At 43.1% G+C, this 72089-nt stretch overlaps 2 protein-coding genes across 2 annotated transcripts; both read right to left on the reverse strand.

Annotated features, from left to right (window-relative positions):
- Positions 1 to 1576: 1576 nt before the first annotated feature.
- On the reverse strand, positions 1577 to 26029 carry LOC130272645 (mas-related G-protein coupled receptor member H-like). Its single transcript, XM_056518477.1, has 3 exons — positions 25997 to 26029; positions 2049 to 2716; positions 1577 to 1817 (listed from the first exon to the last, which is right to left on the reverse strand). The coding sequence occupies exons 2-3, from the start codon at positions 2673 to 2675 to the stop codon at positions 1680 to 1682; spliced, it is 765 nt and encodes a 254-aa protein (XP_056374452.1). The 5' UTR covers positions 2676 to 2716; positions 25997 to 26029; the 3' UTR covers positions 1577 to 1679.
- Positions 26030 to 34343: 8314 nt separating this feature from the next.
- On the reverse strand, positions 34344 to 35351 carry LOC130274554 (proto-oncogene Mas-like). Its single transcript, XM_056522993.1, has one exon. It carries the CDS (start codon positions 35349 to 35351, stop codon positions 34344 to 34346), a length of 1008 nt encoding a protein of 335 aa, XP_056378968.1.
- Between the last annotated feature and the right edge of the window lie 36738 nt (positions 35352 to 72089).

Consider the following 72089-nt stretch of genomic DNA (forward strand, 5'->3'; position numbering starts at 1 on the left):
CAAATATTCGTTTATTTATTTTTTGGTGAATATGCGAATATGCAAATATTCGTGAATATCGGCACTTCCAGTTAGAGGACACTGATCCTTCCCTTCTTTTAGGGGAAAGATGCAATCGCGCTTGCACACTATGCGAATTTCATAACAAATTTTCGCATGAAAAAAAACTACAACGAACATAGCGAATATGTGAATTTCGCGAACATAGGACGAATATTCGGCCATATATTGGCAAAATATTGCAAATTCGAATATGGCTGCTCATCACTAATTATGGGTAATAAATCCGTTTGGTCTTGAAGAGTCCTAGCGCCTTGCTTGATCCTGACGTTCTGTTGGAGGTGTGTGTTGGATTAATTTCCATTTCTTGGCAATCAATTATTGAGCTACAGTGAGAATACGTAGTAGCATTTTAAAGGTCTATAACCTACTTAATATGTGATTATGTTGAAATGGTAAAACACTAGGTTTGCAGGGATGTGGAGTACAGTCAAATCCTTTATAAGGGCCTGAACCATTCTTCCTGCAACGCCATCAAGTATTTGGTATGATTTTATGTTATTTTGTGGAGAAAGGTAGGGGTATTGTACCAAACATCAATGGCTTGAATCGGTTCTTTTTATACGTTGAGCAAATGGAAGTTTTAGCAGCTTTGGTCCAGATAAAAGACTCCACATCTCATGTGATTGTTGTTGACCCACAAAAACTTCCCATTTCTCCATGTATGTGTCACCTGTTTGGTCTGTATTTGGTATAGATGTACACACCCCTTGATAAATGCCCCCCCCCCCCCAATCTTTTCTACCTGTAATATGTGATGTTACCTCACAGGGAAAAGAGCTCATTCCCCCTCCCCCCCCCCCCCGCCCCCCGCCACCTTTATTACCCTAGTGTTAGCCTGTTTTCAGTCACATCATTGTACAGGGGGAGATTTATCAAAATCAAAAGGAAAGATCGACCAGTTGCCCATAGCAACTAATCAGATTGCTTCTTCCATTTTTAAAAGGACCTCTCAAAAACTAAATAAGCTATCTGATTAGTTGCTACAGACAACTGGGCAACTTTTTCTCTACACAGGTTTTGATAAATCTCCCCCTGTGTGTCTATAACCGTCATGAGACAGGAGAGGCACATACCTAATGGCTGACACTAGGGGATGGGAAGGAAGAGGGAGAGGAGAGGGGGAAGAGAGATGGAGTTCTGCTTTTCTGCTTTCTGGGACATGATGATCAGAGCTTGCAGGAAGAAACCCACAGCTAAAATGGGTGATCTGTTCACTTTGGTTAATATCACTATATTAGTAAGTTGCTTTATTATACATTTTGACACCATACACAGGTGGTTTCTGCCAAACAACCCTTTTAAAGTTTTTAAACCTGCAGTGTATAGTAATAATGTGCCAATTATTTTCTTAACCAAAAATATTTTTTATTGTTTAGCATTAAATTAGAAACCGACAAACACGAAACATATTAACTACAAAGTAGTAGAAACACATAGCATGCCTTGTTAAATGTGTTGTCCACATTAGCATCAGGATTTTCTTAAATCTGTTTTGAAAATGAAGTAATGAGAATGATTGGCCAAATAATGAAGTGAAAATGATCCATTGAACATGTCCGTTGTATTGGGCTGGTTATTTTTTTTATAATAGTGCAGCTCCACTATAGCAGAATCATTTATAAAGTTCTTGGAAGGTGAGTTTGGCTGGATGTTTTACCTGTTTGGTTACTTCTTGAATAATTGTTTTCATCATTTTCTGTTCTGAAGGCTCTTTCAAGGGCATCTTGAATGGGCCGACTAGACTTCTGCTTCCACTTTTTCCCAATAATAAAATAGATATATGGGTTAAGTGTACAATTAAGCACTGTACTATAGGTACTGGCAAAGTGAAGAGCAACTGTATGAGTATCTGATGGTAGCAGTTTAAAGTACATTAAAAACCATGTGAAATTGAATGGTGTGACAGATAAGATAAATATAACAACTGTAATGATAATGATGATAAAGAGTTTTGCTGGATACTGCCTGTTAAAGGTCCTCCTTACTTTAATGAGCAACGTGAGACTTGAAATGACCATGACAGGTAAGCAGATAACAATGGATAAGCCAATAATCATGATCTGAATCGCTGTACACTCTGTAGTCTGTATGACAAAACCTTCTTGTGTGCACACCAAGTTTTCTATGAGACTCTCTGAGCATCCCATGAGCCAAACTACAGCACAGATGAAAGTAGACAACTTTTGAGGCCGATAGTATTGGTACCAAAAGGGAAATAGGACAGAGAGGCATCTTTCAAGACTTATGGCTGTGAGGATGAACATTCCGGAATATTGAGCACCGTCATAAAAGATTTCCAGAAATATGGAAAACGAGTCTTTTCCTTGAAAGTCTGGATTTGGATTCATTAGTGTATGAATGTACATTATTAGCACCGCTGCACTAAATATCAGAAAGATGAAGTCAGCCACTGACAGGTTAATAATATAAATTATATACATGTTTCTCTTGATTTTAAAGCAAAGGTACCAAAATGTGACAATATTTCCTACCAAGCCAATAAGGCAGAAAACTAAACAAATGGCAGCTGCAATCGTGAAATGAAGATAAGTTTGGTCATCAATTATCTCTGCTGTTGCTTGGTTGGTGGCATTTTCAGTTGTATTATTCATGTTTTAGGCAGTTGTTGTTGTCTTGTATCTTTCTTTTTAATCTATCAAGAAAGAAAACCACTTTATTAATATTAATCATATATAAGCAAAATGCATGCATATTTTTATTTTTATTATTTTTGCTTTTTGAATTACAATCTGAGCATTGTACAGTGGGGCAAAAAAGTATTTAGTCAGCCATCAATTGTGCTAGTTGTCCCACTTAAAAAGATGAGAGAGGCCTGTAATTTTCATCACAGGTATACCTCAACTATGAGAGACATAATGAGAAAAAAAATCCATAAAATCACACACTGTTGCTGGTATTTTGGCCCATTCCTCCATGCAGATCTCCTCTAGAGCAGTGATGTTTTTGGGCTGTTGCTGGGCAGCACAGACTTTCAACTCCCTCCAAAGGTTTTCTATGGGGCTGACATCTGGAGACTGGCTAGGCCACTCCAGGACCTCTAAATGCTTCTTACGAAGCCACTCCTTCGTTGCCCGGGCGGTGTGTTTGGGATCATTGTCATGCTGAAAGACCCAGTCACGTTTCATCTTCAATGCCCTTGCTGATAGAAGGAGGTTTTCACTAAAAATTTCACAATACATGGGGAGGCACAACTGGAGGCACACTAGTTGCAAAACTCTGGGAGTTTGTTACTTAACTCAGTGTTTTGCAACCAGTGAGCCTCCAGCTGTTGCAAAACTACAACTCTCAGCTGAAGGGCATGTTGGTACTTATAGTTATGCAACAGCTGGAGGCACACTACTGCAACTCCCAGCATGCCCTTTGGCTGTCCGTGCATGCTGGGGGTTCTAGTTATGCAACAGCTGGAGGCAAAAAAATGGGCCTCCAGGGGCATGCTGGGAGTTGCAATTGTGCCTTCTGCTGTTGCATAACAACAACTCCCAGCATGCCCTTGTGTGCCTGCTGGGAGTAGTTGCTTAGCAACAGCAGGAGGCCAGCCTTACCTCCTGCTGCTGCGCAGTGAAGATCCATTTGCTGTCACCACCTTTGCTGCTGGGGCCCACGATCACGCCGCTAATGCCGGAGATTGGGGCCCTAACCTCAGGTGAGGGCTCCTGGCACCCGCTCTTGCCTCTGGAACAGGGGCAGAGTGGATGCCGTTAGGGACACCCCCACAGCAGTCGTCCTGATGCGTCAGCCGGTAACGGACGACGAATTAGGATGATCGTGAGGTGGTACCAGTACTTCCTCACTTCTGCTGCTGAAGGATGATAGGTGCCATCTCGTACGGCATGTATCATCCTTTTTTTCAGGGTCACCGTGACCCGATTGACCCGGAATTGCCGCAAATCGCTGATCTGAATTGATCAGGACCCCCCAGGCGTTGTCACAGGATTCCTTCTTAACTCCGTCCTTAACCCCTTGGGGACGGAGCCCATTGTAACCCTAAGGACGGGAGCATTTTTTTTGCGATTTGGAACCACTGTCACTTTATGCATTAAAGGGGTTATCCAGGAAAAAACTTTTTTTTATATATATCAACTGGCTCCAGAAAGTAAAACAGATTCGTAAATTACTTCTATTAAAAAATCTTAATCCTTTCAGTACTTCTGAAGCTAAGGTTGTTCTTTTCTGTCTAAGTCCTCTCTGATGACACTTGTCTCGGGAAACGCCCAGTTTAGAAGCAAATCCCCATAGCAAACCTCTTTTAAACTGGGCGTTTCCCGAGACAGGTGTCAGAGAGCACTTAGACAGAAAAGAACAACCTTAACTTCAGAAGCTCATAAGTACTGAAATGATTAAGATTTCTTAATAGAAGTAATTTACAAATCTGTTTAACTTTCTGGAGCCAGTTGATATATATAAAAAAGTTTTTTCCTGGAATACCCCTTTAATAACTCTGGGATGCTTTTACTTTTCATTCTGATTCCGTGATTTTTATTTTTTTTTTTGTGACATATTCTACTTCATGGTAGTGGTAATTTTGTGTCGATACTTGCATAATTTCTTGGTGAAAAATGTAGCATTTTTTCTAACTTTGAAGCTCTCTGCCTGTAAGGAAAACGATCATTCCAAATAAATGATATATTGATTCACAAATACAATATGTCTAATTTATATTTTCATCATAAAGTTAACATGTTTTTCTTTTGGAAAACATCAGAGGGCTTCAAAGTTCAGCATCAATTTTCCAATTTTTCACAAAATTTTCAAAATCGGAATTTTTCAGGGACTAGTTCAGTTTTGAAGTGGATTTGAAGGGCCTTCATATTGGAAATACCCCATAAATGATCCCATTATAAAAACTGCCCCCCCCCAAGTATTAAAAATGACATTCAGAAAGTTTGTTAACCCTTTAGGTGTTTCACAGGAATAGCAGCAAAGTGAAGGAGAACATTCAAAATCTTCATTTTTTACACTCGCATGTTCTTGTAGACAGAGTTTTGAATTTTTACAAGTGGTAATAGGAGAAAAAGCCCCCCAAAATTTGTAACCCAATTTCTCTCGAGTAAGGAAATACCTCATATGTGAATGTCAAATGTTCGGCGTGCACAGTAGAGGGCTCAGAAGGGAAGGAGCAACAAAGGGATTTTGGACAGTGAATTTTTCTGAAATGGTTTTTGAGGGGCATGTCACATTTAGGAAGCCCCTATGGTGCCAGAATAGCAAAAAAATAAAAAAAATTAAAATGGCATACTATTTTGGAAACTACATCCCTCAAGGAATGTAACAAGAGGTACAGTGAGCCTTAAAACCCCACAGGTGTTTGTTTTGTTTGTAACTTTTCGTTAAAGTTGGATGTGTAAATTATTTTTTTTTTAAACTAAAATGCTGCTTTTTTCCATAAATTTTACATTTTTACAAGGGGTAATAGGAGAAAATGCCCCCCAAAATTTGTAACCCCATGTGTGGATGTCAAGTGCACTGTGGGCGCACTACAATGCTCAGAAGAGCAGGAGTCACATTTGGCTTTAGGAAAGCAAATTTTGCTGAAATGGTTTTTGGGGGGCATGTCGCATTTAGGAAGCCCTATGGTGCCAGAACAGCACAAAAAAAAAACACATGGCCTACTATTTTGGAAACTACACCCCTCAAGGAACGTAACAAGGGGTACAGGGAGCCTTAACATCCCACAGGTGATTGACGAACTTTCGTTAAAGTGGGACGTGAAAATGAAAAATTTTATTTTTAACACTAAAATGCTGGTGTTACCCCAAACTTTTCATTTTCACAAGGAGTAATAGGAGAAAATGCCCCACAAAATTTGTAACCCCATTTCTCTCAAGTAATGAAATACCTCATATGTGGATGTAAAGTGCTCTGTGGGTGCACTAGAGGGTTCAGAAGGGAAGGAGCGACATTGGGCTTTTGGAGAGCGAATTTTGCTGAAATGGTTTTTGGGGGGCATGTCACATTTAGGAAGCCCCCATGATGCCATGGCGTACTATTTTGGAAACTACACCTCTCACAGAATAATAAGGGGTGCAGTGAGCATTTACACCCCCACTGGCATTTGACAGATCTTTGGAACAGTGGGCTGTGCAAATATAAAAATTAAACACACATTGCCTTCAATTCCAGCATAATTCTTTCTCAAAAAGCCCAATGGCGCTCCTTATTTTCTGAGCATTGTAGTTCGCCCGCAGAGCAATTTACTTCCACATATGGGGTATTTATATACTCAGAAGAAATGGGGTTACAAATTTTGGGGGGCTTTTTTTTTCCTATTACCCCTTGTGAAAATGAAAAATTTGGGGTAACGCCAGCATTTCAAGGGAAAAAAAACAAATTTTTTATTTTCATGTCCAAATTTAAAAAATTTGTCAAAGACCTGTGGGGTGCTAAGCCTCACTATACCCCTTGTTACATTCCGTGAGGGGTGTAGTTTTCAAAATGGGGTCACATGTGGGGTCATCCACCTCTGTGCAAATCACCATTTTAGGCCTCAAATGTACATGGCGCTCTCTTACTCCTGAGCCATGTAGTTCGTCCGTAGAGCAACTTACATACACATATGGGGTATTTCCGTACTCAGAAGAAATTGCATTAGAATTTTTGGGTAATTGGGAAAGTATGGGGCAACACCAGCATGTTAGTGTAAAATTTTTTAATTTTTTTACACTAACATGCTGTTGTAGCCCCCAACTTTACCTTTTCATAAGGGGTAAAAGGAGAAAAATCCCCCCAAAATTTGTAACCCAATTTCTCCTGAGTACGGAAATACCCCATATGTGGCCCTAAACTGTTGCCTTGAAATACAACAGGGCTCTGAAGTGAAAGAGCGCCATGCGCATTTGAGGCCTAAATAAGGAATTTGCAATAGGGGCGGACCCGGTTACCTACAGTAAAACCCTACAGCAGTGTTTCCCAAACAGGGTGCCTCCAGCTGTTGCAAGACTCCCAGCCTGCCAGGACAGTCTTTGGCTGTCCGGCAATACTGGGAGTTGTGGTTTTGCAACAGCTGGAGACTCCATTTAGGAAACACTGCCGTATGAGAAGTTTTTCAGTTTTATTGGGGGGTGGGGGGGGGACGTGTAAGGGGGTGTATATGTAGTGTTTTACTTTTTATTATTTGTTAGTGTAGTGTAGTGTTTTTAGGGTACATTCACACAGGCGGGGGTTCACAGTAAGTTTTCCGCTGGGAGTTTGAGCTGCGGCTGGAAATTTGCCGCAGCTCAAACTTGTAGAAGGAAACCCACTGTAAACCCGCCCATGTGAATGTACCCTGTACATTCACATGGGGGGGGGGGACGCCCCAAACCTTCAGCTGTGGCAAAACTACAACTCCCAGAATGCACTGACAGACCGTACATGCTGGGAGTTGTAGTTCTACAACAGCTGTAGGCACACTGGTGGGGAACCACTGAGTTAGAAAACAGACTCTAGCTCAGTGATTCCAATCCGTGTGCCTCCAGCTGTTGCAAAACTACAATTCCCAGCATGACCAAGCAGTCAGGGATGCTGGGCGTGTAGTTCTGCAATATCTGGCCCTTCAGATGCTGCAGAACTACAACTCCCAGCATGCCTGGACAGTCTGGGCATGCTAGGAGTTGTAGTTATGCAATAACTGGGGAAGAACAGTTTGGGGACCGCTAAGTAGTGGTTTGCAAACTGTAGCCCTCCAGATGTTGCAAAACTACAACTCCAAGCATACCCAGACTGTCCAGGCATGCTGCGAGTTGTAGTTCTGCAACATATGAAGGGCCAGATTTTGCAGAACTACATGCCCAGCATCCCTGACTGTCTGGCCATGCTGGGAATTGTACCACCATATAGTGTTCTCCAAACTGTGCCACTTCAGATGTTGAAAAACTACAACTTCCAGCATGCCCAGTCAGCATGCCCAGACAGTCAGTGCATGCTGAAAGTTGTAGTTTTGCAACATCTGGAGGACCACAGTTTAGAGACAACTACACAGTGGTCTCCAAACTATGACACTCCAGATGTTGCAAAACTACAACTCCCAGCATGTCCAGACAGCCTTTGGCTGTGTGGGCATGCTGGGAGTTGTAGTTTTGTAGCTTTTAGAAGGCCACAGAGAAGATCACTTACCGCGATCTTCACTGCATCCTTCTCCACACCACACTTTCCGGCCACTCCTCCTGTGTCGATGCCGCCGCTGTTCCAGGATCCCGCCTCTGCCGCCTCCGCCAGTCCGGGTAAGCCGGGCCATGCTCCCCCCTCGCCGCCCGTGTTCCCCCCGCTCTGCCCCGACTTCGATCGGTGGGCAGAGCGGGAGAAATGAACTCTAACACCCCCCCCCCCCCCCCGCCCCCAACTGCCATTGGTCATCAGCCTGATCGACCAATGGCAGGGGATAGGAGGGGGTGGCAACACAGCCACCTCGCTCCTATCCTTTAGGATGGTCGGAGCTGTCGCCGATTGGCTCGGATCGCAGCAAATTGCTGGTCAGAATTGACCAGTGATTTGCCGCGATTGCCGACATGGGGGGGTTTCAGAACCCCCCTAGGCATTGCCACGGGAGGCCTACTGATAGATATCAGCAGCCATCCCGGTCCGATCACTGCCGGCGAGCTGCGGTGATCGAAAATACGGAGGGCGTATGGATACGCCCTTTGTCCTTAAGTGACGGGAAGCGAGGGGGTATGCATATGCCCTCCATCCCCAAGGAGTTAAGGATCGGGGATGCAGGGCATTTGCATATGCCCTGCGTCCCCAAGAGGTTAAAGGGTACCTCTCATCAAAAAAACTTTTGATATATTATAGATTAATGTATGCAGAATAACTTTACAATTGCATGTTATTAAAAAATATGCTTCTTTCTATTTAAAGAAATGAACCACTAGGGGTCTCCCTATCAGTCCTGGCAGCAAGCATTTCAGACTCATGCTGGAGTCCTAAACACTACGAGCTGCCAGTCTGCTTTGTTCACAAAGGAGAACACTCAGAGCTACCAGCCTGCTTTGCTCACAGCCTGTTTGGCTGTGAACAAAGCAGGCTGGCAGCTCTGAGTGTTTAGGACTCCAGCATGAGTCAGAAATGCTTGCTGACAGGACTGATCGGGAAAAATACAATAGAAAGAAGCATATTTTTCATTAACATGCTATTGGAAAGTTATTCAACATTCAGTAATCTAAAATATATCAAAAGTTTATTTGATGAGAGGTACCCTTTAAAGGAAAATGGTCACCCGTTCACCCGCACTATAACCTGATACTGCTAAACCTACCTGCAGTCCGGAGCCCCGATCCTCCAAAGGTCCCCCTCTTCCAGAGCTGACTTGCCATTTGAGGCAAGCCCGCCGGCTGGATTTAAATATTCATAAGAGCTGATCAAGTGAGCGCTCGTGCCTAATGAGCGCTCACATGACTGGCGTTATGAATATTTAAATCTATCCGTGGGCCCGCCTTAAAGCGCAAGTCAGTGCTGAAAGAGGGGGACCTTTGGAGGATCGGGGGTTCGGACTGCAGGTAGGTATAGCAGTCCGAGACCCCGCACCAGTCTCCTGTTCACCCGCACTATAACCCGGTGTATCGGGTTATAGTGCGGGTGTATGTATAGCAGTGCGAGACCTAGCATCGGTCTCCTGTTCACCCGCACTATAACCCGGTGTATTGGATTATAGTACGGGTGAACAGGTGACCGTTTTCATGTAATCCAGAATCCAGACATGCATTACAGGCTATAGGAAGCATCTAGAAGCTGTTATTTCTGCTAAAGGAGGCTCAACTAAATATTCATGTGATTGCACATTTTCTGTTCATCCAATCAACCTCATTTCCCTACTGAAATATTACTGTGTCTCTCAGATATTTGATAGCGTAAAAATTGAATTGCTGATCCAAACACCCAAGTATTTATAAATGAAAATCATGGAAATTGTCAGGGGTGTCTAAACTTTTCCATTTGACTGTATGTAGGATTGGTCAGGGTGTTTAGACCCTGAGTTCTTGTTAGATAGACCCCAGAGAGGTCCACTCTTAGCACATTCTTTCCACACTCTTTCTCATTTGAGATGGTCACATAATGTAAGGGACTGTCATTCCCTGCTCCTTCTAGTGATGAATCGGGGTCTGAACACTCTTCCATCAGCTCTATCAAACGATCGGTAGAGGTCTCTACACTCACTCTACTACACCTGACTGAACAAAACTTTTGATATGTCTCTGAAATATCAGATTTTTTAAAACATCAGTTCCCCAGAATCGGACAAAACGTTGCTGCTATTTTGCTACCATGCTGTCAATATGATAAAGAAGTGCAATAAAAGTTCTGTTTTACCTGCTTTTGATATTTCATTATTTGCTTTTGATATTTTCTGATTATTAAGCCAATGCCCTTAGACAATCTATTACATGTTTTATGAGGACCTTCTAGAAATATGGTCCACTTCATGTTCCCCTTTCATTGATAGCATAAATAGCAGGAAACCCCCATCAGACATTAAGGTTACTGAATAAAGAAGTAAAACTCCTGAAATACATGTGGCTGACTCTTTAGAACTGTGGTTTTCACCTTTGAGACCCCCATACTGATCTCATCTGTAGCACTGAAACATTGCACCCCAGCATTACCCCACTGGAAGAATGTACGCTCCTAACAAAAAGCCTGCTGATTACACATTTCTCTCCCTCGGCCCTCCAGTACAGGCCGCCTGCCAGCTGGCAGTGGACACACACAGAGGTTGGAGCCACAGTAAGTAAAAATATGGGAGGGAGGATCTACACAGGAGACAATGTGAGCGTTATACAGAACGGATATTACTGCGCATAGTGATCTTACCACAGGAATGGACTAAGATCTATTATGGTTTAAGGAGTCTGCCTGCAGCATTTCCTTTACAGGATAGTACATTGAACACTTACAGTTCGTCCTCTATGAGGGATATTTAATCAATGGAACAGTAAATAATATTATATTGTATTTCCAAATACTGAAAGAACCAGTGCTCTATTTTTACCAGCGATCTTTTTTCCCCACTGTGGACTCAGTTGGAGATTTGTGTTTGATCGCACTGTGATTGATATACTTTAAGGACTGAATTATTCCACAAGTGCACTTTATCAACATATGTGGCTCATCTCTTATTATGACTAATAAAATGACCCATATTGTCCTTGAAACTTGCTGCTTTCTTTATTTCTTTTATTTTTGATAGTTATGAGTTCAATAAAACTTTTTGCAACTAACACAGTACCAAACCATATGTTGTATTCATACATACAGTTTTATTAGTTTATTTTAGTTTTAGGTATATAGAGATCTGCTATAACAATAAAACCACCTGCCTAATATTGTCTAGGTTCCCATCTGACCCATTAAGGCATGGGCTCCATAAAACCTCAAAAGGTGTCCTGTGGTAACTGGTACCAAAATGTTAGCAGATCTTTTAAGTCCTTGAATTTGAGAGGTGCGGCCTCTATGGATTAGACTTCTTTCTTCAGCACATTCCACAAATGTTTGAATTTGAAGGCAAAGTCAACATCTATGAATTTTTATCATGTTCCTTAACCCCGTCCCGCAAATGGATATCTATTTACGTCCTCTGTGGGCTCCAGGTGTATGACGCGCTCTTAGTAGCTAAGCACGCTTCATAACACAGCTAATGCCAGACATCGCCGATTGGGCCGATGTCTGACATTAACCTTTCAAATTCCACGATCAAAGTTGATTGCGGCGTCTAAATGCGGTAAATCCCATTCCTAGCTAGCTCAGTGGGCTGATTGGACCACCGTGACATAACTGTAGCATCCTGATCAGCTGAGAGGAAGGCGGGAGATCTCTTACCTTCCTTCTTGCCATTCGATCAGCACTCCAAAAGCTGCAGCCAGCCATGGCACGTTGTAGCAATGGAGCACAAATAACACTTATCAAGGCTATTCTATGTAACTGCATTGATCAGTGTATGCAATCTAAAGATTGAATGTAATAGTCCCCTATGGAGCCCAAAAAATGTTGCATTAACCCCTTCCCTAATAAAAGTTTGACTCACCCCCCTTTCCAATTTTTCAAATAAAAGTATGTTTAAAAAAACAAAAAAACATAAACATATATGGTACCGCCGTGTGCGGAAAATGTCTGAACTATTAAAACTTAATGTTAATTAACCCCTTAAGGACCAGAGCATTTTTTGCACATCTGACCACTGTAAGCATTAATAACTGTGGGATGCTTTTACCTTTCAATCTGATTCCAAGATAGTTTTTTCGTGACATATTCTACTTTATGTTAGTGGTAAATTTTCATGATACTTGCTTTATTCAATGGTGAAAAATTCCTGCATCATTTCTTGGTGAAAAATTCCAAAATTTGATGAAAAATTTGTAAATTTAGCATTTTATTTAACTTTGAAACTCTCTGCTTATAAGGAAAATGGACATCCCAAATAAATTATATATTGATCCACATATACAATATGTCTTTGCATCAGTTGACATGTTTTTACTTTTGGAAGACATCAAAGGGCTTCAAAATTCAGCAGCAATTTTCCAATTTTTCACAAAATTTTAAAAATCTGAATTTTTCAGGGACCAGTACAGTTTTGAAGTGGATTTGAAGGGCCTTCATATTAGAAATACACCATAAATGACTCCAATATAGAAACTGCACCCCTCAAAGTATTCAAAATGACATTCAGAAAGTGTGTTAATCCTAGGTGTTTCACAGGAATAGCATCAAAGTGAAGAAGAAAATTCAATATCTTAATTTTTATACTCGCATGTTCTTATAGACCCAGTTTTCAAATTTTTACAAGGGGTAAAAGGAGAGAAATCTCCCTAAAATTTGTAACCCAATTTCTCTTGAGTAAGGAAATACCTCATATGTATACTTAAAGTGCTCTCTGGGTGCACTAGAGGGCTCAGAAGGGAAGGAGTGACAATGGAATTTTGGAGAGTGAGTTTTTCTGAAATGGTTTTTGGGGCCATGTCACATTTAGGAAGCCCCTATGGTGCCAGAACAGCAAAAAAAAAAAAAAAAATGGCATACTATTTTGGAAACTACACCCCTCAAGGAATGTAACAAGAGCTACAGTGAGCCTTAACACCCCACATGTGTTTGACAACTTTTCGTTAAAGTTGGATGTGTAAATTATTATTATTTTTCACTAAAATGCTGTTTTTTCCCGTAAATTTTACATTTTTACAAGGGGTTATAGGAGAAAATGCCACCCAAAATTTGTAACCCCATCTCTTCTGAGTATGGAAATACCCCATGTGTGGACATCAAGTGCACTGCGGGCGCACTACAATGCTCAGAAGAGAAGGAGTCACATTTGGCTTGTGGAAAGCAAGTTTTGCTGAAATGGTTTTTGGGGGGCATGTCACATTGTGGTGCCAGAACAGCAAATAAAACCCCACATGGCATACTATTTTGGAAACAACACCCCTCAAGGAACTTAACAAGGGGTACAGTGAGCCTTAACACCTCACAGGTGTTTGACGACTTTTCGTTAAAATCGGATGTGTAAATAAAAAAAATGTTTCACTAAAATGCTGGTGTTACCCCAAATTTTTCATTTTCACAAGGGCTAATAGGAGAAAAATCCTCCCAAAATTTGTAACCCCATTTCTCCTGAGTATAAAAATACCCCATATGTGGATGTAAAGTGCTCTGCTGGTGCACTACAATGCTCAGAAGAGAAGAAGCGCCATAGGGCTTTTGCAGAGATAGTTTGTTTGGAATAGAAGTCGGGGGCCATGTGCATTTACAAAGCTCCCATGTTGCCAGAACAGTGGTCTCCCACCACATGTGACCCTATTTCAGAAACTACACCTCTCACAGAATGTAATAAGGGATGCAGAGAACATTTACACCCCACTGGCATTTGACAGATCTTTGGAACAGTGGGCTGTGCAAATGAAAAATAAAATTTTTCATTTTCACAGACCACTGTTTAAAAAATCTGTCAGACACCTGTGGGGTGTAACCCCTTATTACAATATGTGAGGGGTGTAGTCTCCAAAATGGGGTCACATGTGGGGGGTCCATTGTTCTGGCACCATGGGGTTCTGGCACCATTGTAAATGCACATGGCCTTCAATTCCTCTCGCCAAAAGCCAAATGGCGCTCCTTCTCTTCTGAACATTGTAGTTCGCCTGCAGAGCACTTTTTGTCCACACATGGGGTATTTATATACTCAGAAGAAATGGCGTTACAAATTTGGGGAGGCTTTTTTCCTAGGACCAGATGTTGCCGAACTACAATTCCCAGCATGCCTGGACATTCTCAGCATGCTTTGAATTGTAGTTTTGCAACATCTGGAGGGCTACAGTTTGGACACCCCTGTATAGTAGTCTCCAAACTGTAGCACTCCAGATGTGGCAAAACTACAGCTCCCAGCATGCCGAGACTGTCCAGGCATGCTGGGAGTTGTAGTTCTGCAACATATGAAGGGCCACATGTTACAGAACTACAACTCCCAGCATGCCTGGACTGTCTGGGCATGCTGAGAGTTGTTGTTATGCAACATCTAGAAGGGCACAGATTGGAGACCACTGCACAGTGGTCTCCAAACTGTGGCCCTTCAGATGTTGCTAAACTACAACTCCCAGCATGCCCAGACAGCCAAAGCCTGTCTGGGCATGCTTGGACGTAAAGTGCTCTGCAGGTGAACTACAATGTTCAGAAGAGGAGTGCCATTTGGCTTTTGGAGAGAGGAATTGAAGGCCATGTGCATTAACAAAACCCCATGGTGGCATCCCACTACGGTCACCACCTGGCGCGTCGGGAACCGAAATTTCCACAAGCGTATAGGTAAGCCCTTGGTCCTTAAGTTCCAGGGCGTCAGGGCGTATCCATACGCCTGTGGTCCTTAAGGGGTTAATCCACATGGTCAATGGTGTAAGCATAAAAAAATGTCATGTGTTTTTTTGGTCACTTCATATATTTAAAAAAATAATAAAATGTGATCAAAAGGTCCCATCAGAACAAAAAGGGTCTCGATAAAAACTATAGATCTTGTTGCAAAAAATTAGCCCTTATACATCCCTGTATTCAGAAAAGTAAAAGTGTTATAGAGGTCAGAAGAGTACAATTTTAAGCATACTAATTTTCATACAAAAAATTATAATTTTTTAAAAGTAGTAACATAAAACAAAACCTATATAAATTGGGTATAATTTTAATCTACAGAATAAAGGCATTGTTACCAAAAAGTGCACTGGGTAAAAACGGTAGCCCCAAAAGTAGCAAAATTTAGTTTTTGTGTTATTAATTTTGCCCTACAAATTATTTTTTGTTTGTTTCACTGTACAACTGTTGGCAAAAGGAGTGATGTCATACTACAATCAATGACGTAAAAAAAATCCATCTGTAGATGGAAAAAAAAGAGTTATGTCTATTAGAAGGCTAGGAGGAAAATAAGAAACCTCAAAAAAAAAATTGTCTCGCTCCTAAAAGGGTTAAACTATTAATAGTGTAGCAGGGTGCATTTTCCTGCTAAAAGAAGGCACTTAAATTAGAAATATGATTTCCATGAAAGGGTGTATTTGGTCTTATTTTGTATCTCAATGTACAGAATATCCACATAAAGGCCAGGATCCAAGGATTTCCAGCAGAATATTACTCAGAGCATTTCACTGCATATGTAGGTTTCTCATAGTAAATCTTGGTGCCACTGTAATCTCCTAGATAAGCAATGCAAATGCACTCAGTCTACATGTCTAAAAGCAAACACGATATCAAATGAAGACATCTTTTTATATGATACAGTTCTAATGCTTATGTGCCGTTTGTTAGTGATTCCAGTAGTGGGTAGGGGCAATAAGACCAGTCTACCCCTTTACAGTGAAGTTTTTAGAGTTCCTGACCTTGGTAAAGGTTCATTCACTTTCTCTCAATTCCTAAGTTATTCCTCCATGAACACTTGATGTTTTTGTGAAGCTCTAACTCACCCTATATAATTTGGTCCATGTCAAAGTCACTTAGACCCTTACTCTTTTTACTGCATCCAAAACATCAGATTCAAGAACTTGCCATATAATATGCCATATAATATATCCTTTAAGAGGTGTCATTGCAACAAAATATCCAATGTGATTTATTTCACCTGTTTGTGGTTTTAATGCTATACTTGATGGGTATATATACACTGTATATATCACATTTTTATTACTCAGAGCATGAATAGATATGATTTTAGTATATCTTCTCTTTTCAATGTTCTGTTTTATTGATTTGTTTCAAACATTTATTGGATTACAATAAAACAATGTAGCCAACAGGCTCTAGTACAAATTACATAAGCCAGGTAAGACATTGGTCCATAACAAAGAGAGATGCAAGGATAGAAAAATAAAGTCTAAGAAACAAGGACTAGAGCTCCAAACAGTGTCATTTGGGAAATAATCGAGGGAATAATAATTTTGTGATTTCAACATATCTGATATGAAATGAAATATTTGAGGCAATTCTAAATGTGCTTACAAAATGAGCACCCACGCAATATCTGTGTAAAGAACTTGTGTGAAAACATGACTTGGTTGGGGTACTAATAAATTAGAGTTAACATCCACTAGCATAGTCTATGGGGAACTGTAGTTTAAGTAGTATGAATAAGCTACATTACAAATTCTATAACACGGAGGAGTAATCTGCTATATCTATCTATCTATCTATCTATCAATAAATCAATCATCTAACTATATCTTGCTTGTAAAGTGAATTGCACCTCTTTAGAAACAAACAAAGAAAAAACATGTATTTATTACAGTGAAACAATTGTAAACATTATTTGTTTGCCTCAGGGGTGGTGAACTAGATTTAGCAAATAATACGTGTTTAAAAGTTGCCATAACACTGAAAATGCAGGAGTCAGAATCACCACTGAAATAATTAATGTTTTTCTGCAGTTATATAAAATATAATACAAATGTTAAGCTGATTGTATAATTGTTGCACAATATTTTGTGAGGTATAAAGTGAAGGAGGCCACATTAATTACCAATAAGGAATAATATATCAGGTAAATAATCACAGGTTAAAACAAAAGTATCTGTAAGAGATGGAGAAAGGCTAACCTGTGATGTCTTCTTCATACATTGGTTTTACAATCAAGTGATTCTGAGTAGAGAACTGCTTCCCCAGCCTTCCTGATAGCTATGGGTGGAGCTACTTCGCATAACAATAAAAGCTACAGTACATGAGAAGTTCCTGCAAAGCATAGGATGTGTACTAGGGATGAGCGAATCGAATCTGACGAATCCAAATTCGTTACGAATTTCAGGAATTTGATTAGTAACAAATGGCGAATATCGCCACAATTCAATCGCACAAATCGCTTCATTTATCGCTTCATAAACTCCATTTAGTGCGGTTCAGGCTCCAGGGCATCAAAAATGGCAGATCCGCATGTGAGGGCAAGGAATCCTGGGAAGTCGGGAACAAGGGTTGGCGGGATGACCCTGAATCACATGCAGCATGCAGCCTATAAGAAGCCAGTCACCCCTGTGATGTCACAGCCCTATATAATCGTCAGCCATCTTGCGGGCAGTCACATCAGTGTTCTATTGCAGAGCGAGAGGCACAGAGAGCAGTGTGTTGCACAGAAAAGCATCTTTCAGCAGTGATTCACCTCCCAGTCACATCAGCGTTCTATTGCAGAGAGAGGACAGAAAGCAGTGTGTTGCACAGAAAAGCTTTTTTAGTCCAGCGATTCACCTCAAGCCCAAATCCAGCCTAGAAGCACTGATAGGGAAGGGAGTGAGATTGAGAGAGAGTGCAATTTTGGGTGTAGTTTAGACATGTGCAATTCGTTTCGGCACAAATGCTAATTTATACGAATTTTACTGTTTTCGCGCGTTCAGATTGATCCGAACGCACGAAAACATATTTGGAACATTTTCAAATAACCACGATAATACGAACATCAGATTAACGAATACATTTATAAAATAACGAATGCATTCCTTAACCGTAAAACGAAAGTAAATAATTAATTTGATTTTTCAATTGGTCCTTGGGAGGTCACATGATCGGAGTTCATTGTCACATGATATCTTTTAGCCAATTAGCTCATTCCAGTCGAGTCCTACTGTATCACAGACAGTGAGGCTGTTTAATTAGTTGTGAGGTAGTCCTGTGAGAGTTTGCCTGGTGTTACTGGAGTGTGGAGTCACTGGATTTGCAGAAATGGACAGTTTAGGAAAACTTGGCTTCTGGCACAGAAACAACTGCAAAACAAGTTAAGGTAACACCTGCTATTTTTTACAAGAGAGGATCAGCAAGGCCTGCATTAGAAATAAGCATTAAACGAATGCGTCCGAAAACAGAATAAAATGAATTACTGTAACCTGAAGGTTTAACAGAACCAAAAAAAAATGTATCCGAAAATAACCCGAAAAGAAACGAAAATTTTGGTCGTGCACAAGTGTAGTGTAGTGCACAGCGACTGTGTGCTTCAGCACTGATGTGTACAACAACTGAAAAGCTAATAGTAGCCACCCAGTTAGGGTGAGCAGAGCACTTAAAGCATATTGTCCTCTATTAACTGTAACCTGTGCGTACATCTAAGTGGTGTACCATTTTGTTTCTGTTAAAGTCTTAAGGACCTAGATACTGTGAAAGGCCGGGAAAAAGTACACTGCTAGTATTGTAGACAACTACTGTTATAAGAGTACTGGAGCGCATTGTCCTCCCCTTATATACGCACTAAGTATGTCAGGCAGAGAAGTGCCAGGACTTGCACAGAGAAGTGGCAGAGGCCTAAATTTTTCAGGCAAAGGTCGCAGAAGACTAGGGACAAGTGGCAGCAGGAGTGGCAGCGAGAGGCCTGAGCTCCCGGTATCAGCTAACGGTCGTGTCTCAACCAACATCCCATCTGCCGTCATCGATTAGTTAACACGGTTCTCCACGTCATCACAAGTGACATCTGACACCCCCAGTCAACAGTCGGTGGGTTCCTCAGACACAACCCTCAGTTGGCATGGCCCGGTAGCAGTCCCTGTCCTCCCATTGCCTCTGTCTTATGCTGTTCCCTCCTCCACAGAAGTATCTTATGCTGTGAGTTGAGCTCCACTATTTAGTGAGGACGATCTACTAGAGGACAGTCAGCAGCTACTGCCCAGCCAAGAAGTGGAGGAGACATCCACCGCTTCCTCCGCTAGGCGGGCAAGTATTGATGAGGAGAGTAGCGTGGGAGGTGGTGTTGCGAGCATTCAGGCTCCTGAAGCAGACACTGTTGAGGAACCTGAGGAGGACATCAGTGACATGCAGACACAACTCAATGATGATGACGCCGATCACATTTGGGAGCCGGGTGCAGAAGGGGCTTCATCATCATCAAGAGGATAGGGTTCCAGGTTGCCCATGAGGCAGCAGATGGGCCAGCAAGGTGGTAGCATGGTTGGCAGTCAGAATGGTGGCAGAAGTGGAAATTCTGGAGCCAAACATGCCTGGGGTAGACCACCTGCTTTGTGGCAGCCTACCTTCCCAAGAGGTAGTGAAACAGCCTGGAGTCGGCAGCAGTAGCAGTCAATCAGTGTGGACTGTTGGCGGGAAAATCGGCTACTCGGCGGTATGACAGTTTTTCATCAAGCATCTGGAGGAGGTTAACATGGCTACATGCAAAATGTGTCGGCAGAAGGTGAAGCGTGCCCATGGTCCCAATCTTGGCACCATGGCCTTGTATTAACATATGCAGCATCACCATAAAGCGGGAGAACCGTGGCTCCAATGTGGTGGTCCAGCCTTCTGCATCACCCAGTGGCACGCTGCTCCCTGTTCCAGCCAGCCAAGGCTTCATCACCTCAGCCGAAGGGAGCTGTGTGTCATATCTTCTGTTGCTTCAGATGCTCCTGCTCCTCCTACTTTAAGTCAGTCATTCCGCCAGCAATCCATCGGTGAAGCCATGTCCAAGAGACAACAGTATGCGCCCACTCATCTAACGGCGCAGTAGCTGAATGTGCTCCTTTCCAAGTTGCTGGAGCTGCAGTCCCTTCCTTTTCAAGTGATGGACTCTGCACCTTTCAGAGAACTGATGGCTTGTGCGGAGCCGAGGTGGAGAGTCCCAAGCCATCATTTCTTTGAGAAGAAAGCAGTACCAGCCCTGCACAATTTTGTGGAACAGAAGGTGGGCGAGTCATGGAGCCTGTAGGTGTGTACCAAAGTGCACGGCAGCGCCGATGTGTGGAGCTGTAACTACAGTCAGGGACAATACATGTCCTTTACGGCCCACTGGGTGAATGTGGTTCCTGCACAGCCACAACAGCAACTTGGAAAGGTCACGCTGCTTCCTCCTCCACGCTCTCAGGCCATTGGTCCTGTGACAGTGTGCGACTCCGCCTCCTCATCTTCCCCGTGTCCTCAGCCTCCACTACATGGACTAGTTTCAGTGCCCCTCCAGCATACCATGTGTGCAGGGCATGGCGGTGGCACGCTGTTCTTCACATGGTTTGCAGGGGAGGAACTGCTAAAAGTCATTCATCAAGAAATTGAATCATGGCCTACTCCATGAAAACTGTGCTGCGACAAGGACGCCTAAGGGATGCATGGTACACGTGTTCAATCTGGTTGTCAAGCGGTTCCTGAAGTGTTCCCCCCATTTGCAAGATATCCTAACAATGGGAAGGAAACTTTGCATGCACTTCAGCCACTCGTACACAGCAAAGCACACCCTCCTTGAACTGCAGCTTCAGAACGGTATCCCCCGACATAGTCTTATTTGCGACATTTCCACACATTGGAATTCCACCCTCCATATGTTGGACCAACTATACGAACAGGGAAAAGCCATTACCGATTTCTTGATGATCCAAGCGGATAGGGGGACTCTCCTGTGTAACTTCAATGTCAACCAGTGGCAGCTCATAAGTGACACCTGTCGTTTGCTAAGGCCCTTTAAGGAAGCCACCTTATTAGCCAGAATTACGGGATGAACAACATCATTCCACTGTTTCATTTACTACAACACGTGTTGGAAATGATGGCTGTTCAGGGCACTGGAGATGTAGCGCCTACATCTCACGGCCAAATGAGCCCTGTGGGGGCTGAACTGGAGGAGGAGGGGGGGAGGGGCACAGTGGAGCACAGTTTAGGTTTTGCAAGATGGGCAGTTTTTCTAGTCATCTGACAGGAGAGAAGGAGCAGTCAGAGGAGCTAGAGGGTTATAAGGAAGGCGAGAAAAGGACCCAGACACACTGTGGCAGTATGCAGTGGAGATGGAGTCAGGGAGTCCCTCTGAGTCACTTGCACAAATGGCACAATGCATGCTCACTTGCTTGTGTAGTGACCGCCGAATTGTCACCATTTGGCAGCGGGATGACTTCTGGCTCTCCACCTTATTGGACCCTCGCTACCGGCACAAAATGGGGGCTTTTTTTACACCCACTGAAAGGGAGGACAAACTGACCTACTACAGAGACATCCTACATAGTCAGTTGACCGATGCCTATCTGTGCCATCGTCCATCCTTTGGCAGGGCCTCAGCGCTCACCTTCCCCTGCCATGGCTGCTGGGGAGGGATGGGGTGGCAGGAGCAGTACCAGCTCCATCAGCAGCAGCCTGAGTCTACAGTCGCTGATGAGTAGCTTTCTTCACCCGCATAGTGAAGCAACTCATCAGCAGCAGTTACACCTGGAGCAGGACCTTAACCAGCAGGTGATGGCATACCTTGACATGACCATGCCAACACACCTTGAAGATCCACTGGACTTCTGGGAAGCCAAACTTGATTTGTGGCCACAACTAGCAGAGTTTGCCCTGGAAAAGCTGTCCTGCCCGGCCAGTAGTGTGCCATCAAAGCGGGTGTTTAGTGCGGCGAGGGCAATAGTAACCCGAAGGAGAACTCGTCTGTCCATGAAAAATGGAGAGAGACTGACCTTTGTAAAGATGAATCAGGCATGGATCAGCCAGGATTTCCACCCACCAATGCCTGATGCATCAGAGTAGATTGACCATGGTGCCACACCAACACTTCACAAATATGGATAGTGAAAAACATATTTAAGATGCTGCTCTCTAGTTACAGACATTTCTCCGCATCAGACCACAAGTAAGTATTGAGGATATGCATTAGCTAAAACTTTACCTTTCTTAGGATAAAATATATGTACCCCAAATATTTTTTTAAAACAAACAAAAGGAAAGGTGTGCAAAAAACACCATGTGCCACCTACACCACCAAGTATTAATGTGATACAAAGACCTCTAAAAGGTGAAAGGGAACAACGTATGGTCCATTGTAAATGGAGGGGGTAAAAACTTCCCCTGTAAGGCCCTACTCACATTATTAATTCCCTTCTTGGCAAGTGTTACCCGCCCTAAAAAGGGCAGCCCCAAACAGGAACCTCTCCCTATTTACACCTACGAACACTGCCATTTCAAAGGGTTTTTAGGTGGAAATAGGGAGAGTTTCCTATGTGGGGCCACCCTTTTTAGGGCGAGTAACACTTGCCAAGAAGGGAATTAATAATGTGAGAGTAGGGCCTTACAGGGGAAATTTTTACCCCTACCGATTACAATGAACCATACGTTGTTCCCTTCCACCTTTTAGGTCTTTGCATCACATCAATACTTGGTGGTGTAGGTGGCACATGGTGTTTTTTGCACACCTTTCCTTTTGTTTGTTTTCCGAAAAATTTTGGGTACATATATTTTATCCTAAGAATATTATTAAAAGTTACGTTTTACGTAATGTATATCCTCAATACTTACTTGTGCACACTAACACTTTTACAAAAGAGACATTTTTCTTCTGCCTACCTGCCTTAGCTACTATTCTGATCCTGCCACCTGCCTGATGCCACATATCTGATGCTAAGTTCTCCTTTTTTTTTTTTTTTACCTACCTTTGTCACTGGGTACTGGTATTGCCACCCACTGCCCCACTATGTCACCGGGTCACTTTCCGGACTCCTGATGCTGCTGATGCCACCTCCAGGCTGTCTCATACTGCCACCATATGTTCTCCTCATGCTGGTGCCACCTCCAGGCTGTCTCATTCTGCAACTATATGGTCTCCTCATGCTTCCGCCACCTCCAGGCTGTATCATTCAGCCACTATATGGTTTCCTCATGCTGCCGCCAACTCTAGTCTGTGTCATTCAGCCACTTTATAGTCTGCTCTTGCTGCCGCCAACTCCAGGCTGTGTCATTCAGCCACTATATGGTCTCCTCCTGCTTCCGCCACCTCCAGGCTGTGTCATTTAGTCACTATATCAATAGGGATAGTCCGTGAATGAGATCCTCTTAAGAAGGCGCTGGTACCCAAGAATGGATGAAAAGTTTCTTTTATTTGCAACGCGTTTCGATCCCGAACCGGGATCTTCGTCAGGCATGCCTGACGAAGATCCCGGTTCGGGATCGAAACGCGTTGCAAATAAAAGAAACTTTTCATCCATTCTTGGGTACCAGCGCCTTCTTAAGAGGATCTCATTCACGGACTATCCCTATTGCTATTTACCGGATTGACGAGCGTCTTACCGGGCTTGGTCCTCGTGGCAGCGGTTTCCCGTTTACCTCTACACTTTGATGCTACTACAGGTGTTGTGCTCTGAGCGCAACACCTAGGGGTAAGAACCCATCTTTATGTTCACTTTTTTCATTGTTTAAACGGTCCTCACTAGGGGCGCACCTCTTGTGTTTTTTTTGTTTGTATTATTTAGTCACTATATGGTCTCCTCATGCTTCCGCCACCTCCAGGCTTTGTCATTCAACCACTATATTGTCTCCTCTTGCTGCCGCCAACTGCAGGCTGTGTCATTCTGCCAGATTATGGTCTTCTCATGCTGCCGCCACCTCCAGGCTGTGTCACTGTGCTGCCATTTGGTCTCCTCATGCTGCTGGCACAATAAATGAAACTTTTTAGGTTCATCTATTTGAAATATTCAATTTAAATGTTAAAAAATATCTTTAATCTTTTCAATTGTGAGGCCCTATGGTCTTGTCAGGCTGTTGCCACCTCCAGGCTGGGTCATTCAACTCCTATATGGTCTCCTCATGCTGCCGCCATCTCCATGCTGTGTCATTCTGCTGCCATATGGACTCCTCATACTGATGCCACCTCCAGGTTCTGTCATTGTGCCGCTCTGTGACAGTTATTTTTTTTAGCGACACCTCTAATCTGCATGTCATACTGAATAATAGTATTATTTCACTAACACAGCACACTCCCTATACATGTTACGGCAAGGCAAAGTGTTCTACACCCCTATTGAGGCTCTCTGTAGCCCAGAAATAGCAGTTTTTAATAGCGATTCTCCACAAATAAATTTGGAGCAAACCAATTTTTTTCGGAAAATTCGTCGAATCGTCCGAATCGAATTTTTCAAAAATTCGCTCATCTCTAATGTGTACATAAAGCAAATCTAGCATTAGGAAAACAACAAAACATTGAAGTTTTCCTTTTCTGATGATAGATTGTTGAAATGTATTTGTGTAACTTATCGGCGGGTGATACTTTAAACACTGCATTGCCTTTTAAAACAGTGAAAATATTTCTTGCCCTCTCCTTTTTTCAGTCAGAAAAGGAGGAATTTCTCATACATTTTTACTTAAAATTATTCTTTTAAATGTAACAGTCGGTGGAAACTAGTGATGTCGCTAACATAAAATTTTTGGTTCCCGAACGGCGAACGCGAATTTCCCCAATGTTCGCGAACCGGGCGAACCGCCATTGACTTCAATGGGCAGACGAATTATAAAATCCCACAGGGACTCTTTCTGGCCACAATAGTGATTTAAAAGTTGTTTCAAGGGGACTAATACCTGGACTGTGGCATGCTGGAGGGGGATCCATGGCAAAACTCCCATGGAAAATTACATAGTTGATGCAGAGTCTGGTTTTAATCCATAAAGGGCATAAATCACCTATTATTCCTAAATTCTTTGGAATAATGTGCTTTATCCCCCTTTAGGCCGCACATAGAGCCCCCCTTTAGGCATCACATAGTTAGATCCCCCCTTTAGGCAGCACATAGATTCCCCCATATTAGGCAGCACATAGTTAGAGCCCCCCTTTAGGCAGCACATAGGTAGAGCCTCCCTTTAGGCAGCACATAGAGCCCCTTTAGGCAGCACATAGTTAGATCCCCCCTTTAGGCAGCACATAGATTCCCCCATGCTAGGCAGCACATAGTTAGAGCCCCCCTTTAGGCAGCACATAGATTCCCCCATATTAGGCAGCACATAGTTAGAGCCCCCCTTTAGGCAGCACTGGTTTTATTTCACAGCCAAAAAAGGTATTTTTTTTTATTTGAACAACTGTCACACCAAATGTGATTTGCACTAGTGTGACAATGAGCAACAAAGGTTGCCAGCGGAGTTCCCCTTTTAAGCAGAGGTCCCCACCCAGAGTGCCTCCAGCAGTTGCAAGACACACGGACTGAACTTATAGCCCTTTTAATACTGTAGTTAGTTGCTTGAAGGAACTTAAGTTTTACATTGGAGTACCCCTTTTATCCTGCGGTTCCCTCCCAACCAGGGTGCCTCCAGCTGTTGCAAGACACACAGACTGATATTTGAGCCCTATAAAGGGCTTTTTTTGGGTGCTGTCCTTAAAGCAGATGTTAGACTAGTGCTTTAGGAGTAAAGTGGACCCTGAATACACCACCTAGCAGCAACCTAGCTACCGCTTTCCCTATTACAGCAGGAGCAGCTTCTCTGTCCCTCCACTTTCTAAGCCTGCAGCATGCCGAATGAAAGTAAAATGGCGTCCGTGCAGGAGGTAGGAGGGTCTGGAAGGGAGGGACTGCTGCTGATTGGCTGTAATGTGTCTGCTGACTCTGACTCACAGGGTCAAAGTTTACCGGAATGTTAAAGTATAGGTGACAAATCGAACTTCACATATGTTCGCCCGGTGATGCGAACGCGAACATGCTAAGTTCGCCGGGAACTGTTCGGCGGCGAACAATTCGCGACATCTCTAGTGGAAACTATAGACCATTTTATAGCAATTATTGCTTCAGTTTGCCAGTACTTGATGTTGCGTTTATTTTGTTTTCTTTTTTTTCTCTACAGTTCCTTCTTGTCATCTTGTTTTTTTGTGCTTTAAAAAAAAAAAAAAAAAAAAAGAGTTAACTGGTTATTATTTCACTCAGCACAATGAATTTATTTACTCCCTTTTTGAAATTGGTTTGACACAAAATGATTTTCTTTTTAAAGGAAATCTGTCATCAGTGTCACCTTCACTAACCTGTAGGTACAGACAGGTAGTGCAGGTGATACTGACAACAAAGGTATTTACCTTGTCCTGTTCCGTGCTGTTGTTCTCTGGCAATCCTCTTCGGTATCTTCAGCTTGGGCCCGACTTGGAGCATGGGCGGAACTTAGTGATAAGTCTGGCCTTGAGATGAAGATATCAAAGTGGATTGCCAGAGAACGTCAACACGAAATGGGACAAGGTAAGTACAGTTGTCATCAGTGTCACCTGTACTGTTTGTACCGACAGTTAGTGCAGGTGACACTGATGACGGATTTCCTTTAACGGCACCTAATACCACCAAACACAAGGCACCGCTATGGCGGCTTCCTGTGCACCACATTATGCTAATTTGTTTTTAGGGTGGTAGATTTTTACACGGCCCTTAATTAGAATACCATAGGGAGGATTTTTGCTTTCGAGATTGGAGGATGGGCCATTAATTTCCTGGACCTACATGTTTATGTGAATGAGTCCAGACGTCTACAGACAAAAAACTATAGAAAGCCAACTTCAGCCAATTCATTACTACACTGGCAGGGGGTGGCATCGAGGGTCACCTAGGAGGAATATTCCCACTGGCCAACACTTGAGGGCTAGGAGAAATCATTCTGCAGAGGCCACTTTTTCAGAAGATAGCCAGGAGCTCTTTTGGCGCTTCAGACGTAGGGGGGTACCCTAAGAAATTTCTTAAAAGGGCCTATCATCAAGTCCAGGACAGTGATAGGGTGTCACTTTTGACACAGGTACGACCCTCAACATCTCAACAGATTATCCACTGTATGGGAACTTAAGATGGATACACTGTTCAGGTATGTCTATTTTATGTTGCCACTGGCATATATTATCTAGTGTCCCAGACCTTGAGAAGGTGGTGAGTAGGAGACAAAGTATAACTTTCCATCAAGGGCCGAATATGAAGAACATCCTAGTGCATAGCCATTTAGCACAAGTAGAGAGGCCAATGACTTGGCTAACTAAAAGGACAGTGGAATCATATTGTTTTGGTCACTGTAGCTTTTGCCCCCAGGTACTGAAGATCAACAGATTTACCAATCCGATAGATCAACAAGACTATGAAATCAGACAGGGACTGACATGTCGTTGGCAAGGCACATACATGCTAGGTGTGTTACATCCATCTAGGTCATTTTAAATCATGGGTCTTTATACTGCCTATTCAGAATTTTTTTTATGCCATAATTTAGATTTGTAAGTACAAGATGATGCCAGAATTTATTGTTATAGTTGGGTCTCTTAGGTCCCAATTTATACATCACTGATCATTTAGTTGAGGTGATATCAGACTTTATTTTACCCTATGAAGTTAACCTTGAGTGTGCTAGTGACATGATAATAAGATAGGGCTACGTTGGAGTCCACCTCTTTAAGGGTAATCTCTATAACAATTGTGTTCATTTTAAAGGAGTAGTCCAGTGGTGAACAACTTATCCCCTATCCTAAGGATAGAGGATAAGTTGCAGATCGCGGGGGGTCCGACCGCTGGGGCCCCCCGCGATCTCCTGTACGGGGCCCCGACAGCCCGCGGGAAGGGGGAGTGTCGACCACCACACGAAGCGGGCCCGACACGCCCCCTCAATACAACTCTATGGCAGAGCGGGAGTGCTGCCTTCATTAATCTCCGGCTCTGCCATAGCGATGTATTGAGGGGGCGTGTCGGCCGCCACTTTGTGCGGTGGTCAACACCCGCTATCTGGCCGGAGAGCCTGGCCCCCGTACAGAGAGATCGCAGGGGGCCCCAGCGGTCGGACCCCCCGCGATCTCAAACTTATCCCCTATCCTTAGGATAGGGAATACGTTTTTCACCACTGGACTACCTCTTTAACTATGTATGTATACACATATGCATTTATTGTAACAGCAATATTATATGTTTATTTTATGCTTTATTAATAGCTACCATAATAGCATAATAATTGATGGTAATGTTTATGCCATATTATTATATTACCTTTATGGTTAACTATATATATATATATATATATATATATATATATATATATATATATTCTACAGCTACACAGTTCCATAATGTTCACTCTTTATTTGTAGACCACCTAGGCATTTATTTATATCTATACCTGCACAATTTACTAAGTTCTGATATTGATGTCTCTATGATAATAATATTGGAGCAGCGATGATTATGTATACATCTTCTAATCAGGTGCCATTGTATTTCTAGATATGGTATGGTATGGTATTGTGGTTCTAGGCTTTGGTGTTACAATACAAAGGATGCCATCCTGTTAAATGCATTGATGGCTCACACATGCACAGATGATAGATTGTGCTGGTATTTTGTATAAGTCCTGGGGTACTTGTTATGCGCGTGCTTGAGCGAATTACTCAGTTCTAGTGGTACTGTGCATGCGTGTGTTACGAGCACAGCACTAAGATGACGGGAGGCACACTATTATGACTCTGTGTGTTTACATCCCTCTGACTCTGTGTGTTTACATGGTTTTATTACAGAACGGGAGTGCAGAGTTGATTGGTGAGTATAACATCGGTGTTATTAGAAGGTTTATTACTGCCCATTTTGTGATAGGGGTGGCATGACCCAGGATATAAATAGACCAGCTGGATGATACAGATAATTGATGCCCATTTCCCTCCTGTAGATATTTCTATTGCAGCGAAACATGTAGAGGGGGCATGTAGTGTGTGTTTGTTTTCAGTGGTACTGCAGACCACTGGATAAGTGAATTTTTCAATACATCTAGGGTTATAGCCAGACATAATGGGTTGATGTAACTGATTGTTACAGTGAGCTCTCTGGTCCCCGCTCCTGGTCTGGAGCGCTTGCTGCCTCTGTCCCGGTCCGCAGCGTCCCTGCGCGTCCCGGTCAGACACGCAGTTCTTGGTCCTTCCTTTTTGCTCCTCGGAACTCCTCCTGGGTCTGCCCTGGCTACAATGCCATTGTCCCGTCCTGGATTGGTCCTCCAGAAAAATCCAGAGTTGGGGTTCCTCTTGCTTCGGCTCTGTCTCCGGTCTGCTCCTGTTGCTTCTCCGCCACCTGGTCTTCCTGAGCCCTACCACAGTTACGCGGATGTCTTTTGCAAGAAGCAAGCTGAGGTTCTTCCACCCCATAGACCCTATGATTGTCCAATCGACTTGTTGCCAGGTACTGCGCCCCCTAGGGGTAGAATCTACCCACTCTCTCAACTAGAGACTCTCGCCATGTCGGACTACATCCATGAAAACTTGCAGAGAGGTTTCATAAGGAAGTCCTCCTCTCCCGCTGGAACCATTTTTTTCTTTGTTGCTAAAAAGGACGGTTCCCTCCGTCCTTGCATTGATTACAGAGGCCTAAACAAGATCACAATTAAGAACCGTTACCCTCTCCCCTTGATCTCTGAGCTCTTTGACCATCTCTGTGGGGCCAGAATCTTTACCAAGTTGGAGCCTACAACTTGGTCCGAATTAGAGAGGGTGGCGAGTGGAAGACTGCCTTCAACACACGGGATGGCCATTTTGAATATCTGGTGATGCCCTTCGGTATCTGCAATGCACCTGCCGTATTTCAAGAATTTGTCAATTACATTTTTAGAGATTTGCTTTACACCTGCGTGGTCGTATACCTTGATGACATTCTCATTTTCTCCCCAAACCTTGATCTACACCGGGTACATGTACGCCAAGTTCTGTCTCGCCTCAGAAAAAAACGCCTCTACGCTAAGATCGAGAAGTGCCTCTTCGAGCGGTCCAGTCTGCCCTTCCTAGGATACATCATTTCTGCCCAGGGCTTACAGATGGACCCGGCTAAGCTCACCGTGGTCCTGGACTGGCCACGCCCCTTTGGACATCGTGCCATTCAAAGATTTTTGGTTTTTGCCAATTATTATAGGCTATTCTTCCCGCACTACTCCACCCTGGTGTCTCCTATTGTGGCCTTGACCAAGAAAGGGGCTGGTCCAAAATCCTGGCCATCTCAGACTGAAGAGGCCTTCCAGTCCCTGAAGGACACTTTCGCCTCCGCACCTGTACTTTCCAGACCTGACCCCGCTAAGCCCTTTTCTTTGGAAGTGGATGCCTCCTCCGTAGGAGCCGAAGCTGTTCTCACCCAGAAATCATCTAGGGGCAAAACCTTAACTTGCGGCTATTTCTCCAAGACCTTCACCCCAGCCGAGAGAAACTACTCTATTGGAGACAGGGAGTTGTTGGCCATCAAATTGGCACTCGAAGAGTGGAGGCATCTTCTCGAGGGCTCCATTCATCCTTTTTGCATTTACACGGATCACAAAAATCTTGCCTATCTCCAGTCCGCACAGAGGTTCAACCCACGACAAGCTCGCTGGTCCCTGTTCTTTGCTCGCTTCAACTTTGACATCCACTTCAGTCCAGCGAGCAAGAACATCAGGGCAGATGCCCTCTCCTGCTCTTCAGATGTAGTGGGTGAAGAGGTTACTCCACAGCATATAATTCCACCTGAGCGCCTTATTGCCGTTGCACCTGTGGATCTTCGTCTTCTTCCTCCTGGCAAATCCTATGTCCTCCTCGCCAACAGTTGGAAGTCCTTAAGTGGGGTCACTCTTCCTTGCTGGCGGGTCATCCAGGTGTCCAAAACACCCTTCAACTAGTCGCTCAAAGATATTGGTGGCCTACTACGGCTAAGGACGTGTTTGAGTTTGTTCAAGCCTGTACAGTCTGCGCACGGGACAAGTCGCCTCGTCTGAAGCCGGCTGGACTGCTCCAACCTCTTCCTGTCCCTGAGACCCCTTGGTCTCACATCGCCATGGACTTTGTGACTGACCTTCCTCCTTCCCAGGGTATGACGGTCATTTGCGTCGTTGTTGACCGTTTCTCTAAAATGGCACACTTTGTACCCCTACCTGGATTACCTTCTGCGCCTCTGCTGGCGAAACATTTTTTCCTGCACATTTTTCACCTTCATGGTCTTCCCTGTCATATTGTTTCTGATCGTGGGGTGCGATTTGTTTACAAATTCTGGAGAGATCGTTGTGGACGGTTCAAAGTGAAGTTGGATTTCTCATCCTCTCATCACCCCCAAACTAACGGCCTAGTGGAACACGTGAACCAAGTCTTGGGGGAATATCTACGCCATTTTGTATCTTCACGTCATGATGATTGGGCTGATCTTCTTCCTTGGGCGGAATTCTCCTACAACTTCAGGAATTCCTCCGCCTCTAACAAGTCACAGTTTTTCGTGGTCTACGGTCGCCATCCTCTACCACCTCTGCCGTTGTCTTCCTCTTTTTTTGTTCCTGCAGTCGATGAGCTCATCCAGGACTTTTCTGCCATTTGGCGAGAGACTCGCACCGCTCTTCTTAAAGCCTCTGCCCGCATGAAGTCCCAAGTGGACAGACAAGAAACGCAGGGCTCCTCCGGTGTTTTCTCCTGGAGAGTGTGGCTCTCGGCCAAATACATCCATTTTAGGGTCCCAAGTTACAAACTGGGACCTCGTTCACCGCCCCCCCCCCCCCCCCCCCCCCGATGCCCTACTCTCAGTGTCCCCAATAATGCTCTTCCTTGGTGTCCTAGGGAGTAGGTTAGTGTGTTGGGGTAAGGGTAGGGGAATTGGGTGGTGGTGGGTAGGTCATTTCCCTTCCCCTATTAGTGTTAATGCCCCCATTAGCTAGGTAGCAGATTATGCCCCTGGTAGGTGGTAGTGCCCCCTGTAGATAGATAGTAGGTAATGCCCCCAGTAGATAGTGCCTCTAGTAGGTAGGTAGCAGGTAATGCCTCCAGTAGGTAGTGTCCCCCCAGCTGAGTAGTTCCCCCAGTAGATAGTGGCCCTAGTAAGTAGTGGTCCCTGGTAGGTTGTGCCCTCAGGTAGGTAATGCCCCCAGTATACAGTGACGCCAGTAATAATGCCCCTCACAAAGGTAATGCCCCCAGTTATGTAATAATGCCCCTCACATAGGTAATGCTCCAGTAGGCTAAAAATGCACCAATTAGTATATAATGTCCCCACATAGGTAAAAATTAACCCCACGTAGATTTTCGTACGCTCTTGTACTTACATTGCATACGTTATTTGCGTAATGTACTTACAGGAGCCGGAAAATTCTATAGCCTGTAGGTACATTGGGGGAGATTTATCAAAACCTGTTCCGAGGAAAAGTTGCTGAGTTGCCCCTAGCAACTAATCAGATCGCTTCTTCTGTGAAAAATCAAAGAAGCCATCTGATTGGTTGCTATGGGCAACTCAGCAACTTTACCTCTGCACAGGTTTTGATAAATCTTCCCCATGTATGCAATTTGCATGCTGTACATCCAGAAGCAGGAGACCTCTGTTTACACAGCGGTCTCCTGCTTCTGCTGCCGCAGGGGGGTACAGCGGGGCCCAGGCACTCTGGGAGCCCGGGCCCCTTACTGGTGTACTGGCTGTACCCCCTGACAGTGGCTCTGGGTATCGCAGAGTTAGCACGAGGGGCGATAAGAGCGGAGGTAGGGTGACAACTCAGCTGCCATAACAGTGACAACTAGAGGGAGAACAAGTAGCCCATCACATTTGGGGTTTCAGGAGCCTGGGAAAACTGGTTGACTGTCAGTGCACAGTGCAGGGCACACAGTACTTCTCCAGCTTTATGGACTGCCTGTCACCCAGCATTCCCAGTCTCCTGAACGGAATGTATGTATGGTGAAGCAGCCATATTGGAGAGATGAAGTAACAGATGTCACACTAGTATTCTGCCATTCAGTAGTACTAGTGTGGCATCTGGTACTTCACTACATGTTTTCTCTCCAATGTGGCTACTTCACCAGACAGATATTCCCTTCAGAAGTCTGGGAAAGCTGGGTGACAGGCAGTACACATAAAGCTGTGGAAGTACTGTGAGCCCTGCACTTTGTCACCTAGCTTCTCCAGTCTCCTGAAGAGAGCGTCCATACGCCCATATAGTGCCCCACACAGGGAATACACTAATACATACACATTACACTGATACAGACACATGCACAATTTCAACACTAACAGACATACACACACAATTAGGGGATACATGACATACACACACACACACACATATACACACTTACTTTTAGGCAGCAATAGACAGCTCCAGGGGGTTCCACATCTGCACACTCCTCACTTCACCTCTGTTCCCAGCTGCACTGTGCAGCCTGCAGCCCTCCCCTCCTCCTATTCCCCGACTGCAGACCTGTATACAACAGGAGGCCTGGGATCTTACTGAGGGATGGGGGAGGGGTCCAGGGGAGAGGACAGGGGCCCAGGTACAGCTCCCTGCCTGTATGTGTGGGGAAGTGCTGAGCCCCGGTGCAGAGACCAGGCAGGGCAGAGGGAGGTTACAGGACTCATGCTCAGTGGAATATAAGAGGAGAGTGACAGCCGGCAGCCACAGGCCCCTAAATATAGTGCACCTGGTCTGGGCCTCTGATGGCAGTACTGCCTGTACGGCCCTGATGGCGGCCTTGGCTGCAGGGACTGATCGGACCACCCGCGGCGAAATTGCATGGTGTTCAATCAGTCAGCATGTCTGTCAGAGGTCCGCTCAAAAACAAGCCCTTTTATAGGTCTGAAGATGGGAAAAAAAGAATGATGGCTCTTAGAAGGTGAGGAGGAAACAGCAAAAATGAAATTGGCTCAGCCCTTAAAGGGGTACTCCAGATGGAAAAACATTTACAAATCAACTGGTGCTGGAAAGTTAAACAGATTTGTAAATTACTCCTATTTAAAAAAAATTAAACCTTCCAGTACTTAGCTGCTGGATGCTGCAGAGGAAGCTGTGTAGTTCTTTCCATTCTGACTACAGTGCTCTCTGCTGTGTAGTTCTTTCCATTCTGACTGCAGCAAAATCACAGTAGAAATCAACCATTACATTGAAATGACCCATTGAAAGAAGAGCCAAGTTGTTTATCAACTAAAAATAATATTCAGCTAACATAACTTTTATTTACATAAACATTACATTTACATACATAGATATGTATAGAACAAAGTACTTTTTTGCCCGTACAGTTAGTGACATCCTTCAACAACCTTGTGTGCTGTAAGCTTACGTGCACTGTTTCCCCTGATAAAATTACTATACACAGCATATTGACATTTTCTTTTTTAGCCTAATCCATGCTTGTCCAAGTCTGTACATTGAATTGTTATTACAGTGCAGTCCGATTCTTAGAATGTACTTGCAAGATTGGTTTGGCTTGATATGTTACTCGGTTTGTTAGTTTTTGAATCATCATTTTCATCATCTTCTGATCTGAAGGCTCGTTCAAGGGCCTCCTGGATAGAATGCTTCGTCTTCTGCTTCCATTTTTTCCCAACAATGAAGTAAATATATGGGTCAATCATAGAGTTTAACACTAAACAAAATGAACTGGCAAAATAAAATCCGACTATTGCTATATCTGATTGTATCAGTTGAAAATACAATAAAAACCAAACAAAATTGATTGGAATGACAGAAATAATAAATACACACACTGCAATGATAATAACAATATAAAGCTTTTTTGGATACTGCTCGCTAAAGGTCCTCCTTATTTTGATGAGCAAGGTGAGACTGGAAATAACCATGATGGGTAAGCAGATAACAATGGATAAACCAAAAACCATGATCTGAACTGCTGTACATTGTGTAGTCTGTATGACAAAAGCTTCTTGTGGACACACCAAGTTCTCTATGAGACTCTCTGAGCATCCCATGATCCAAAGTATAACACAGACAACAGTAGACAAGTTCTGAGGCCGACGGCATTGGTACCAAAAGGGAAAATGGACAGAGAGGCACCTTTCCAGACTGATGGCTGTGAGGATGAACATTCCTGAATATTGTGCACAATCACAAAATATTTCCAAAAATAAAAAAACTGAATCTTTCCCTTCAAAATCTGGATTTTGATTTGTTAATGAATTAATGTATAGTATTAGTACAGGTATGCTGAATAATAGATAGATGAAGTCGGCCACTGACAGGTTGATAATGTAAATAGTATACTTGTTCTTCTTGATCTTGAAGCAAAGATACCAAAAAACTATTATGTTTCCTACCAAGCCAATCAAGCAGATACCTAAAGCAATGGCAGCAACAATAGTCAAAATCAGGTAGGCATTTCCTGGATCGCCACCATATTGATCTTCAGTAATATTTTGGTCCGGGACATTTGTAGTTGAGTTATTCATTCTTTTTTTTTATTGGTGTGTCTTTAAAATCTGTGTTTAAAGATATAAAGGAATTAAAAACATTCATATATCAGAAGCATTTAAGCACAATTGGACTTTACACTTTTATTTAAAATGAACTTTAGAAAATGTTCTTATGTCTATACTTTAGTGTAAAGTTTATTTTAAAAGAAAAAAACTTTGTGTATGGGGTATGCACATCATTGCAACCAACCTTTTGCTTCAGTTTATCTAAAATAAAATGCACATTGGGACAGGTTTGCTATTGAAGTTATTTTAGAATTGTAGCATAATTTCGCCCACCTGCCTGCTTCCGAAACATTTGTGTCCAATCCTGCCTGCTCCCGCAAACATTTTGTCACAGCTTTTAGAGATGCCATTTCACTATCCCCTTGTGCCATTTTATCACTCTCTTGTGCCATTTCATCAGCTTTTCATCGGTTCCTGCATCCAATAGTTTTTCAGACTGGGCTATTTAAATGGGACACCGGCTAGAAAAAGGTGCCTTTAACTGCGCCATGACAACCTTACCATCCCTGTGCTTCTTTGTTCATTCAATGTTAACCTGATCTCCTGCTTTGTTTCTTGGATTTTGATTTCTGTTTTATGATTTGGACACTGAAATACTCTCCTAGTTATGGATCTCGAATTGATCCGGACAACCACTGTTTGCCAATTTTGCTACTGCATGACCTGACTCTGGACCTTGGACTGTTAGGCTAGTTCACACCTCTGAATTTCTGTGTGGAATTCCACATTGGAATTCTGCATGGAGATTCCACTGCAGCAGAGTCCCGTTGAATTCAACAGGATTCTGCTGTGCTGTGCACACGTTGGAATTTCCCTGCCAGAGGTTTTCTGGCATGGAAATTCCGAATTCCGCGTCCGCAGAAAGAAAGTCTTTCTGCAGACTCTGCATGAAATGCATTACTCTCTATGAGATGGCGCATTACAGTCTGAGGAAAGTGTGAACATAGCCTTACACTGTTCATCCTCTGGCGATTCTACCGCAATGTTCCCTCCAAGTACTGACCTGGCTACCTAGACTATTATTCCCTTCTGTTAGGTCAAGTTAATTTTTTAAGAAATGGATCATCACTCAGTTGGGGACACCATCCATTAGAGCAGGTACTCCAAGTAGGTAGGGAGAGGGCTGTCGTTGTAGATTAGGATTTCACATTCCTGTTCCTCCAATTACACATTTATTTGTACTTTTAGATTCTTTTTTAAATACGTTTACCCAGCATTTGACATAATCTAAAAATTCTTAGACTGTCTAGTCTAAGAATTGGTTTTAATTTCTGGGCCTTTTTCTTTTTTTTTTTTTTAAATGTCCTACTGTTTTGTGACTGCTGTATTATTATTATTTTTTTTAACTCCCTTCCATTTTCACCCCTTCTTGATTGCTTAAAGACAGCAGAAAATGCAAAGATCTAAAGAAGGAGTAAGACATGACTGCAGGTTCTAACTGCACATGCTGTTGATTTGTTTAGCGTCTCCAACCACAGAGAAATATAGTTCCACACACAAAATTTACAAAATGGTTTATTATTATTTAAGGGGTAATCCAAAACTTCAAAACATATCCCCTACCCACAACATGATCTTTAGAGGATCAGTTTCTCCCTGTGCATGGAACAGTGAGTCAGTATGCACTTTATGCATTCTCTATGAGCGCTGCACTCGGGTACCTCTGGTGCTCCCATAGAGAATGCATGGAGCACGTCAAGGCATGACACGTTGAATTAGAAAGCTACAGGAGACTGATGAGGGAGTTGTCTTCTCTAAATTGTGCATTGGAGGCGGACTCACCAGCTCAATTAGAATTTTCATTGTTGCTGGTCATGTGAGCGCTCAGTCAGAGCAGTGCTCATATGACCAGCGACAATGAATATTCAAATTAAGGGAAGATAAAAGCAGATCTTCGGAGGGACATATCTACAGACCGAAGGAACATATCATAGTCAGTGACCCCTCATCGGTCTCCTGTTCAACCACACTATAACCCAGTGTATTTGGTGTAGTGTGGATAAACAGGATGACCATTTTCCTTTAATGGAACTTCAATTGAAAAACATTTAAAAAATCATTTTAAATTTTAGAATAGTGAGGAACACAAATAATGGGTGGGCCATTTATATGGATACCCCTTAATAAAATGGGAATAGTTGGTGATATTAACTTCCTGTTTGTGGCACATTAGTATATGGGAGGGGGGACACTTTTCAAGATGGGTGATGACCATGGCGGAAGAGGATCATGTGACACATCAAACTTATTGGGAATTTCACAAGAAAAACAATAATGTGCTTGGTTTTAAAGTAACTTTATTCTTTCATGAGTTATTTACAAGTTTATGACCACTTATAAAATGTGTTCAATGTTCTGCCCATTGTGTTGGATTGTCAATGCAACCCTCTTCTCCCACTCTTCACACACTGATAGCAACACCGCAGGAGAAATGCTAGCACAGGTTTCCAGTATCAGTAGTTTCAGGTGCTGCACATCTCGTATCTTCACAGCATAGACAATTGCCTTCAGATGACCCCAAAGATAAAAGTCTAAGGGGTCAGATCGGGAGACCTTGGGGGCCATTCAACTGGCCCACAATGACCAATCCACTTTCCAGGAAACTGTTCATCTAGGAATGCTGGGACCTGACACCCATAATGTGGTGGTGCACCATCTTGCTGGAAAAACTCAGGGAACATGCCAGCTTCAGTGCATAAAGAGGGAAACACATCATCATGTAGCAATTTTGCATATCCAGTTGAATGGCCCCCAAGGTCTCCCAATCTAACCCCCTTAGACTTTTATCTTTGGGGTCATCTGAAGGAAATTGTCTATGCTGTGAAGATACGAGATGTGCAGCACCATGAAACTATGGATACTGGAAGCCTGTGCTAGCATTTCTCCTGCGGTGTTGCTATCAGTGTGTGAAGAGTGGGAGAAGAGGGTTGTATTGACAATCCAACACAATGGGCAGCACATTCAACACATTTTATAAGTGGTCAGAAACTTGTGAATAACTCATGAAAGAATAAAGTTACGTTAAAACCAAGCACATCATTGTTTTTCTTGAGAAATTCCCAATGAGTTTGATGTGTCACATGACCCTCTTCCTATTGAAAAAACAAAAGTTGGATTCAAAATGGCCAACTTCAAAATGGCCGTCATGGTCACCACCCATCTTGAAAAGTTTCCCCCCTCACATATACTAATGTGCCACAAACAGGAAGTTAATATCACCAAGCATTCCCATTTTATTAAGGTGTATCCATATAAATGGCCCACCCTGTATTTTTCTTCTCATACACTGGTTACACATCCAAAAGGATTGGTTCCCAAGCAGAGCACCACCGTTTGCTTTTTTTCCCCCTCTTTATGCAACAAGCTAAAGTTTGCTAATGTTACATGCACATTGTTGGCGCTGGTTCACTTTACGTGGTAGAAGAACAATTTGTTGTTCTTAAAAAAATTATTAAAGATAGGCCCTGGATAATATGTAATAAGAAAAAATACATCCAGTTGCTAATTTAGTTTGCATTTATTTACAGTGGGGAAGATTTTAGACCAATTACCTAAATAACCTGATGGAATCATTATTTGCCTGGGTTTGGACTGGAGAATCAGGTATATCTTCCTAGTTTCCCATAGTGAGAGGGCAAGGTCTGATTTGCTACAGTGTTGGTCACTACTTATGTTTGTTGGCATATTTAAAGGTATATAGGTTTTAAGGTGAGAATAAATGTTACTTTTAGTCTGAAAGCTGTGAATACTTTGCTTACCAGTTGACTTTATCATTATTAATTTTAGTCATTCTAAGCCCTGTTTTCGTACATACAGTTAGTCCCTACCCTTCCACCCACTGACCTTCCCCTGGCTAACTCACAAAGATCTAAAGATTCTTTTTGCATACATATATTTCATTAAAATTTAAATTGTGTGCAATTGAAATTATTCTCAATGCTATTGATAAATCCCAAAATAAGAAAGTAAAGCTAACCTGTAATGTCTTGTTTTAGTTCAAGCAGTGAGAGCTAAGGTGAGCTATCCATTCTGGAGCTCCAAGCACAGAGAAACTGCACTCGTCTTCTCAGCAGTTTTAAGTACAGCATTTAATAACAACTTCTTATGCAATGTGGGTGGAGTATTCTGAGAAGTTCCCATATGTAGAAACAAGTTTTCTATAGCTGTATGAGACATGACAGTAATTGGCAAGAATTCAATATTCCCACTTACTGTGAAGGATGACTCTTTGGGAAAGCATGTTTGAATCTAGGTGACTTTCAGGATTATTATTATTTATTATTAATAATAATAATGATAATAATAATATCACATTACAGTTGCTATAAACTTTAACAAAGAATATAACTAGAGATGAGCGAATCAAAGCTGACAAACCCAAATTCATTACAAATTTCATGAAATATTCAGTTCGCAACGAATGTGAATATCGCCGTGATTGTATCGCACAAATCGCTTAATTAAACTCTATTTACTGCGGTCCAGGCTCCAGGACATCTAAAATGGTGGATCCACATGTCAGTAAATGGGGCAAGGAACGCTGGGAAGGCAAGGCGGGAAGGGAAGTAGGCAGGATGACCCAGAATCACATGCAGGATGCAGCCTATCAGCAGCCAATCACCCCTGTGATATCACAGCCCCTATATATTAGACGGCCATTTTGCGTCTCGTCATATCATTCATTACACTGCATAGAGATAGGACGACATCGCTGTACGTGTGTGTGTTACACAGAAAAGCTTGTTGAAGCAGTATTTCACATCCTAGTCACATCAGCGTTCTGGTGGACAGAGAGCAGTGTCTTTTTCACTGAAAAGGATTTTTACTGTAGCCATTAACCTCCCAGTCACTTTTTTCAGCATTGTATTACAGAGAGGGAAAGAGAGCTGTGTGCTGCCTCATATATTTCAACAAGCTGCCTCAACTTCATAAACCTTAGCAGAGGAGGCAGGAATAATTTTTCTGCGCAATTCAGTGTCTTTGTTCCACGACAAATCATCTGCTGGTTATACAAGTCTGCAGATGGTATAATACCCAGCAGTCCATTTCTAATAGTCTCTGACGGAGTGCAATTTTGTGTTTAGTACACATCTTTTTTGTGCTGCAGCACTATTGTGTTCTGCTGGTGTTGTGCAAAAATATATTTTTTTGTATCACATTTTTCTGCCCTCATAAGTGCATACCTCATACCTACATCTAAGTAGTGTACTATTCTGTAGCTGTTAATCTGTCAAGGGCCTAGATACTGTGAATGTCCAGGCAAAAGTAATCACCGGCTGGTGTTTTACTAAAATATGTTTTTTTTAAGCGTACTGTACCGCATTTTTCTGCCCTCATAAGTGCATACCACATACCTACATCTAAGTGGTGTACTATTTTGTACCTGTTAATCTGTCAAGGGCCTACATACTGTGAAAGGACAGACAAATGTAATCACCGGCTGGTGTTTTACTCAAATAATTTTTGAAGTGTACAGTAGCGCATTTTTCTGCCCTCATAAGTGCATACCACATATCTACATCTAAGTGGTGTACTATTTTGTGCCTGTTAATCTGTCAAGGGCCTACATACTGTGAAAGAACAGCCAAAAGAAATCACCAGCTGGGGTTTTACTCCAATACATTTATTAAGCGTACTGTAGTGCATTTTTCTGCCCTCATAAATGCATACCACATACCTACATCTAAGTAGTGTACTATTTTAATTGTCAGCCCAAGAAAGTGCGCTCATCTGCGTCTACCTGCTGTACATTCTCACCCTATGGGAATAAAGTATTCTGCTATCAATTACCTCGGATGAGTGCATCCTTTCACCTCTTTAATCTACCGTTTTTGCTTGATACATTTGGAGTGCACCCATGGGACATCTCCCAGACTGTATGACTGTGAGCGTTCATCCTAGTGGGAGTTGGCTTTTTGGACAGCAGTGCGGGACTTTACTGCTCTCAAGTTCAGTTTATAATTAAGGTGCTGGTCCCCAGTTTCAGAAATTCCTCTGCATTAGGATCACTTTCATTGCTCCTGATGCTGTTGCTTCCACCTCCAGGCTGTCTCATTCAGCCACTATACAGTCTCCTCATGCTTAAGACAACTCCAGCCTGTGCAATTCAGCCACTATATGGTCTCCTCATGCTTCAGTCAACTCCAGGCTGTATCATTCATCCACTATATGGTTTCCTCATGCTTCAGTCACCTCCAGGCTGTGTCATTCAGCCAATATATGGTTTACTGATGCTGCTGAGCCTGGGCCTGGGCCATTAAAATTTTTATGGTAGCACTAGCTACCATAAATCTTCAATTTTAATTTGAAAATTCATCATTTAATCGTAGGGATTGTGAAGCCCTAGTGTCTACTCATGCTGCTGCCAGCTCCAGGCTGTTTCATTCAGCAACTATATGGTCTCCTCATACTGACAACACCTCCACGCTCTGTCATTCAGCCACTATATGGTCTTCTCATGCTTCAACCAACTCCAGGCTGTGTCATTCAGCCACTATATGGTATCCTCATGCTTTAGCCACCTCCAGGCTGTGTCTTTCAGCCAATATATGGTTTACTGATGCTGCTGGACTTGGGCCAGTTTCATAATCCTCAATTTCAATTTAAAAATCTTACATTTCTATTTAAAAATCTTAAATTTCAATGGTCTCTTCATGCTTCTGCCAACTCCAGATTGTTCCATTCAGACATTATATGGTCTCCTCATGCTTCAGTCAAATCCAGGATGTGTCATTCAGCTAATTTATGGTTTACTGATGCTGCTTGGTCTGGGCCTAAAATTTTTTATAGAAGCACTAGCTACCATAAATTTTCAATTTAAATTAACAGTCCAGAATGATTGACAGTCCAGAATCATTATGTGGGCATTTCAATACATAATTATGAGAAGCGCCCTTTTTTAAGTCCTTAAGGACGTAGGGACCTTACGCCCTATGCCCGATCCCGGTGTTTAAAACGGGGTCACGCCGTGACCGCGCATCACACCCGGTCGGTCCCAGCTGCTAATCACAGCCGGGACCCTGGGCTAACAGCGCGCGGCATCGATCGTTGTGCCGCACGCTCTTAACCCTTCAGACGCGGCGATCCAAGTTGACCGCCGCGTCTGAAAATGAAAGTAAACGCTTCCCAGCAGCTCAGTCGGGCTGATCGGGACATCGCGATAAAATCGCGATGTTCTGATCAGCTGGGACGCAGGTCTCCTTACCTGACTCTGCGGCGTCCCATCGTCGATTGATTGCTCCAAGCCTGAGCTACAGGCTGGAGCAATCAAGCGCCTTTCTGACTGATCCGTGCAAAGCTATGGCTTTGCAGGGATCAGCATAGGAGATCAGTGTGTGCAGTGTTATAGGTCCCTATGGGAGCTATAGCACTGCAAAAAAAAGTGAAAAAAAAAAGTTAACAAAGGTCATTTAACCCTTTCCCTAATAAAAGTTTGAATCAACCCCCTTTTCCCATAAAAAAAACTGTGTAAATAAAAATAAACATATGTGGTATCACTGCATGCGAAAATTTCCCAACTATGAAAATATATCGTTAATTAAATCGCACGGCCAATGTCGTGCGCGCAAAAAAAAATTCCAAAGTCCAAAATTGTGTATTTTTGGTAACTTTTTATATCATGAAAAAATTAATAAAAAGTGATCAAAAAGTCCAATCAATACAAAAATGGTACCGATAAAAACTTCAGTACACGGCGCAAAACATGAGTCCTCATACCGGCCCGTACGCGGAGAAAAAAAGGTTAAATGGGGTTAGAAGATGAGAATTTTTAACATATAAATTTTCCTGCATGTAGTTATGATTTTTTTTCTGAAGTACAACAATATCCAACCTATATAAGTAGGGTATCAATTTAATCGCATGGACCTACAGAATAAAAATAAGGTGTTATTTTTACCAAAAAATGCACTGCGTTGAAACGGAAGCCCCCAAAATTTACAAAATGACATTTTTTCTTCAATTTTGTAGCACAATGAATTTTTTTTCCATTTTGCCATGAATTTTTGGGTAAAATGACTAATGTCACTGCAAAGTAGAACTGGTGGCGCAAAAAATAAGCCATCATATGGAATTTTATGTGCAAAATTGAAAGCGTTATGATTTTTAGAAAGTGATGAGGAAAAAATGAAAATGCAAAAACGAAAAAACCCTGCGTCCTTAAGGGGTTAAACTTTTAAAATTAAATTTTTTTGCAAATTTCTAAGCGTACCTGTCATGTAATATATGCCATACACAAAAAAAAAATTATTCATTTTTTAAACTTCTTTAAAGTGTTACTGCATAGCAGTATACTCTGGTGGCAGGATATCTATTCAAATCTTCTGCGGCAGTCAGGATTGCTATTACAGTGTCTCCCAGCTGAAGGCTTTCCGGGCATGCTGGAAGTTGTAGTTTTGCAACAGCTGGAGGCACCCTGGTTGGGAAACACTGCTCTATTGGATTACTTAATAGTATTCCAAACTGCATTTGAAAGTAACTTTAGTACAAGATATGTGTATAAGCTTTATTACAATGGGCTTCCAAGGTTAAGCAACTTCTCTCAATAATACAATTGCCATGCACAAGCCAAGTGTCAGGAATGCTGCAACTAGACTGGCAATGCTCCCATGTAAATTCATAATGGCTAATAGAAGAAGCAGGGAAGGCCTCTAACACAATGCGTGAATCACACAATCAAATACATTATGCCAACTCACAATGCTATTAACCCCTTAAGGTCCCAGCCCATTTTCACCTTAAATGGGTACTGTCACCAACTTTATTTTTTGATATGTTGTAGTACTTATGTACTACAACATATCTCTAATATACTTTTATTTTTATTTTATTTTCATTAAAAAGGTTTAATTTACATTTAAAAACCGGCCACTAGGGGTCACCCTCCTAGTGGCCGGCTGCAGCCTGGCATGACGTCACGCCTGAAAAAGGACTGATTTTGGAGTGGCAATCAGACCTTTTTCAGTTAGGCTGCACTCGCTCCCTGCCTGTCAATCAGACAGGCGGGAGCCAGCGCATTGGCTCCCTGGCCACTGGCCGGGAGGCCACTCCTCCCGCACATCGCCACCTCGTCGCTGCCACTGTCCCTGCCCGCCCGCTGCCGGACTCTGCAGTAACTGCAAGTGTAATGAGGGAATGGGGTATGCGGGGCAGAGGGGGAGGAGGGAACTGGCTAGCGCCGTAGCGGGGGGGACGGGCTAGCGCCGTAGCGTTGCAGTGCCGCTTGTAACTAACTAATAGTTTATCTACACAGGGTGCCTCCAGCGTTTTCAATACTATAACTCCCAGCATGCCCTGACAGCCAATAGATGTCAGGGCAAGCTGGGAGTTGTAGTGGTGAAACAGCTGGAGGCACCCTGTGTAGATGAACTAAGGGCGGAAGTCCCCACCAGCAGGCATCAGTGACATGGTGCCTGCTGGGGAAGTCTGCCTGGTAGTGAGCACACTGCCAGGCAGACAAAAGGCATTTTTAATATAGTAAAAATAAAAATTAAAAGCAGGGAGGGGGTTAGGGATAGATAGGCAATAGGCAGGGACAGAAAAAAAAAATAGGATGGTGGGATCTACTCTTTAAGGACCCGGGCATTTTTGCACATCTGACCAATGTCACTTTCAGCATTAACCCCTTAAGGACCATGCCATTTTACACCTTAGGACCAGAGCGTTTTTTGAACATCTGACCACTGTCATTTTAAGCATTAATAACTCTAGGATGCTTTTACCTATCATTCTGATTCCGAGATTGTTTTTTCATGACATATTCTACTTTATGTTATCAGTAAAATTTTGTCGATACTTGCATCGTTTCTTAGTGAAAAATTCCAAAATTAGATGAAAAAGTTGAAAATTTTGCATTTTTCTAACTTTGAAGCTCTCTGCTTGTAAGGAAAATGAATATTCCAAACAATTTTTTTTAATTCACATATACAATATGTCCACTTTATGTATGCATCATAAAATTGACAAGTGTTTACTTTTGGAAGACACCAGAGAGCTTCAAAGTTCAGCAGCAATTTTCCAATTTTTCACAAAATTTCTAAAATCACAATTTTTCAGGGACCAGTTCAGGTTTGAAGTGGATTCATCTTAGAAATACCCCACAAATGACCCCATTATAAAAACTGCACCCCCCAAAGTATTCAAAATGACATTCAGTCAGCATTTTAACCCTTTAGGTGTTTCACAGGAATAGCAGCAAAGTGAAGGAGAAAATTCACAATCTTCATTTCTTACACTTGCATGTTCTTGTAGACCCAATTTTTGAATTTTTACAAGGGGTAAAAGGAGAAAATGTATACTTATATTTATTCCCTTGAGTAAGCACATACCTCATATGTAAATTGTTCGGCGGGCGCAGTAGAGGGCTCAGAAGCGAAGGAGCGACAAGGGGATTTTGGAGAGTAAGTTTTTCTGAAAAGGTTTTTGGGGGGCATGTTGCATTTAGGAAGCCCCTATGGTGCCAGAACAGGGAAAAAAACACATGGCATTCCATTTTGGAAACTAGACCCCTTGAGGAACGTAACAAGGAATAAAGTGAGCCTTAATACCCCACAGGTGTTTCACGACTTTTGCATATGTAAAAAAATGTTAAAAAAATTCACTAAAATGTGTGTTTCCCCCCAAATTTCACATTTATGCAAGGGTTAATAGCAGAAAATACCCCCCAAAATTTGTAACCCCATCTCTTCTGAGTATGGAGGTACCCCATAAGTTGACCTGAAGTGCACTACGGGCGAACTACAATGCTCAGAAGAGAAGGAGTGATATTTGGCTTTTTGAGAGCAAATTTTGCTCGGGGGCATGTCGCATTAGGAAGCCCCTAGGGTGCCAGGACAGCAAAAAATACCCACATGGCATACCATTTTGGAAACTAGTCCCCTTGAGGAACATAACAAGGAATAAAGTGAGCCTTAATACCCCACAGGGGTTTCACGACTTTTGCATACGTAAAAAAAAAAATATTTTTCACTAAAATGTGTGATTACCCCCCAAATTTCACATTTTTGCAAGTATTAATAGCAGAAAATACCCCCCAAAATTTGTAACCCCATCTCTTCTGAGTATGGAGGTACCCCATAAGTTGACCTGAAGTGCAGTATGGGCGAACTACAATGCTCAGAAGAGAAGGAGTCATATTTGGCTTTTTGAGAGCAAATTTTGCTCGGGGGCATGTCGCATTTAGGAAGCCCCTATGGTGCCAGGACAGCAAAATAACCCCCACATGGCATACCATTTTGGAAACTAGACCCCTTGGGGAACGTAACAAGGTGTACAGTAAGCATTTACCCCCCACTGGTGTCTGTCAGATCTTTGGAACAGTGGGCTGTACAAAATTTTTTATTTGCACAGCCCACTGTTCCAAAGATCTGTCAGACACCAGTGGGGTGTAAATTCTCACTGCACCCCTCATTACATTACGTGAGGGATGTAGTTTCCGAAATGGGGTCATATGTGGGGTTTTATTTTTTTTTGCGTTTGTCAAAACCGCTGTAACAATCAGCCACCCCTGTGCAAATCACCTCAAATGTACATGGCACATTTGAGGTGATTTGCACAGGGGTGGCTGATTGTTACAGCAGTTTTGCACTCTCCCTTCTGAGCCTTGTTGTGCGCCCCCAGAGCACTTTGCTCCCACATATGGGGTATCTCCGTAGTCGGGAGAAATTGCATTACAAATTTTGGGGGGCGTTCTTCCCTTTTACCTCTTGTCAAAATGAAAAGTATGGGGCAACACCAGCATGTTAGTGTAAAAAAATTATTTTTTTACACTAACATGCTGGTGTAGACCCCAACTTCACCTTTTCATAAGGGGTGAAAGGAGAAAAAGCCCCCCAAAATTTGTTAGGCAATTTCTCCCGAGTACGGCGATACCCCATATGTGACCCTAAACTGTTGCCTTGAAATACGACAGGGCTCCAAAGTGAGAGCGCCATGCGCATTTGAGGCCTGAATTAGGGATTTGCATAGGGGTGGACATAGGGGTATTCTACGCCAGTGATTCCCAAACAGGGTGCCTCCAGCTGTTGCAAAACTCCCAGCATGCCTGGACAGTCAACGGCTGTCCGGCAATACTGGGAGTTGTTGTTTTGCAACAGCTGGAGGCTCCATTTTGAAAACAGTGGCGTACCAGACGTTTTTCATTTTTATTGGTGAGGGGAGGGGGGCTGTGTAGGGGTATGTGTATATGTAGTGTTTTTTACTTTTTATTTTATTTTGTGTTAGTGTAGTGTAGTGTAGGGGTTACAGCGAGTTTCCCGCTGCGAGTTTGAGCTGCCGCGCAAAATTTGTTGCATCACAAACTTGCAGACTGATGCTCACTGTAAGCCCCCTACCCATGTGAATGTACCCTGTACATTCACAGGGGGGGGAACCTCCAGCTGTTGCAAAACTACAACTCCCAGCATGCACAGTCTATCAGTGCATGCTGGTAGTTATAGTTTTGCAACAGCTGGAGGCACACGGGTTGGGAAACACTGAGTTAGGAAACAGACAATGTTTCCCAACCAGTGTGCCTCCAGTTGTTGCAAAACCACAACTCCCAAACATTCTCAGGCATGCTGGAAGTAGTAGTTCGGCAACATCTTTAGAGCCAGATGTTGCCGAACTACAACTTCCAGCATGCTTGGAGTTGTAGTTTTGCAACATCTGGAGGACTACAGTTTGCAGACCACTAATACAGTGGTTCCCAAAACTGTCCAGGCATGCTGGGAGTTGTAGTTCTGCAACATCTGAAGGTCCAGATGTTACAGAACTACAACTCTCAGCATTCCTGGACAGTAAGGGCATGCTGAGGATGTGTAGTTTTGCAACATCTGGAAGGGCACAGTGGTCCCAAAACTGCGGACCTCCAGATGTTGCAAAACTGCAACTCCCAGCATGCCCAGACGCCAAGGGCTGTCTGGGCATGCTGGGAGTTGTAGTATACAGGGTTCCAATACAGCAATGCATGTCGCTTTACGGCAACGTGCATTGCTGTAAAGGGCCCGACCGCTGCTGAATAGGAACTCACCTGTCACCGCCGCCGTCTTAATCGCCGGGATCCGGGTCTTCAGGGACGAGGTAAGTACTCCCCCGTCCCCCGCTGCGTCCTCCGGTCTTCCTCCCGTCCTCTCCGGACTTCCAGGGGCCGGGCAGGGTGGGAGGAAGTAACCGCCCCCCACCCCCCCCCCCCCCCCCTGCGATTGGTCGGTTAACTAACCGACGGATCGCAGGGGATAGGAGGAGGGGGCAGGCTTGCCACCTCACTCCTATACTTTAGCAATGTCCTGGCTGTCTGTGACAGCCGGGATCATGCAAAATTACCGGGCGTTCGGGTCCCAGAGACTCGATCAGCCCGGTATTGCCGCAGATCGCAAGGGCAATTTCCCTTGCGATTTGCGGCGATCGCCGACATGGGGGGCCTACATGGCCCCCCTTGGCGTTTGCCCTGGATGCCTGCTGAAGCATTTCAGCAGGCATCCGGTTCCGATCTCTGCCTGGTGAGCGGCATGGACCGGAAAACGCCATGACTTTGTGGAACGTCATTGGTCCTTAAAGCCCAGGGTGCCATGACGTTCCACAACGTCATTGGTCCTTAAGAGGTTAATAACTCTTGGATGCTTGTACTTTTCCTTCTTATTCCGAGAATGTTTTTTCGTGACTTATTCTACTTTATAAGAAGTAGTTAGCTACACAAGGGCCATTTCTTTCCTAGCAGCCTCCTAGTCTGACTGGGAGAGCTTGGTAAGTGAGCTATTACACTTTGTTCACACTGGTGTGGTGCTGTGCGGCGTCCGTTGTTGCCGTGGCGCCGTGTCTGTGGGGAGGTGCGACCCATAGACTGGTTTGAGTGGCATTGGGGCTGCTCTGCCAGTGGGTCGTTTCCCCCCGTGGGCACTGGTGTGGCGGCGGTGGTGGTCGCCGCCCAGTGCTGCGCCATTTTATGCTAGGGACGTTAGGGACCCACTCTAAATAGGTGGCCTTGACGTGGCGAGTGGGCTTGTACTTTTTGATCAAAAATGTATACTAACAACCTGGAGTTTTTGATATTATGCTGAGAAGCAATCAGATCATTATGCAAGATTGTAGATGTGCACCATGTCTGTTTTCTACCCGAATTCACACTGTGTTTTCTATCCCCTCCTTTTTTTTGTTTGAACATGTGCTGCACTCTTCCCCACCCCCACAGCCCAACCCTATATAAGTAGTAGTTAGCTACACAAGGGCCATTTCTTTCCTAGCAGCCTCCCAGTCTGACTGGGAGAGCTTGGTAAGTGAGCTATTACACGTTGTTCACACTGGTGTGGTGCTGTGCGTCATCTGTTGCTGCCGTAGCGCCGTGTCTGCGGGGAGGTGCGACCCATAGACTGGTTTGAGTGGCATTGGGGCTGCTCTGCCAGTGGGTCGTTTCCCCCCCGTGGGCACTGGTGTTGCGGAGGTGGTGGTCGCCGCCCAGTGCTACGCCATTTTATGCTAGGGACGTTAGGGACCCACTCTAAATAGGTGGCCTTGACGTGGCGAGTGGGCTTGTACTTTTTGATCAAAAATGTATACTAACAACCTGTTAGTTTTTGATATTATGCTGAGAAGCAATCAGATCATTATACAAGATTGCAGATGTGCACCATGTCTGTTTTCTACCCGAATTAATTTATTCTACTTTATGTCAGTGGTAAATTTTTGTCGATACTTGCATCATTTCTTGGTGAAAAATTCCCAAATTTTATCAAAAATTTTAAAATTTAGCTTGAAACTCTCTGCTCATAAGGAAAATAGACATAACAAATAAATGATATATTGATTCATATATGCAATATGTCAACTTTATATTTTCATCATAAACTTGACATGTTTTTACTTTTGGAAGATGTCAGAGGGTTTCAAAGTTCAGCAGCAATTTTCCACAAAATTTTCAAAATCGGAATTTTTCAGAGACCAGTTCAGTTTTGAAGTGGATTTGAAGGGCCTTCATATTAGAAATACCCCATAAATGACCCCATTATAAAAACTGCACCCCTCACAGTATTCAAAATGACATTCAGAAAGTGTGTTAACCCTTTAGGTGTTTCACAGGAATAGCAGCAAAGTGAAGGAGAAAATAAAAAATCTTAATTTTTTACACTCGAATGTTCTTGTAGACCCAGTTTTTAAAATTTTACAATGGGTAAAAGGAGAAAAAGGCCCCCAAAATTTGTAACCCAATTTCTCTCGAGTAAGGAAGTACCTCATATGTAGATGTAAAGTGTTCGGCGGGCGCAGTAGAGGGCTCAGAAGGGAAGGAGCAACAATGGGATTTTGGAGAGTGAGTTTTTCTGAAATGGTTTTTGGGGGGCATGTCACATTTAGGATGCCTATATGGAGCCAGAACAGAAACAAAAAAAAACAAAAAAAAAACAACATGGCATACTATTTTGGAAACTACACCCCTCAAGGAACGTAACAAGGAGTAAAGTGAGCCTTAACACCCCACAGGTGTTTGACGACTTTTCATTAAAGTCGGATGTGATGTGTAAATGAACATTTTTTTTCACTAAAATGCTGGTTTTCCCCCAAATTTTACATTTTTACAAGGGGTAAAATGAAAAAAAGCCCCCCAAAATTTGTAACCCAATTTCTCTCGAGTAAGCACATACCTCATATGTCTATGTAAAGTGTTCGGCGGGCGAAGTAGAGGGCTCAGAAGGGAAGGAGCAACAATGGGATTTTGTAGAGTTAGTTTTTCCGAAATGGTTTTTGGGGGGCATGTCACATTTAGGATGCCCATATGGTTCCAGAACAGCAAAAAAAACAACAAAAAAAAACAACATGGCATACTAATTTGGAAACTACACCCCTCAAGGAATGTAACAAGGGGTAAAGTGAGCCTTAACACCCCACAGGTGTTTGACGACTTTTCGTTAAAGTCGGATGTGTAAACGGAAAAAAAAAATTCACTAAAATGCTGGTTTTCCCCCAAATTTAAAATTTTTACAAGGGGTGATAGGAGAAAATGCCCCCCACTATTTGTAACCCCATCTCTTCTGAGTATGGAAATACCCCATGTGTGAATGTCAAGTGCAGAACGGACACACTACAATGCTCAGGAGAGAAGAGTGACATTTGGCGTTTGGAAAGAAAATTTAGCTGAAATGGTTTTTGGGAGGCATGTCGCAATTAGGAAGCCCCTATGGTGCTAGAACAGAAAAAAAGGGGGGTAATAGGAGAAAAAGCCTCCCAAAATTTGTAACCCCATTTGTGGAAGTGCTCTGCGGGCGAACTACAATGCTCAGAAGAGAAGGAGCGCCATTGAACTTTTGGAGAGGGAATTTGGTTGGAATGGAAGTCGGGGGCCATGTGCGTTTACAAAGCCCCACGTGGTGCCAGAACAGTGGAGCCCCCCAAACGTGACCCCATTTTGGAAACTACACCCCTCAAAGAATTTAATAAGGGGTGCAGTGATCATTTACACCACACTGGCGTTTGACAGATCTTTGGAACAGTGGGCTGAGCAAATTAAAAATTACATTTTTCATTTTCACGGACCACTGTACCAAAACTCTGTCAGACATCTGTGGGTGTAAATGCTCACTGCACCCCTTATTAAATTCTGTGAGGGGTGTAGTTTCCAAAATGGGGTCACATGTGGGGGTCCACTGTTCTAGCACTATGGGAGCTTTGTAAACACACATGGCCTTCAATTTCGGAAACATTCTCTCTCCAAAAGCCCAATGGCGCTCCTTCTCTTCTGAGCATTGTAGTTCGCCCGCAGAGCACTTTACATCCACATATGAGGTATTTACTTACTCACAAGAAATGGGGCTTCAAATTTGGGGGGTCTTTTTTCCTATTCTCCCTTGTGAAAATGAAAAATATAGGGTAACACCAGCATTTTAGTAAAAAAATTTTTTTTTTTCATTTTCACATCCAACTTTAATGAAAATTCGTCAAACACCTGTGGGGTGCTAAGGTTTACTATACCCCTTGTTACATTCCGTGAGGGGTGTAGTTTCCAAAATGGAGTCACATGTGGGTATTTATTGTTTTGCGTTTATGTCACAACCGCTGTAAAATCAGCCACCCCTGTGCAAATCACCAATTTAGACCTCAAATGTACATGGTGCGCTCTCACTTCAGAGCCATGTTGTGCGCCCGAAGAGCATTTAACACCCACATATGGGGTGGTTCTCTACTCAGGGGAAATTGCATTACAAATTGTGGTGGTCTTTTTTTCCTTTTACCGCTTGTGAAAATTAAAAGTATGTGGCAACATAAGCATGTTAGTGTAAAAAATGTGATTTTTTTTACACTAGGGGTAAAAGGAGAAAAAGCCCCCCAAAGTTTGTAATGCAATTTCTCCCAAGTACAGAGATCTGTGGCACTAAACTGTTGCCTTGAAATACGACAGGGCTCCAAAGCAAGAGCACCATGTGCATTAGAGGATTTGCATCCACCAACAAAAAACCGTACAGCAGTTTCCCAAACACGGTGCCTCCAGCTGTTTCAAAACTCCCAGCATGCCTTGACAGTCAGTGGATGTCCGGAAATACTAGGAGTTGTTTTTCAACAGCTGGAGGCTGTGCCATACAAGACGTTTTTTTTTTTTGTTTTTTTTTATTGGGGGGGGGGACTGTGTAAGGGGCATGTGTATATGTAGTGTTTTACTTTTTATTTGGTGTAGTGTACATTCACACATGTGGGGGTTTTACAGTGAGTTTGAGCTGGGAGTTTGAGCTGCGGCAGAAAATTTGCCGCATCTCAAACTTGACGCAGAAAACTCACTGTAAACCCCCTCCAGTGTGAATGTATCCTGTACATTCACATGGGGGGGGGCAAACCTCCAGCTGTTGCAAAACTACAACTCCCAGAATGCACTGACATACCATACATGCTAGGAGTTGTAGTTATGCAACAGCTGGAGGCACATTGGCTGCACAACACAGAGTTTGTTACTTAACGCAGTGTTTTGCAACCAGTGTGCCTCCAGCTGTTGCAAAACTAGAACTTCCAGCATGTACAGTCTCTCAGTGCATGCTGTGAGTTGTAGTTTTGCAACAGCTGGAGGCCCACTGGTTGCGAAACACTGAGTTTGGGCACAAATTCTGTTTCACAATCAATGTGTCTCCAGCTGTTGCAAAACTGCAACACTCAGCATGCATTGACAGTTGAAAGGCATGCTGAGAGTTGTTGTTTTACAACAGCTGGAGGCACACTGCTACAACTCCCAGCATTCCCTTTGGTAGTCTGTGCATGCTGGGAGTTGTAGTTATGCAACAGCTGGGTGCACACTTTTTCATCGAAAAATGTGCCTCCAGCTGTTGCATAAGTAAACCCCCAGCACGCACAGACTACCAAAGGGCATGCTGGGAGTTGTATTTGGAACTCCAGCTGTTGCAAAACTACAACTCCCAGCATGCCCTTTGGCTGTGCATGCTGAGAGTTGTTGCTAAGCAACAGCAGGGGGTAAACAGGCCTCATCTCCTGCTGTATCCTGCCGCTGGGACTGCCGCCGCTGTTGCCACCGCTCCTGCCGCTCCTGAGGGGACCCCCGCCGACCTCCAGACAGGTAAGGGACCTCTGCCTGTCCCGATCACCGCCATGATCACCGCCCAGCAGGGCAGTGATTGGTCGGTTGTTCCGACCGATCAATCACGTGATCGTGAGATGGCACCCATGCCACCTCACTCCTGCTTTTTTTCCGGGTCACTTGGTCACCAGAGACCCGATTGACCCGGAATTACTGCAAATTTGCAGCAATCGACGACATGGGGGGTCTCAGGACCTGCCCAGGGGTTTGCACGGGGTGCCTGCTGAAAGATATCAGCAGATATCCCGGTCCAGTCCCCGCCTATCGCATGGCGGGGACAGAAATTCCCACGGGTGTACAGGTATGCCCTGGGTCCTTAAGTACCAGAGCATCAGGGCATACCTGTACGCCCTGGGTCCTTAACCCCTTAATGACCAAGCCCATTTTCACCTTAAGGACCAGGCCAATTTTATTTTTGCGTTTTCGTTTTCTCCTCCTCGCCTTCTAAAATCCATAACTCTTTTATATTTCCATCTACAGACCCATTTAAGGGCTTGTTTTTTCCATGACCAATTGTACTTTGTAATGAAACCTCTCATTTTACCATAAAATGTATGGCGAACGCAAAAAAATAAATTTTTAGGGAGGAAATTTCAATGAAAACCCAAATTTTGCTAATTTTGGAGGGGTTCGTTTTCACACTGTACAATTTACAGTAAAAATAATATGTGTTGTTTATTCTGTGGGTCAATACGATTAAAATGATACCCATGGCTAGATACTTTTATATTTTTGTACAGCTTAACCCCTTAAGGACACAGCCCATTTTCACCTCTAGGACGCAGCACTTTTTTGCACATCTGACCACTGTCACTTTAAACATTAATAACTCTGGAACGCTTTTACTTATCAATCTGATTCCGAGATTGTTTTTTCGTGACATATTCTACTTTAACATAGTGGTAAATTTTTGTGGTAACTTGCATCCTTTCTTGGTGAAAAATCCCCAAATTTGATGAAAAAATTGAAAATTTTGCATTTTTCGAACTTTGAAGCTCTCTGCTTGTAAGGAAAATGGATATTCCAAATATTTTTTTTTTGGATTCACATATACAATATGTCTACTTTATGTTTGCATCATAAAATTTATGTGTTTTTACTTTTGGAAGACACCAGAGGGCTTCAAAGTTCAGCAGCAATTTTACAATTTTTCACAAAATTTTCAAACTCGCTTTTTTTCATGGACCAGTTCAGGTTTGAAGTGGATTTGAAGGGTCTTCGTATTAGAAATACCCCATAAATGACCCCATTACAAAAACTGCACCCCCCAGTTTTTTTTTATTTTAGGCTGTGTTTACCACAAATTTTACATTTTTACAAGGGATAATAGCAGAAAATACCCCCCAAAATTTGTAACCCCATCTCTTCTGAGTATGGAAATACCCCATAAGTGGACGTGAAGTGCACTGGGGACGAACTACAATGCTCAGAAGAGAAGGAGCATCATTGAGCTTTTGGAGAGAGAATTTGGCCATGTGCATTTCCAAAGCCCCCCGTGGTGCCAGAACAGTGGACCCCCCACATGTGACCCCATTTTTAAAACTACACCCCTCACGGAAGGTAATAAGGGGTGCAGGGAGAATTTACACCCCACTGGCATTTGACGGATCTTTGGAACAGTGGGCTGTGCAAATTAAAAAATTTATTTTTCATTTTCACAGACCCCTGTTTCAAAAATCTGTCAGACACCTGTGGGGCGTAAATGCTCACTGTACCCTTTATTACATTACGTGAGGGGTGTAGTTTCCAAAATGGGGTCACATGTGGGTATTTATTGTTTTGCACTTATGTCAGAACCGCTGTAAAATCAGCCACCCCTGTGCAAATCACCAATTTAGACCTCAAATTTACATGGTGCACTCTCCCTTCTGAGCCTTGTTGTGCGTCCCCAGAACACTTTGCGCCCACATATGGGGTATCTCCGTACTCAGGAGAAATTGCGTTACAAATTTTGGAGGCTTTTTGTACGTGTGTATATGTAGTGTTTTACTCTTTATTTTATGTTAGTGTAGTGTTTTTAGGTTACATTCACACTGACGGCGGATTACACTGAGTCTCCCGCTAGGAGTTTGAGCTGCGGCTGCAGCTCAAACTTGAAGCGGGGAACTCACTGTAATCCGCCACCAGTGTGAATGTAACCTGTACATTCACATGGGAGGGAGGGGGGGGGGGGGCAAAACTACAACTCCCAGCTTGCACAGAACGTGCATGCTGGGAGTTGTAGTTTTGCAACAGCTGGAGGCACACTGGTTGGAAAATACTGAGTTAGGTAATAGAACCTATTACCTAACTCGGTATTTCCCAACCAGTGTGCCTCCAGCTGTTGCAGAACTACAACTCTCAGCATGTACTGATTGCCAAAGGGAATGCTGGGAGATGTAGTTATGCAACAGCTGGAGGCATGCAAGTACAACTCCCAGCATGCTGAGACAGCCATTTGCTGTTCCTGAATGCTGGGAGTTGTAGTTTTGCAAGATTTAGAGGGGTTCAGGCTAGAGATCACTGACAGTGATCTAAACTGTGGCCCTCCAGATGTTGCAAAACTACAAATCTCAGCATGCTAAGACAGCAAACTGCTGTCTGGGCATGCTGGGAGTTGCAGTTTTGTAACATCTGGAGGGCTACAGTTTAGAGACCACTGTCAGTGATCTCTAGCCTGAACCCCTCTAAATCTTGCAAAACTACAACTCCCAGCATGCCAAACACAGCAAACAGCTGTCAAGGCATGCTGGGAGTTGTAGTTTTGCAACATCTGGAGCACGACAGTTTAGAGACCACTCTCTAAACTGTCGCCCTGCAGATGTTGCTAGGCAACAGACTCCCGGACACGCGGCGAAATACTCACCTCCACCGCCGCCATGATCACAGCCGCCGCCGGGTAAGTGACCGCCGCTGCCGCCGCCGCTATTACACGGTTCCCCCCGCTGTGCCCAGACACCGATGGGTGGGCATAGCGGGGGGGAACCGAACTTTAACCCCCCCCGCCCCCAGTCTGCTATTGGTCGGCCGATCAATAGCAGGGATAGGAGGGGTGGCAACCCTGCCACCTATCTCCTATCTCTTCAAGGGGGATCGAGAGTGTCTTGGACACCCCCGATCTCCCTTATTTTATCGCGGCGCCACCGTTGATGGGCAGGGGGAGAGCGCTCCCCCTGCAAACACCGTAGATGCCGTGATCAGAACTGATCACGGCATCTATGGGGTTAATGCTGCCGGGACCGGAAGCTGCGGCCCCGGAAGCTGCGGTGGGACTTCGGCTGTGATTGACAGCTGAGTCCCACCCGCGATCTCCTGCGCCGACCGCGGCAGAGCAGGAGATCGCTTGGACGTATGCATACGTCCATTTGCGCGAACGTGTAGCTCGCCTGGACGTATGCATACGTCCAATAGCGGGAAGGGGTTAAAAGAAATCTAAAACTTTTTGTACAAAATCAGTAATCTAAAATCGCTCTATTTTGACCACCTATAACTTTTTCATTTTTCCATATATAGGTCGGTATGAGGGCTCATTTTTTGCGCCGTCATCTGAAATTTTTTTAGATACCACATTTGCATATGTAAAACTTTTAGATCATTTTTTATAACATTTTTTTTATAAAATGTGACAAAAAAGCAGCATTTTTGGACTTTTTAAATTTTTTACGTTTACGCCATTCACCGTACGGGATAACTAACATTATATTTTGACATTTACGCATGCGGTGATACCAAATATGTTTATTAAAAAATGTTTTACGGTTTTTGGGGGTAAAATGGAAAAATTGACAATTTTCATTTTTATTGGGGGAGGGGATTTTTCACTTTTTTTTTACTTTTTATTTTTACATTTTTCAACTTTTTTACACTTTTTATGTCCCTATAGGGGACTATCTATAGCAATCCTATGATTGCTAATACTGTGCAGTGCTATGTATAGGACATAGCACTGATCAGTATTATCAGTGATCTTCTGCTCTGGTCTGCTCGATCTCAGACCAGAGCAGAAGACCCCGGGAGATGGCCGGAGCCAGGTGAGGGGACCTCCGGCCTCCATGCTGGATGATCGGATCGCCGCCGCAGCGCTGCGGGCGATCCGATCATCCGATCAAAGTACCGCAATGCCGCAGATGCCGTGATCTGTATTGATCACGGCATCTGAGGGGTTAATGGCAGACATCCGCGCGATCGCGGATGTCGGCCATTACTAGCGGGTCCCCGGCTGCTGCTAGCAGCCGGAACCTGCCGTGTATGACGCGAGCACCGTTCCGATGCTCGCGGTCATACACAGGACGTAAATATACGTCCTGGTGCGGGAAGTCCCGCCAAACCAGGACGTACATTTATGTCCGTGGTCGTTAAGTGGTAAAATACTATTAGTCATCCCTATTAAAAAGGAATTCCCGACTATATCTGCTGCTATATGTTCAAAAGCCTGGAACTGGACTCTCTCGGCTGAATTAATCTGACAAATAAGGAAATGATCTGGTTGCATAAGACTGGGCAATGTAGTTTTACCTGTAGTTCATTTAAAGGGGTATTCCAGGAATAAAAAAAAACAGGCCTTCTTTCTTTTTGTCTCCAGGTTGGATGTGGTATTACAACTTGGTTCCATTCACTTCAATGGGACTGAGCTGCAGAAGCACACCCAACCTAGAGACAAACAGCAAGAGATCTTTGAAAGAAAAAATGGCCCGTTTTTCGATTCCTGGAGTACCTCTTTAACCCCTTAACGACAATGAACGCAAATGTACGTCATGGTGACATGGTACTTAACGCACAAAAGTCGCTATTTTGTGCGCAAAGGTAAATTTTTAGGTGCAAAGCTACACCACCTACCAGTAGGCGTGAGAATAATTTCTACCTTCCACAATTCAACCTTTAACCCCTTCCCGCAGAATCCCGTCTATAGACAGTGAATTGCGCAGGTCCTTTGCGCATTCTGCCATCTATATACAGCATTCATTTAACTGGCAGAAGTCCCTCTGTTACCAGCGGGGGACAACTTCTGCTAGCACTCCCCCCCCCCCCCCCCCATGACTAGGGATCTACCACTATCGATTTTTTAGGGCCGACACCGATAATCTGTGACCTTTCAGGCCGATAGCCAATAACTTATACCAATATTCCAGTATAAATTATCAGCTATTTCCCAGGTTTTCTCCCAGGCTAGTATCCTGTTCACACTGTGGAGTGTGCCTGCTAGCTATGAGCCAATTTGGCTTTAGTATCGATGTCCCCCCATGATTGGAGTGGGGTGTCTAGTGTGTTCCTTGTTTGGAGTCCAGTATGAACAGTGCTCTCAATTTCCTGAAGTGTTTAGTGTTCTGACATTCAGTTAACCTGTTCATACCCTGCATCTCCTGGTTTTGTCTGCTGTATACTTATCCTCATATCTAGTTGTGTTCATATTATCATATCTGCCATTAATCTTGATCCTGGTTCTTGAACTGTTTGTTAGTATGCTATATCCTGCCTGGTATATCTGTTTGTAGCTTTGTGGTATTCCTGTTATTTTCCTGACTTGTTTCCTGACATATACAGTTTGTTTTGTTTGACTCTTACACCCATGCACAGTATAGGGTCCATCATCATGGTTGTCAATCCGTCATTTAGGGCGGATGAGCAATAGGAATGGACAGCGGTTGTAGGGACAGTTAGGGCTCACTAACTCCCTGTTCCCTGCCCCCCTATCATGATAACAGCATTACCTGATTTAAATAGGTTTTCTAACTTTCACCATTGATGAAACATTGATGTCCCTTTTACTTTTAAAATGATCTATCTGTGTGATGAGAATAGTTGTTGCCAAAATCATCATGCACTTGGATATGCAAAAAAAACAACTCAAACCAGTTACACTAAATAGGCTTAGATGTACGATAATCCATACATGTAAACACATTAAGTACCAGCAATAAGTTTCCAATGCATTCCAAACTTTAAAGGATCCAACTAGCATCCTAAATTCCAGCTAATGTCAGTCCTGTTTAATGCTTAAAGGGGTATTCCGGGCAAAAACATCTTATCCCCTATCGAAAGGATGATATCGAAAGATGTCTGATCGCGGGGGGCCCGCCGCTGGGACCTGCCGCTGGGACCACCGCGATCTCCCTGCAGCAGCCCACATTCAATGCGTAGCTGTGTCTGAAGTTTCGGAAACCTCACGGCCGCAACGCCTCCCATAGATATGAATGGAGGGGGCGTGGCGTGACATCACATCCCCGTCTCGTAAGCCCGAAGGTTTCCGAGACTTCAGATGCAGCTACGCATAGAATGCGGGCTGCTGCAGGGAGATCACGGCAGGCCCCCCGCGATCAGACATCTTATCCCCTATCCTTTCGATAGAGGATAAGATGTTTTTGCCCGGAATACCCCTTTAAGGTTTTGTGCTCACTTTGAGGTGTGGTGGTGTGGTTATTTATTATGGCTTGTATGCTTGAATACATTTTCTGGCGTACAAAAGTAGCAATTCCTATAGGCAAAGCTCCTTAAAGTAAAAATTTGCATTTTTTATTTTTTTATTTTAGGCTGTGTTTACCACTTTTATTTAAAGGGGTACTCTGGTGGAATTGTTTTTTTTTTTTTTTTTAATCAACTGGTGCTAGAAAGTTAAACAGATGTGTAAATAATTTCTATATAAAAATCTTAATCCTTCCTGTATTTATCAGCTGCTGAATGCTACAGAGGAAGTTGAGTACTTCTTTTCAGTCTGACGACAGTGCTCTCTGTTGACATCTCTGTCTATGTCAGGAACTGTCCAGAGTAAACCTTTCCTGCTCTGGAAGAGGTGTCAGCAAAGAGCACTGTGGTCAGACTGAAAACAACTTCTTGTGGAGCATAAAGCACCTGACAAGTACTGGAAGGATTAAGATTTATTTAATAGAAGCAATTTACAAATCTGTTTAACTTTCTAGTACCTGTTGATTTGAAAATATATATGTTTTCCACAGGAGTACCCCTTTAATTGGTAGTGCTTAACAGAATGGAGTGGGAACTCCTAGGCCTAGCACTTTTGCTTTAATTATATACAAATTATTTAAAAAATATACTAGAAGCTGGTGTAAATTGTAGCTGAAATCTACGCCAGCTCAGCCTGTGTCTTTATGTAAATTTGTAGCAGTTTAAAGGGGTTATCCACCATAAGGTGATTTTAGTAAGTACCTGGCAGACAGTAATGGACATGCTTAGGAAGGATCTGCGCTTGTCTTGGGGCTAAATGGCTATGTTGTGAGATTACCATAACCCTGTGGCTAGCTTTTTGTGAACTGGTATTTCCTGTTTAACTTTTTTTTTTTTTACTACAAATCCCACAGTTCCATTTTCATCCCTCCCACACATCAGCCACCCCACCCATTGAAACATAAATGAGCTGCATCCATTCAAAAGACCTGTGGTTTTCAATCAGGGTGCCTACAACAGTTGTATTAGTTGCAGTTTGATCTCTCTCCCACCAAGCGGTCCCTCCACCCATTGAAGCAGACAGGCTCCCTGTCATCAGATGACTAGTGAGTCAGGTCTCGGCCGCATTGCAACCTGGTAAAAATCTGAGACAACAGTGATTTTGTATGCTGTTAAAAATAAATATTGGGTTGAAAATCACATAAGAATTGTGAAAAAAAAAACATCACACACAGGTAAAAACACTATATTATGAACTACACTAACTTTTCAGCCCCTGTAGCATAGTCAAATAAAAAAAAATTCCTGGAATACCCCTTTAAGCCAACAGACTTCAGCTAAAGACAGCATGTAAAATGTAGATCTTTAGTAAATCTGCTCCTTTGTGTTGTGGTATAACCACAAAGTGAAAATTACTGCAAAAACTATAGGTAAATCAAAAATTCTGCTGCGATCAAAGATGGACTTAACCTGTTTGCGACGAATGGCGTATGCATACGCCCTTGCATCCTGGTACTTAAGGACGAAGGGCGTATCCATGCGCCCGTGGGAATATATCTATCAGCAGGCACCCCATGCAAATGCCCAGGGGGGGTCATTAGACCCCCCCTATGTCGGCGATCGGCGCAAATCGCAAGTGAATTCACACTTGCGATTTGCGCCGATTCCGGGTCATTACGGGTCTATGGTGACCTGGTGACCCGGAATATAAGGGGGATTGCGGTTGTCTAAGACACCCATGATCCCCCTGAAACGATAGGAGTGAGGTGGCAGAGGTGCCACCCCTCCTATCCCTGCTATTGGTGGTCTAGACGCGACCACCAATAGCAGATCGGGGGCAGGGGCTTTACTTTCGTTTTCCCCGTCCTGCCCACCCACAATAGGCCGGGCAGAACGGGGAAAACGAAGAGGACCGTGCGCCGACGTCCACTTACCCGTCCGGAGGCTGCGGAGCGACGGTGATCGGCGAGCGGCGACGGAGATCTGCGGGCCGCGTGCGGCAGAAGAGGACGGCTCCCTGGATGCGACGGAAGCCGGTGAGTTGCCTAGCAACATCTAGAGGGCTACAGTCTGAGACCACTATAGACCACTGACCATAGACCATAGACCACTATAGACCATAGACCACTGCTGGTTGCTGTGTGGGCATGCTGGGATTTGTAGTTTTGCAACAGCTGGAGGACTACAGTTTAGAGACCACTGCACAGTCATCTCTATACTGCCCTCTAGATCTTGCAAAACTACAACTCCTAGCATGCCCACACAGCTATTTGCTGTCTGGGCATGCTGGGATTTGTAGTTTTGCAACATCTGGAGGTCCACAGTTCGGAGATCACTGTTCAGTGGTCTCTAAATTGTAGCACTCCAGATGTTGCAAAACTGCAAATCACAGCATGCCCAAACAGCAAACAGCTGTCTGGGCATGCTGGGAGTTGTAGTTGCGTACCTCCAGCTGTTGCATAACTACATCTCCCAGCATGCCCTTCTGTGATCAGTACATGCTGGGAATTGTAGTTTTGCAACAGCTAGAGGCACACTGGTTGGAAAACCTTCAGTTAGGTTCTAACTGAAGGTTTTCCAACCAGTGTGCCTCCAGCTGTTGCAAAACTACAACTCCCAGCATGCACAGTCTGTCAGTACATGCTGGGATTTGTAGTTTTGCAACAACTGGAGGCACAATGGTTGGAAAATACTGAGTTAGGTAACAGAACCTAACTGAAGGTTTTCCAACCAGTGTGCCTCCAGCTGTTGCAAAACTACAACTCCCAGCATGTACTGACAGACCATGCATGCTGGGAGTTGTAGTTTTGCAACAGCTGGAGGCCCACTGGTTGAAAAATACTGAGTTAGGTAACAAAACCTAACTGAAGGTTTTCCAACCAGTGTGCCTCCAGCTGTTGCAAAACTACAACTCCCAGCATGTACTGACAGACCATGCATGCTGGGAGTTGTAGTTTTGCAACAGCTGGAGGCCCACTGGTTGAAAAATACTGAGTTAGGTAACAAAACCTAACTGAAGGTTTTCCAACCAGTGTGCCTCCAGCTGTTGCAAAACTACAACTCCCAGCATGCACGGTCTGTCAGTATATGCTGGGAGTTAAAGTTTTGAAACAGCTGGAGGTTTGCCCCCCCATGTGAGCATACAGGGTACATTCACATAGGCTGGTTTACAGTAAGTTTCCTGCTTGAAGTATGAGCTGCGACAAATTTTTCGCCGCAGCGCAAATTCCTAGCGGGAAACTCACCGTAACCCCCCAGTGCGAATGTACCCTAAAAACACTACATTACACTACACTAACACATAATAAAGGGTAAAACACTACATATACACACCCTTACACTGTTTCCCCCCCCCCCCCCCCCCAATAAAAATGAAAAACGTATTGTACGGCAGTGTTTCCAAAACGGAGCCTCCAGCTGTTGCAAAACAACAACAGCTGGAGGCACCCTGTTTGGAAATCACTGGCGTAGAATACCCCTATGTCCACCCCTATGCAATCCCTTATGTAGTCCTCAAATGCGCATGGCGCTCTCTCACTTCGGAGCCCTGTCGTATTTCAAGGAAACAGTTTAGGGCCACATATGGGGTATCTCCGTACTCGGGAGAAATTGCACTACAAATTTTGGGGGGCTTTTTCTCCTTTTACCCCTTATGAAAAGGAATAGTTGGGGTCTACACTAGCCTGTTAGTGTAAAAAAAATTTTTTTACACTAACATGCTGGTGTTGCCCTTTACTTTTTATTTTCACAAGAGGTAAAAGGAAAAAAAAGACCCCCAAAATTTGTAACGCAATTTCTCTTGAGTACGGAAATACCCAATATGTGGGCGTAAAATGCTCTGCGGACGCACAACAAGGCTCAGGAGTGAGAGCGCACTATGTACATTTGAGGCCTAAATTGGTGATTTGCACAGGGGTGGCCGATTTTACAAGGGTTCTGACATAAACCCAAAAAAATAAATACCCACATGTGACCCCATTTTGGAAACTATACCCCTCACGGAATGTAACAAGGGGTACAGTGAGCATTTACGCCCCACAGGTGTCTGACAGATTTTTGGAACAGTGGTCAGTGAAAATGAAAAATGTAATTTTTTTGTTTGCACAGCCCACTGTTCCAAAGATCTGTCAAACGCCAGTGGGGTGTAAATGCTCACTGTACCCCTTATTAGTGTTGAGCGGCATAGGCCATATTCGAATTCGCGAATATTCGCGAATATATGGACGAATATTCGTCATATATTCGCGAATATTCGCATATTCGTTATACCCTCGCTTTATTTTCGCGTATGCGAAAATACACGTATGCTAAAATTAACATATGTGAAAATTCGCATATGCGAACATTAACATATGCTAATTTTCGCATAGCGAATTTTCGCATACGCGAATTTTTGCACGCCAGTCTCACACAGTAGTATTACAGCCTTCTTTACACCACACAAGCTGGAAGCAGAGAAGGGTGATCACTGTGATGTGTACTGTGAAGAAAAAAATAAATAAAAAACGAATATTCGTAATTACGAATATATAGCGCTATATTCGCGAAATTCGCGAATTCGCGAATATGCGATATTCGCGAATAATATTCGAATTGCGAATATTCGCGAGCAACACTACCCCTTATTACATTCCGTGAGGGGTGTAGTTTCCAAAATGGGGTCACATGTGGGGGGGTCCACTGTTCTGGCACCACGGGGGGCCTTGTAAATGCACATGGCCCCTGACTACCATTCCAAACAAATTTTCTCTCTAAAAGCTCAATGGCGCTCCTTCTCTTCTGAGCATTGTAGTTCGCTCGCAGTACACTTGACGTCCAAACATGGGGTATTTCCATACTCAAAAGAAATGGGGTTACAAATTTTGGGGGGCATTTTCTCCTATTACCCCTTGTAAAAAAGTTACATTTGGGGAAAAACCTGCATTTTAGTGAAAAAAAATGTTTTTCATTTACACATCCGACTTTAACAAAAAGTTGTCAAACACCTGTGGGGTGTTAAGGCTCACCGTTCCCCTTGTTACTTTCCTTGAGGGGTGTAGTTTCCGTAATAGTGTGCAATGTGGGGGGGGGGTTGTTGTCCTGGCACCATAGGGGCTTCCTAAATGGGACATGCCCCCCAAAAACCATTTCAGAAAAACTCACTCTCCAAAATCCCATTGTTGCTCCTTCCCTTCTGAGCCCTCTACTGCGCCCGCCGAGCACTTGACATACACATATGAGGTATTTTCTTACTCGAGAGAAATTGGGTTACAAATTTTAAGAGGATTTTTTTCCTTTTAGCCCTTGTAAAAATTCAAAAACTGGGTCTACAAGAACAGTAAAAAATAAAGATTTTGAATTTTCTCCTTCACTTTGCTGCTATTCCTGTGAAACACCTAAAGGGTTAACACACTTACTGAATGTCATTTTGAATACTTTGAGGGGTGCAGTTTTTATAATGGGGTCATTTATTGGGTATTTCTAACCAGAAGACCCTTCAAATCCACTTCAAACCTGAACTGGTCCTTGAAAAATTCAGATTTAGAAAATTTTGAGAAACATTTCTAAAATTGCTGCTGAACTTTGAAGCCCTCTGATGTTTTCCAAAAGTAAAAACGTCAACTTTATGATGGAAACATAAAGTAGGCATATTGTATATGTGAATCAATATATAATTTATTTGGAATGTCAATTTCCCTTACAATCAGAGAGCTTCAAAGTTAGAAAAATGCAAAATTTTCTAATTTTTCATCAAATTTTTGCATTTTTAACCAAGAAATGATGCAAGTATCGACAAAAATTTACCACTAACATAAAGTAGAATATGTCACAAAAAAACTATCTCGGAATCAAATTTATAAGTAAAAGCATCCCAGAGTTATCAATGCTTAAAGTGACAGTGGTCAGATTTGCAAAAAATGCTCCTGTCCTTAGGGTCATAATGGGCTCCGTCACCAAGGGGTTAATTGTAAAATTTGGTGTGGTCATTCAACAGCAAAAAATCCTGCAGAAAAAAAAACACATCAAACAACATGTAAATAAGCCCTGACAAGTATGATATAAACAACAATATAGCATTGTGAATACAAGGTATACAATATATGGATACATGACAAATTGTGCTTGACTTGACATTTCTTTATTTCTGGGCATTTTAAATTGCAACAAAAATTGTGTAGCTCACGCAGCCAGGGCTGACTCGAGGTTAACTGGGTAGGTCTATACCCCACAGACCTAAAGGTATATATAGAAAAAGGATGTATAACAACAAGTGTATACAAGAACCAGTCCTCTAGAGCCAGTAGAAATAAGAAATGAGAAAATATGAAAGAAAAATAGGAAAGAAAAATAGAAAAGAGATGAAAATGGATGAAATCAAAAATTAAAAAATTCTAAAAATGATAAAAATAATACTGTAGTGAATTAAAAGATGGAAATTAGATATATATTCCTTAATAGTCCCGAATCAAAGTTGGAAACATAAAAAAGATATAACACATTTATTCATAATGTAATATACATCAGTGCAGGGCCCTTGCACGAGATGTATTACAACTGTTAAAAAACATATACTAATAAAAAATATATAAAATGGTGATATGCAAAATTATATATCACAATCAGCCACCTTTAAATGATTGTCAATTTGCTAAAGAAATGGTCTATGATAAAGTGATGTCCGTGCAGCAGGTAAAGGTATATAGAGTGCCAGACTTGTTCACAATGTTTTAAAGGAGTTTCCGTAAATGCTGTACATACAGTATGGTACCTGTAGTCCGCAACGGGATGTAGTTCACGCTGTCCTGCGGTAGTGATGACGCTCGGAGCTGGCACAGAGCTGGCTCCGGCCCAGAGGTGGTTGCTCCAGCGGTCCCGGCGGGGTACAGGTGGGCACGGATCTGCGTCCGGCCGTAGCGTTTGCTGGATGGTATAAACAGGTAAGTGAGCTGGCGTCCTCGTGCTGGATCGCGCGCGCGATCCCAATAGTAGTCCAAGATGAGGGTACTGCAGCGCTGCAGAGGGCTGTATCGTGGGTATCCGATAATGATAAAGGTGCTGATAGAAATAGATAAAGATGGCAAACAGGGCTATACGCGTTTCAAGACAAAGGTCTCATTCTTCAGTAGCCAGAATTGCATAATGGGAAATTGACATAAACATAAACTTCTAGTATTGCTTCAACAGAAAACGGAATTATCAGTCTTTTGTGTGACACTTTTAAAAGCACTATAAGATGGGTAAATCATATTTAATGTCACAGATGACATCTGGCTATCTGTATCAGTTCCTCATTGTTTTCCAGATCTCTGCTTAATGTCCTTCAATAAGGAACCTCATTGTAAGCAATCAGCATTCCAATTCAATGACTGCAAGGAGTGATCTAAAAAGCCAAGAATAAAGTATCTTAGAAAACTGTTTATTATACAATGGATAACCTTTATTTGCTTGTGAGTAAACATTATTCTTACCCCTGTATGGAGAGAACAGCCTGTGGTCATGTTACTGTTATCGCTGGTTATGTATGCCTGGAAAACGTATATATTTTGTAATGTGTCACGTAAATACCATGTTATTGTCTGAACACCTTGTGAAACAACCTGTATGGGCTGACAAGTTCAAGTGGTTGGTTAGCATTGACCTTGGTGAAGTGAAAATGGTTCTCTGTGATGCAGTACTAATGTAGCAACACTGTGTTGCTGTGCAATTTAAAGTGAGCAGAGCCTGATAGATTATTGTCCTTTACTAACAAGGATGTGGACTATGTGATAGCACAGGGGTAAGCAATTGGGCAAATGCACATTTGAATGTTTGCTCCTGAGGGCAGTTAAGAGTAATTTTGTAGTAGAGGTGTAACAATGAATCAAGACAATCAAATGTCAGAAGCAAAAGCAAATATCTGTTTACCATGAGATGCATTGGGCAGATGTGGAAGTAATCTTCCAGGGAGTAAGGGTTTAGCAGGGCAGATTAGATAAAGTGCAATCAACAAATACAGACAAGGTGACAAGACAGACTGATGGTGCTGTTAGGACTACGGTAAAACAAATTATCATTTGAAATGAAAGATTAGGCTTGATGGTTGCCAGCTGACAACAACAGGACCAGAGAACTCAATAGATAAAAATTCTACAATACACCAAAGAAACTTCCAAAATTAAATTCTAAAATCCACACAGAAATACTAAACACTAAGCAAATGAATATGGAATCAACACTTCTACACTTCAAAACTAAACTGCTCTCATGAATATACAGTAGTCCCTCAGGTTACAATATTAATCAGTTCCAGGACGACCATTGTATGCTGAAACCATTGTATGTTGAGACCATAACTCTATGGAAAAAAGTGGGTATTAAACAAAAATAAGTAGATAACTAATATAGATAAAGCAAGTCATTATATCTAAAAGTAAGTAAGAGCTGCTGGGAGCTGTAAATCACTGTCTATGTAGAGGACAGGAGCTTCTTCAGGGTCCAGTACAGTACACGCAATGGCCTAAAAAAGTAATGGAGCCACCCTTACTTGGTATCCAAAGTAGCAGCTAACCCTAGCACAGGTAAAGAGTAGTACAGAACATGTAGTACCACCCTGAACTCTAGGGAGGCACTACCAGACAGGAATTCAGTGCATACACTTCAGTAATACAAGTGTTTACCAGTGAATGCCCATTCTGATTGGTCGGTTCTTTCAGCCATTGACATGTTTCACAGATCTGGACTGTCTGTAGCATTGTATGTTGAGTCTGGTTTCAAGTTATAATGGTCCAGAAAAGACCATTGTATGTTGAAACTATTGTATGTTGAGGCCATTGTAAGTTGAGGGATCACTGTAGACAGAACAAGACAAAGACACACAAACAGCAAATGGCACCAGTGCAAACCAATACCAAATAAACCAACCAATATGAACAACAGTGAAAACCAGTACAGGGATGTGTTATATAGACTAGAGGATAACATCAACCAAACACAACAAAAACCTGGCATTGTCCTATACTAAAATTCTAAAACTGCTGCCAGTTTTTCGGTGATACTATTTTTGTATGACACACTACTAAGATTCACTTACGGTGACTTTTGATTTCAGTAAGTGAATAAATATCAAAGGAGAAGATAACATGCAATAATTCTCCTGTCAAACACAACATTCCTCACAATGACACAGTAGGGCAAAGGTCAGCAGCCCATTCAGACACAACACGATCATTCAACCAGTAGAGTATCATATGCTCCCTGGAAACCATCAAGCCTAATCTTTAATTTCTATTGATAATTTGTTTTCCCTTAATACTAATAGTCCTAGCAGCACAAGTGGAGACTTAGCAAGAAGATGGCCTATAAGAGATGGTCTTTGAGATGTATGGAATTCAGAACAGACCTGCCAAGCGTGGTGTCTTCTGAACTCCTATAGTTAAAGGGGTACTCCGGTGAAAACCTTTTTTCTTTTAAATCAACTGGTGACAGAAAGTTAAACATATTTGTATATTACTTCTATTAAAAAATCTTTATCCTTCCAGTACTTATTAGCTGCTGAATGCTACAGAGGAAATTCCTTTCTTTTTGGAACACTGATGACATCACGAGCACAGGGCTCTCTGCTGACATCTCTGTCCATTTTAGCAATCATGCATAGCAAATGTATGCTAAGGGCAGCATGGTGGCTCAGTGGTTAGCACTGCTGCCTTGCAGTGTTGGGGACTTGGGTTCAAATCTCACTAAGGACAACAATAAATAAAGTGTTATTATTATTATTATAATAACGTCAGCAGAGAGAACTGTGCTCATGAGGTCATCAGAGAGCATTCCAAAAAGAAAAGAATTTCCTCTGTAGTATTCAGCAGCTAATAAGTACTGGAAGGATTAAGATTTTTTAATAGAAGTAATTTACAAATATGTTTAACTTTCTGCCACCAGTTGATTTAAAAGAAAAAAGGTTTTCACCGGAGTACCCCTATAAGTCTATAATGTCTAAAAAAGGTGGAGTGAGAACTCCATGAAGCCGCAGCACAGATGGGCTCTAAAAGTGTGAGGCTTCTCTCAGCTATAGATGTTTCTACAGCCCAGACCCTAAGTCACAAAAGTCTCCTGGATGGCTTTTTTTTATCCATCTGCTCAATGTTGGCTTGGATGTTTGAGTCCTTGATCTTTCAACAAAAAAGGATAAAAAGGTTCTCCACTTTCCTGAAAATCTTGGATCTTTCATGATAGATCTTCATGCATCTTGCAACGTCCACAATATGTACAGTTTCCTTCTCTTCAGATGCTGGTGAAGGAAAAAAGACCCTCAAGGATATAACCTGGTTTGTTTTGCTAAATGAAGGCACCTTAGGAATACGAAGGAAGGTAGGAAGAAACCTTAAAAGAACTCTATCAGGTAGGAAAAGAGTATAAGGCTCAAAAGCAGATGATGCCTGAAGCTCCTCTATTCTCTTAGCTGAAGTAATGGCAAACAAAAAAAGATGTCTTCCGAGACGAAAAATTTAAGTCCATACTCTGTAAAGGCTCAAAAGGGAGAGAGCATAACCCTCTGAGCACTACTGAGAGATTCCACCGAGGGTCAGGTCTCAGGATTCTAGGTTGTAGTCTTTCAGCTTCTTTTACCTCCTGATTAGAGGTTCTTGAGACAAGGATCTTCCTAAGATAGCAGGCAAAGTAGAGGTGAGAACCCTTAATGTAGAGGGACTAAGACCCCTGTTCTGGCCATCCTGTAAGAACTGTAAAATAGAAGGAAGAGGCTGACAACTGACGATGTCCTAAAATGGACGTCGTGTAAATACATTGTAGGCATACAATGGCACAGTCTCTTTAAAGGGATCTACAACTCTTAGAGAGGGCGAATGTGGGGCTTGTTAATTTACTAAAAATTCCACCTGTCCTGATTGTTCACAGGGACAGTAAGGTAATATGCTATTCTGTGTGTTCACAATCTTTAAGCAGGTGCATACTGGTGGTGAAAAATAAATTACTATTACCCTTGATCATCACATTTTGACACTATTCTCTAAGGGGAACCCTACAAGCCCTCCCATGCTGGCACTGTAATACATCTTTTAGTACAACTGTTGCAACAGCAAAAGATGACTTCATTGCTACTACTGTGGGGGAGGCAACACTTCTATTTATAGGACTAATAGTGTAAAAAGGGGAGGCAGTCCTGCTATGCTAGGTCAGAGTAAAAGATGTAAGGTCAAAAATTAGAAGAAAGAGAGAGAAAAAAAAGAAAGCGTGTCTAAAATAGCATAAAATTATAACATTTATTTGGAAAAATGATGTGAGGTCTGCGGCAGTCATACAGTCATACAGTCTTCCTGAACCTCCACCATTGAAAAAGGGGACGCAGTTCCCCGAAACGCGTCTGGTGTTAAGATAACCCTGCACATCATCTGAGACAATCGTTACCGCATTGCCGGTCCTCACCTACTCTCTCACCTGCTCCCCGTGCCGTTGGGGTAGAGAGGATACCTCCAGCGTTGCCATACGCAACTGTAGCCGGTAAGAGGCACTAAGTGCCTGAACTGTATAGCGATTGCCCTCTTGCATTCAGCCCCCGTGCCGTCGGGGTAGAGGGGGCATCGCCTGTATCTCTGCACCTAAAAACATTTATAGTGGGCCCCAATCTGGAAGGCTCCAGAGCTACCGAAAATTTGCATTATTGGATTATCAACTTTTTTGCTAAGTACTTTCATCTGGATTAATCCTGGCTCTTATAATATGACTTTACAGTATAACTAAACAGATACTGTTTGCACTGTTCCATTGCCCCACTTTCATTGTCTCATTGTCCAATTGTTGAAGTGCAATACCACTGTGTA

This window comes from Hyla sarda, chromosome 5, assembly GCF_029499605.1.
Source record: "Hyla sarda isolate aHylSar1 chromosome 5, aHylSar1.hap1, whole genome shotgun sequence".
Classification (NCBI taxonomy): Eukaryota; Metazoa; Chordata; class Amphibia; order Anura; family Hylidae; genus Hyla; species Hyla sarda.

What these genes read in the sequence shown, in the direction of transcription:
- LOC130274554 (XM_056522993.1), bottom strand. Translation starts at nt 35,351, where the DNA reads ATGAATAACTCAACTACAAATGTCCCGGACCAAAATATTACTGAAGAT.
- LOC130272645 (XM_056518477.1), bottom strand. Translation starts at nt 2,675, where the DNA reads ATGAATAATACAACTGAAAATGCCACCAACCAAGCAACAGCAGAGATA. An exon ending in GTCTCACGTTGCTCATTAAA is followed by an intron (nt 1,818 to 2,048) that starts GTAAGGAGGACC and finishes ATTGGGAAAAAG; the next exon opens with TGGAAGCAGAAGTCTAGTCG.